Source organism: Erinaceus europaeus, chromosome 18, assembly GCF_950295315.1.
Source record: "Erinaceus europaeus chromosome 18, mEriEur2.1, whole genome shotgun sequence".
Lineage (NCBI taxonomy): Eukaryota > Metazoa > Chordata > Mammalia > Eulipotyphla > Erinaceidae > Erinaceus > Erinaceus europaeus.
Window position 1 is genome coordinate 22,011,915 of NC_080179.1, and position 60,948 is coordinate 22,072,862.

The 60,948-nt window shown below is 40.9% G+C and overlaps 2 protein-coding genes across 5 annotated transcripts in view; one reads left to right on the top strand and one right to left on the bottom strand.

Annotated features, from left to right (window-relative positions):
- The window catches only part of LRP2 (LDL receptor related protein 2), a 201,822-nt gene extending 188,173 nt beyond the window's left edge, over positions 1-13,649 (top strand). Inside the window, exons 71-79 of the mRNA XM_060177750.1 lie at positions 1,279-1,398; positions 3,656-3,746; positions 4,529-4,596; positions 4,801-4,918; positions 5,688-5,817; positions 7,740-7,841; positions 8,823-8,930; positions 11,778-11,849; positions 12,002-13,649. Coding sequence (XP_060033733.1) covers positions 1,279-1,398; positions 3,656-3,746; positions 4,529-4,596; positions 4,801-4,918; positions 5,688-5,817; positions 7,740-7,841; positions 8,823-8,930; positions 11,778-11,849; positions 12,002-12,163 — 971 coding nt within the window. The 3' untranslated portion in view covers positions 12,164-13,649. The remainder of the gene's footprint in view (positions 1-1,278; positions 1,399-3,655; positions 3,747-4,528; positions 4,597-4,800; positions 4,919-5,687; positions 5,818-7,739; positions 7,842-8,822; positions 8,931-11,777; positions 11,850-12,001) is intronic.
- Positions 13,650-32,692: 19,043 nt separating this feature from the next.
- Positions 32,693-59,466, bottom strand: DHRS9 (dehydrogenase/reductase 9). Of its 4 annotated transcripts, XM_060177757.1 has the most exons (7): positions 59,331-59,464; positions 56,516-56,585; positions 44,894-45,040; positions 44,670-44,795; positions 42,104-42,362; positions 38,961-39,124; positions 32,693-33,746 (listed from the first exon to the last, which is right to left on the bottom strand). In XM_060177757.1, the coding sequence occupies exons 4-7, from the start codon at positions 44,689-44,691 to the stop codon at positions 33,523-33,525; spliced, it is 669 nt and encodes a 222-aa protein (XP_060033740.1). In that variant the 5' UTR covers positions 44,692-44,795; positions 44,894-45,040; positions 56,516-56,585; positions 59,331-59,464; the 3' UTR covers positions 32,693-33,522. The 4 variants fall into 4 exon arrangements, with proteins under 4 accessions (XP_060033740.1, XP_060033738.1, XP_060033739.1 ...); XM_060177755.1 differs by having other exon boundaries at positions 44,670-45,040; positions 59,331-59,466; XM_060177756.1 differs by having other exon boundaries at positions 44,670-45,040; positions 56,516-56,580; positions 59,331-59,434.
- Positions 59,467-60,948: the final 1,482 nt, after the last annotated feature.

Consider the following 60,948-nt stretch of genomic DNA (forward strand, 5'->3'; position numbering starts at 1 on the left):
ATTAGGCCAAGGAGATTCTTCAGAAGGCCTGAAGAAACATCGTAACCAGGTGATGTGCTTGGGCTCAGTGGAAAAGATTGATTGTGATGTAGGCCAGCACCCAGTTCAGCTGTACCAGAGTAACATGTACTCTAGAGCAGGAATTCTCAGTTTTGCATGTACCAGAATCTTCTGGAAAACATGTTGAACAGTGTCTGGATCCCACCTGAAAGGCTGCAAATTCAGAATCCCTGAGGTCATCTAAATAATTTGTATTTCTAACAAATTTCCCTGCTTTCAGGGAACACATTTTGGGAGCCATTACTTCAGATTTTTGCTACATAAAATGTGGGACATTTTCTATATTGGTGTCATTTGGGAGGTGGCCAGACGTGCAGACTTTTACATCCCACCCCAGCCCTTTTGAGCAAGAACCTAAATGTAGTTTTATTGTATTCTCCAAATGATTTCTATCAGATACAAGTGGGAAATTTTCTACTCTAAAGAACTGTTTGCATGGTAATGAGACAGACTTTGAAGTTTTTGGCATTTGATAGCTAGCATTTGTCTCTGATTCCATTTTCAGTGGCGGAGAATCAGGATCACAGCGTGTTAGCTTGAGAATGAATTCCTAGCACATGCTAGGATTTCAGGAGGAACATTTAATGGTAATTCTTGGGCTCCATCCCAGGCCAATTTATATCTGAATTTCTAGAACTAGAATGAATATTTTAGAATAACTTCTAGCCAGTTCTGATAATCCTATCTCTAAAGTAAGGTTTTGTTTTGCTTTTTTTTTTTTTTTTTTTTTTGGTCAAACTTAAACCTGGCAGAAAGATCTCCTTGAAGAATAAATGTGCTTTTGACGGACCATACATTATGATTTATCCAAATATGAGGAATAACAAACCTTGATATCATAAAGGAACTTTATTGTTTCTTTTTGAATTAGCTTAACTGCTTAGATTAGATTTTGAAGTGCTACAGTGTACCAGGCAGATAGCTGCCTCTCCAACCTATTAGGGCAACAGAAGAGATAACTAGTGCCAATTGAAAAAATATGGGAGTGGTACAAAAATTGCATGGAAGCAACAGGGAGGGATTTTGTCACTCGGAGGGGGAAATGGTGCAGATAAATGAAGGTAAGTACATGTGGCCTGTGGTTTGAAGGTATTAGGGTGCTGCCTAGACCCTGCTGTCATCTGGCAAAGCCCCAACTCAGTTGATTGATGGGTGTGGCCTTGGCTGGAGTATTAGTTCCCTCCACAGAACCTAAACATTGTCATCATTGTTTTCTAGTGTCCAACCCCTGTAAAAATGTCTGCAGTCACCTCTGTCTTCTGAGACCTGGAGGGTATAGCTGTGCCTGTCCTCAAGGATCCACCTTTACAACAGGGAGTATCACTGAGTGTGATGCAGGTAGGGGCATCCTCTGGTCAGCATGGCGGCCTGGGAGAGTTCCTCTTCCTTCTTTACTAGCTTCCATACCAATGCCTTGCCTTCGTCAGGAACCTGAATAACCTGTGTGTGCTGGGTCTGTGACAGAATAGAGCAGGCCTGGCTATTAGAAAGGGTTCAGGATTTAGGGAATATAAACCCAGTGAAATGGGATTTGAGGGACCAATGATTCAGTGATTTCTAAAATTTTGTTGTTGTTAAGGTAGACTGAGACAGATCCAGTGCCTTCAAATCTACTCTGTGCTGTTTTGTAAAGATAGTTTGAGGAGCGAGTCTTCTTTAAGATCTCTTCCTCCTTTTCCCACACGACACGGGGCTTCTATTGCCCCTCAATCCATTCAGCCTTAACTGGAACCCCTCAAGGTGGGGAACCAGGTACTTGAGTTGGGGATGGGACTACCGAGTAAAGGGGGTAGTCCTGGAGGGAGCTCACTATTTTTTTCTCCAGATGCTCATTTCTAATTTTTGAAAACTGAAAAAAAAAAGGGGGGGTGGTCAGGGGATCTATTTTAACTGGTATCTAACATTGACTGGAAGTTAGACTAAGGAAGCAGAGATCTAATTCTCACCTTAAATGCTAAAACATGTCTAGAAAGTTGTCCTTCCAATTTTAACTGCTAACAAACAGAGGCTTAATCATCCTTTGCCACCAGGGGGAGTAAACAGTTAAACAAGGTTGCACTATCTTCCCAACCAAGCTGCAAAATTAGGGTATTAAAGAATTAATTTAAAAAGAAAAAAAATGCTTTCCTTCGCTTCTTTTTTCCTATTTCCCCATCACCCCAGTGCTACTGGAGAAACTTCAAGTTAGCCATATTTTGCACTGTTATTAACAAAATCATGTCAAGTGTTTGAAGTTTTTTATGCTGCAGATGGAATATTGTGATATATATACATACATATATATATTCTGCTATTGTAGGAGGGGTTTGTCTATCTCATCTATTACCTGCATCACTTACATTTTTCCATTTGAATGGTATTGAGAGCATCATTTAAAGGAACCTTACCCCAAACAAGCACATTATGGACAGTAGTCATTTCATAGGAAATCATAATTTGTTACATAAATACATAGCTTCATTTGATAAGTATTTATTGAGCACCAGCTATGTGTTAGACACTATTCTAAGTGATAGAGAAAACATGAGTGAACAAAAGACAATAATCTTTCTTATTGAATTTATTTTCTAATAGGGCAAGAAATAAAGATCCCATTAAGTATATACTATCAGTAAAAGTTAAGGGACGCCTAGGGCAGATTATTAAGGCTGAGGGTAAGGTGCCATTTTTAGAGACAGAATTTAGAGACGCCTTCACTGATACTGTAAACCTTGAAAAGGTTCAAATACATTATCTGAGCCAAGTGGGTAAACTCAAGTAAGCTCAAGTGATCACCTATCAGGCATCAGGTATAAGACATGAGAGCACTAATGATGATGACCTCTTAGGCACATTTAACAAGTAACTGGAGTCTGAGCTGGGCCAGAAGTCCAGGGCAAGGAGGCCAGGTGGTTAAGTGCTCACATTACAGTGTGTACAGACCTGGGCTCAGCCCCCTCGTCCCCACCTGCAGGGAGAAAGCTTCCTGAGTGGTGAAGCAGAGCTGCAGGTGTTTTTCTGACTCCCTCTTAATTTCTCTGTCTCTGTCCAATAATAAATAAATTAAATTAAAAATTAAAAAGAATGATAAAATAAAGAAGTCCAGTTTGGGAGGACGTTTGAAATGTGGTGCTCTCTAGCTAGTTGATTATTGAGCGTCACTGTATCTACGTCTGTTGATCTCTGACGCTTTGGAGCCTGTAGTTGAGGCTTCAAGGTATGATTTCAGTTGGTTTCTCTGAGGAGAATTCTGAAAATTTCAAATGAGAATGTGAGTGTCCCAAGAAGTTATTTTAGCACAGATTTCTTTTATTGATTAATATACATGCTACAGTGCATTTTTTCCACTGTTGGGAGGGGCGATGGGATAGATGCCCTAAGTTGTTCTATCCACTTGATGTTTGTTATTCTCCAATACCTTGTCACTGGTAAGGAAGCTCCATGATTTAAGAGGATAATAAGAGATTGATGGGGAGCCTACATGACACCCTTATCCCCACCCCTCCCATGTCACCCTTCCTCACTCCAGGCCTGAAGCTGGTTTGCATGGTTTTGGGTGCTTTGTGCTTTGCTGAGTATGGCTGACTAACACATGCATGGCTTTCCCTTTCTGCAGCCATCGAAAGTGCTATCAGCATGTCCCCCCCATGCAGGTGTATGCACGGAGGAAATTGCTATTTTGATGAGAATGATCTCCCCAAATGCAAGTAAGTCTGAATGTTGAGGTCTGAGCAGTAGGCCTTGTTTCCTTTGGGAGAATCTGAGACCTTACAGTAGCATGAAATTAAGCATAGGGACTTGGTTTGTTCACTAATTTTCACATCATCTTAACCTTTTGTTGTTGTTGGGGGTGGTGGTGTGGGTCCACAGAGAAGTAAGGCTGTGATTCTTAGACTAAGATGTGCGTAAGATCAAATGTCTACCTCACACTCACAGGGTTTCTGTATTTCTAGCAAACTTCCCAGAAATGCCACAGAATTGTGGGTCACACTTGAGGAACAGAGATAGAAAAATACCAGATTATATTTTACTAATGATGGTCAACTGTGGTTGTTTTGTTTGTTTTGTGGGAAGTGCTGTGAGGCCCTCATGGTAAACTGAGAGTCTGGGCAAAAGCTTGAGGAAGAAGATTACTAAGAATGGAGGTCTTTAAAAAAACACTATAAAAGCATATCAAAGGGGAAAAGACAGCCAGCCGTGGTGTGTTTTTTTTTTTCTCCCCCAGAAGAATTTTGCAGCTTAGAGGAAATACCAAATCAATTTATTTGAAAAGGCTGACTGTAGGTGCCTCAGTTACTCTGCTGAGACTGAATTTCCAAAGTCAGATGACTGTTCTTTCTCCTCATTATCTCCTGACAGAATAAACAAACAAAAAGCATGTTTGATAATATTATCTATCCACTATGTAAGTTCCTCAGTCAGACTTCTCCCTGAATATATATGTATATACAATTACAACGGCTTGTGAGTGATTCTCCTTCTCTTTCAGGTGTCCTATTGGCTACACAGGAGAGTATTGTGAAATAGGGCTTTCACAAGGCATTCCTCCAGGAACAAGTAAGCATAAAGATTAAAAATGACCTAGACATGCATCACTGTGGCCATATCACATTTCTAAGTTGCTCAAAGCCAGTCTTGGTTTTTGTCTCCAGCTTATGCTATCATTTCAGTTGGTTCTTTTCCTTCTTTGTGCATTGATATGTCTGTTTCTCCTTGTATTTGTTTATTTATTTATTCATTCATTTATTTATTTATTGACAGCTATGGCTGTGCTGTTGACACTCCTCCTGATCATCATTATTGTAGTCTTGGCAGCATTTGGATTTTTCCACTATAGAAAAACTGGGTCCCTTTTGCCTTCTCTGCCCAAACTGCCAAGGTCAGTTTCATATTGATTGAATATTGAATATTGATTATAGAACTCAGTGTGATGTGAGCATGTGAATAACTTACAATGTGAATAGGGATCACTTGGGGTGATTTTTATGCATATTGTAAGTTATTTTTAAAACATTAGATTATTTTTTTTTCAGAGCCAAGCAAACAGTTTATGCTTCAGAGACAAAAAGCAGTAAGGGGATTCAGCAGCTAGGGTCACTTGCAAGTGTAAAGACCCCAATTCAATCCCTAGTGCCATGTGTTAGCAAGTGATGCTCTGATTTTCCTCTATGATATGAAATAACTAAGTAGGTCTAAAAAATGCAAAATGTATTGAGGATTTAAGGAAGTTACATTAAACCCACTGTCTTTCATGTATGTCTGAATTCTGTGTGACAAACCATATTTTATATTCTAAGTAGTTGTGCTTACTTATGGGCATTCAGGTAAAATTAGAGTCTGCTTTGCACTGGTGTGTGTGTGTGTGTGTGTGTGTGTGTGTGTGTGTGTGTGTTCACTCTCTCGCTTGCTTTATTCTTTCTGGGGCCAAACTGACCCTCTCATATGTCCAGTGTTAAGGACTGTGCTTTAACCCTTCCAGGTGGCTGTGAGAACTTACCACCATATTTGCTTTGTAAATTTAGAGTGGGGATTGAGCGTTAGTAATATAAAATAGAATTGAAACTTAGTAATACTGACACAAGGGTACTATTAAAAATGTTTTTAAAAATCCAAAAAACCAAGATGACATTTTAATTATTTCCTTTCAGCTTAAGTAGTCTTACTAAATCCCCTGAAAATGGAAACGGGGTGACCTTCAGATCAGGGGATGATGTCAACATGGATATTGGAATTTCTGGCTTTGGGCCTGAATCAGTTATTGACACCTCCATTGTGTTGGTGAGTAAGGATGTCATTTTCATTGTTAGAATACTTTTTATTTATTTATTTGGAACTTCAGCTTACACTTTTATTCTCTTGTATGTAAACACAGAAACGTTCATTATTTTAGTTTTTGGAAGTTACCAACTATCATCACTTTGAAAATAAACATTCTCCTAAAAAGTTGAATATGGCAGTGAAAATAAAATTAAATGCTAGTCATAGATAAGGATATGCTGGTGCTAGCAAAATCCTGTTATTAAAAGACTCTCCACAGGACTAAGAGCTGGCGCACCCAGTTGCACACATATGTTACAATTCACAAGTACCTGGGTGTGAGCCCCCAGTCCGCACCTGAAGGAGGGAAAGCTTTGTGAGTGGTGAATCAAGGCTGCATGTGTCTCTCTGTCTCTTTCCTTTATTTAATTTATTGATATATTAATGATCAACCAGACCATAGGGTAAGAGAGGTACAATTCCACAAAATTCCCAATACTTTTTATTTTTCATTAAAAACATAACATAATTATCTCCAAGAAGAATGACATACCATATACTTCTCAAATAAAGTCTTCAATTTACAAAGTTAGGAAACATTGGGCCTGCTTCAGAAATGTGTCTAAAGGTCTTAGTAATAAAATTGAAATTTACCCCTGTTCTGAGTATCAGTATTCATTTGGAATTATATGTGGTCTTAAATTTAATTTAAAAAATTAAGTATTTGTTTGCTTCTTAGGAAAAGAGGTGGGGCAAAGAGCAGGATGTTATTATTATTTTTAAATTGTATTTATTATTTGATAAGACAGAGAAATTGAGATGGGGAAGGAGAAATAGGGAGAGAGAAAGGGAGGGTTCTGTAGCATTGTTTCACATCTAATGATGCTTCCTCCCTGCAGGTGGGAACTGAGGTTTGAACCAGGTCCTTTTACATGGTAACATGTGCACTCAGCAGATGTCCAACTGCCTGGACAAAGCAGGATATTATTTTATTATTTTTAAAGGTTTTATTTATTGATTAATGAGGACAGGAGAGAGAGGAAGAATCAAGACATCACTCTGGTACATGTGCTTCCAGGGATTGAACTTGGGACCTCATGCTTGGGAATCCAGTGCTTTATCCACTGTGCCACCTCCCAGACGACAGAAGAATATTATTTTTATTTGCTGACATTTTGTATGTGTAAAAGAGAGAATGGGAGAAATATATTTTTTTCCTAGGGTTTGGTTCAAACTGCAACTCTGCCTATTTAGAGTAATAGTCAGGTGGGTGGAGGAGAGAATAGACTCTCCAGCCTGAGACTCTGAGGTCCCAGGTTTAATCCCCTGCATGACCAGACCTGAGCAGTGCTCTGGTAAAATAAATAAATAAATAAATAAATAAATAAATAAATAAATAAATAAATGGCAGACGTTTGAACTTTCTGACCCCCTACTGTATCCACAGATAAGATGGGGTTTTTTTTTTTTACCCCCCTCTAAGGGCCAAATGGATACATTATGAGGGGTCTACTGTAATCCCTGCATCAGTATCACAGAATCATTTTTAGTATTCTCTCTCTCTGCCCCAAGTCTTCCCTTTTAGTCACTGCCTGTAAGGACAAGATAATGTTTTTTTCATGCTTTTTCACTACCGATAATGTTCTCTGTTGTGGAAACCCAGTCCTCAAGAGAGTCAGTCATCTGTATAGAAGTCAAAGAAGACACAGCTAGAGGAGGTGTATTTCTAGTCGAGCTGATGAAGCAGTGTATTTACCATAGTTGCTCTCCGTAGTGCTTATTATAATGGAGGTTTTATGCCTCTTTTGGATTTTATTCTATGTTTACTGGTTCTTTTTGGGTACATTTGGCATAACACCTAGCAGATCTCTGAGTGTGAGGAAGGTATCTTCCTCTGTGTGGGAACCAGGCGGGTATGATATGATCTTTTTTCCCCTCACCAGAGTGATCACTTTGCCATGGAAATGGGGAAGCAGCCTATAATATTTGAGAACCCAATGTATGCATCCAGGGATAGTACTGTCACGGTGACTCAGCCAACCCAGGTGAGAAAGCAGTCTTTTCTTTCAGCTGCTTCTCTTGAAGCCCTCCTAACCCTCCCTCTAAAAGGAAGGAAGTGTTGTGGCTAGTTCTCCAACTTTCCTGTCCACGGTGACAGGACTAACTTGAGGACATAAAATCTGAAAACAGTCGGAATCTTCTTTTTGCTGCATCGTTGTTGAAGTTTGGCAGCCGTGTTGGAGACCAAGAGCCTTTCATCCTGAGTGGTCAGAGGAAGAGATAAGATATGAGTCTATTGAGGCTCTGGAAATAGTGCCTGATATATATATATGAAATGAATGAATGACTATTAGGTCATTGTGTAGAGATTTGGGGGTCTTGGTATATTCTTTTTGCACTTGATAATCACAAGGGTGTGATTGAAAGTATGTTTGTTTTTTCTTATACTTTTCTGAAGAGTACAAAGATCTCCAAAGTTGACAGGCAGAGAGCTGAGTTTTCTTTGGTGCAATACCATATTACTCATTCATCTCTGAGAGGAGGGATATAGGAGTATGGATTAAGGAAGGGAAGAATGTTTCATTATGATTTCACTGCTCTAGGACACTTCCCCCATTCAGATAGATAGAGAAATAGAAAAGGTAGAGGGAGAGAGAAAGTGTCTTGAGTATAAATTCAACTGTAACTTATTTTTAAAAAAAATCTAGTTGTGTTGAATTCTCTGACTTTGCCACTGTCATTTTGATGATTCAAAGTAATTTTCTGTTTACCAATAAGTTTCAGAATAACTTATACTGATTTTTGAGGATTTGGTTGCCAATATACAGTCAGTGTATCTTTTATCCAAAAGGAGGTACAGTGAATACATTGCTCCTGTATTGCTCAGTGAGGAAAGTACTAGTGAAGTGCCTCGCAGGCTTAAGACATGAGAGATGGTACCAATGTGTTGATAAGAAACTCTACAGGAAATACATTTATTACCAAATTCATTTAAAATTGACTGGTTACTTTCAATATATTCAAAGATAACACCATCTGAGAATGTGGATAACAAGAACTATGGTATTCCCATAAACCCTTCTGAGTTGACTCCGGACGAAAAGCCAACTTCTCCAAGTGCAGATGAAACTCAGGTAACATAAAGCTGTCTACTAAAATGATCTGGGTTTGGAAAGAACTGTGAAACTACTGAGTTTATTAATCCTAGGAAAACTAGGTAGACCCTGGGAAGCACCCAGCCTAAAGGTTAGTGTAGGCCATTAATAAAGATCCTTTTTTTTAAAAAGGATTTTTCTTTTTTTTTAATATTTATTTCCTTTTGTTGCCCTTGTTGTTGTATTGTTGTAGTTATTATTGATGTCATCATTGTTGGATAGGACAGAGAGAAATGGAGAGGGCGGGGGGAAGACAGAGAGGAGAAGAGAAAGGTAGACACCTGCAGACCTGCTTCACCACCTGTGAAGCGACTCCCCTGCAGGTGGGGAGATGGGGGCTTGAACTGGGATCCTTACACCGGTCCTTGCGCTTCACGCCATGTGTGCTTGACCCGCTGCGCTACCGCCCGACTCCCAATAAAGATCCTTTTTAAAGACCATGAATTTGAGCTTGGTGATCGCTCGTATGTTAAACCCGAGGTTTCCAGTTTGATCCCTGATACCACAGAAAGCCAGAGATAGTCAGTGCTCTAGTTTGAAAGAAGACCATTAATTTATTTTTCACCAATTAAAGCTACATTCTAACACTGAGATAGGAATGGCATTCTTTGTGACATGATAAATTTCACTGTGGAAAAACTAAGAAGGGGGTCAACAGATTTCTTGACTCAACCTCTTCAAGCCTCTATCACCTCAAGGGAAAACTTCACTAGTGGTGAGGCCATGATGCAGATGTTTCTCTTCCCACCCCACCCCCCCATACTCCTCTTTCTTAATGATTTCTCTTTGTCTTGAGCCAATAAATAAGTAGAAACGCATATAAAATTCTTTCTTACGGTCTACATCTCCATTTCTGTTTCCAGTACTACTGCTCTTATCTATGTTGACCACTAGGTGCCACTAATTCATACCTTCCAACTGTCTGACCAACCATACTGCCAAGCATATAGTATTTTGATACTGAAAATTAAAAGGTTAAAAACAACAACAAAACACTACTGGTGGAACTTTAAATTTGGTATTAATGATTTAGTATTGATTTACAAAATTATAAAATAGCAGGGGGGAAAGTCCACACCTTTACTACTACCAGAGTTCTGTGTCCGCATTCCCTCCCCCTGGAGACTGTATTGCTTATTACTTCTTTAACTACCTATCTCTATCTGTATTTGCTTATTTTTTCTATAGACCTGTCTTCTCTTCTTTTCTAAGTCACACCTACTTCTTCTGAGTGTCTCCCCTTTACACACACACACACACACACACACACACACGGAGAGATGCATTGTCATAGAAAGGAACTTTCAACTCCATAGTTTTCAGAGAATTGCCTATTTTTCTTTAAATTATTAACAAGTGAATTTTGAAAACAAATTTTACACAGATACAAAATATGCTACATAATTTGCTCCCAAAGGCAATGCCAGTTTGATTTGATATTTTCTCAATGTTTTTCTTTTTCTTTTTTTTTAAATTTTTAGTCTTTATTTATTTATTGGATAGAGACAGTCAGAAATTGAGCAGAAGGGAGAGAAGAGAGGGAAAGAGACAGAAAGACACCTGCAGCCCTGCTTCACCACTCCCAAAACTTTCCCCCTGCAGGTGGGGACTGGGGGCTTGAAACTAGGTCCTTGAGCATTACAACCTGTGCACTCAACCAGGTGCGCCACCACCCGGTCCTAACATTGTTTTTCTTATTATCCCATTAAGTCTAGTGAGCTTGTGGGGGCTGATTCAACCTTTGACTTGAACAATAATCATCAAACCCCTCCAATTTTCACAGGACAAGAGATTCCCCCATAAGAACCTGGGCTGCCTTAACTCCCTGTCTGTTGCCTTTCTCCTGCCAGGCTTCCAGCCAGAGCTATAGTCAGCACACCATCACAGGCAACTTTTCAGGAAGACAGAGGTCAACCACCTACCACAGTCAAAGGCCATATTGGAGGCTCTGAGTCATATAGTCACTGCCTACACTTCTACCTCCAATTTATGATCTTGCTGTAACTCAGTTTCCTTCTCTGTAAAATAGTGAGAAGAGTACCTCCCTCATAGAGGTGTTGGAAAGATTAAATCAGAAGCTTACAAAACTCTTGGGATAGCGCCTGACTCATAATGAACACTCAGTGCTTATCTCTATTGTTATGGTGCTCCAGGAGGAAGGGAGAAAAGAGATGCTTGAGAAATAAGAGATACTTGAGAAATGAGAGTTACAGTTGGGTCTCTTCATCTAGGTCTTAGGCAACTCTCTTGAATGTTTCTGTCAAAGCTTTTAGACATGATGAGCACAGATTTTTGTAAACTACCCATTTCAAATCAAGGAAATGTTTAGAAAGTTTTGGGTGAACAGAGCTCAGAGTTGTGTTATTGTTCCATCTGAACAGTTTACCTCATATGCCAAGTCCTATGGTCTTAGGTCCCAAATTGCTTTTACCTTCAATGAGAATAAATCTCTCCTCTCCTCTCCTCTCCTCTCCTCTCCTCTCCTCTCCTCTCCTCTCCTCTCCTCTCCTCTCCTCTCCTCTCCTCTCCTCTCCTCTCCTCTCCTCTCCTTCTCTGTTCTCATAGTCATCTTCTCCTCCTCTTCCTTCATCATCATCATCATCATCACCACCACCACCACCACCACACCACCACCACCATAACTATTCAACTCTGATTTATGGTGGACTTGAACCTGGGCTTCAGAACCTCAGGCATGAAAGCCTTTTTGCATAACCATTGTGCTATTTCCCAGAGAAGAAATTTTCAGACTTGGACTGAGGGGGCAGGGGACCTACCAAAAAAAATTATTTACTGAAGGTTTTCTGTCTTGTTCATTTCGTGTAGGCCACAAAATGGAACATCTTCAAACGAAAACCAAAGCTAACCACCAATTTTGAAAATCCAACTTATGCAGAGGTAATTTTTAATACCTTTTCTTAGCACAAACCATTTTAGAAATAACTCATTTGACTAACTTGAATGAAAACTCAGATTATTTTGAGCAAACTGGTAAATGATCCATCTTCACATTGGAGGAGTAACTGATTTCTTTTTTGTTGTGACCTTAGATGGGAAATGACCCAAGGGACAGTGCTGCAGAAGGCCCACAATCACCTCTTCCTGATTCAGCTAAAATCTCTCCAAAAAGAGACCCAACCCCATCCTATTCTGCAACAGAAGACACTTTCAAAGACACAGCGAACCTTGTTAGGGAAGACTCTGATGTATAGCCACCCTCACTATTTAGGGACTAACTGAAAAAATCTACTTTTTGCACATATATTTTTTACAAACAGATGAAAGAAAGTTAACATTCATACATTATAAAAATATTTTCCCCAGTTTATTTGTGGTTGCAAATGTCTGTGGAAACTATGTCTTCATTTTTTCTTCTATTCTTTGTTTCTTATGCCGTCCCATATTTTTACAATATGTACTATATGTATATCTTTGCACTGGAGCTTTCTGAAGGCAGTGCTATCAATATCTTGTACATTTGTAAATTTTGGAACAATTATCACATCACTGAATTTGCTATGTAGCTGCTTGATGTGTTGGGCAATCATCACAGTGAAAGATCCAATTAAAGAGAGAAAGTGACTTGAGGCCTGAGGTCATATCTAAGCAAGAGGCACGACTCACATTCCTTGTGGAATTAATCAGGGGAGAAATTCAGCCCCATTCTAAGCCCATTTTCACATACCAACACTTACTTAAGGCTGAATTTCACATATAATTTAATGAGCAAGTGTATTGATAAAGGGCAATGTGTGTTATGTAGACATCTGGATTTAGCAGATGTCTCAGATAATGTAGAATGTAGAAGAGGAGGAGGGGGGAGGAGGAGGAAGAAGAAGAGGAAGAAGGAGGAGGAAGAGGAGGAGGAGAAGGAGACAAAAACAAGAACAAGAAGAAAGCAATTCCCACTCAGCCTTCTGCCTTTGCCTTGCCTTTTCCAACTGGAATGTTCTATTGCATAGTGTTATCTTACTAGTTGCCAAGCCAAACATACTTGCATGTAATGCTGTGAGAGTATTTTCAGAAAGTGCAAATCGTCTGTGGAAAGTTTGTGTCGACTTGAATGAACTCTTTTACCTGATGGGACATAAGACAATGTATGTCCTTCCTAGCGGGGCACCTCAGGCAGTCACCTGCCGCTAGGAACCGAAGCTCAGTAGCTGAATTCCTAGAGCCAAATCTGTGTTCTCATGAAGGTGCAAAACAAAAACTTTAAGCAAAGTTTCAACTGGGTTTTTTGTTTCTCTGTGTGAAAATACCATTGTAATGACTGTTTATCTCCTAAATTGAGCATTAATAGAAAGGGAAACCATTCTTATTGAGCCTTTTAATTTACTTTGACTAAATATATTTGTATCCGAATGTACTGTCAAGCCTATCTTTTCTCTTATATAGTTGATATAGTCTCCACAACTGGAACCATGGCAGGAATATACAACTTGATACTAAGTAGCATTCTTGACTGTGCAGTCATTGCACATTTTACAAACAATGAATGGATGGGTGGATGAGTGGATGGATGGAAGGATGGATGGATAGATGTATAATATACTACTGATTATTTTATTCCTGTTATCAAAAATATTTTTGTTTGTATTTTGAGGACTTATTTTAATTACTTTGAAATGTACTTTGATTAGAAAAACAAATTGAAATGATGCTGCTGAAAAATTTCTAATAAATGTGTATTTTATCAGACTTCTGTGCTTCTCAAAATTGTTGATCATGACTTACTTGTATTTTGCTGTGCTAAGTAAGAGCTTGGTACATTGAAAACTGAGTAACCTAGGAATGGGGGAGGAAGGGAGGAATTTACAAGGCATTCTGCAGGACAGGACTGACAACTTATCTCCCTAGACGTGTGGTTTTGTTGAGTCCCAACAGAATGCTGGGTGGCTCATGCCCTTAACTGCTTGCCCTTCCTTCCTTCCTTCCTTCCTTCCTTCCTTCCTTCCTTCCTTCCTTCCTTCCTTCCTTCCTTCCTTCCTTCTTCCTGCTGAGGATTGAGTCCAGGACCTTATACGTGAGAAGTATGCATAGTTGACCACTGAGTTACATTTGACCCTTAGTTATCATTACAAGACAATGTCAGCCTCTCTGTGTCTGCTATATTAACCCTCAGCATAGCACCAGTACCCCATTTTGGACCTGATTGTGTACTAGAGCTTAGATTAAGTACCTACACCTAAGTGATCATGGAGCTGTGGTACTGAGATAAAAAGCAAAAACACAAAAACCAGCAAGGATGGTCACAGATTGAGAGGGTTCTGTTCAGTATTGATATTCAGGTGCATTTGCTCTGGGGTAAAAATATGAAGACATTTTCCAAGGTAGCCTAAGAAAATCCCTGTGTGCATCTCTGGCTGTTGGCTTCGCCTTGACCTCTCCCTTCGCCCACTGCCTTCATCCGGGTCACAAGCTGCAAGTTATAAGAAGGATAGTGTGTGATTATGTATTTTTCAGAAAGCTCCTTTAAGAGCAGAGAGCATAAAGTTGTATGCTTCACATCTGCAGTTTGCTTCAAAGCAATCTAATGTGTGCACTCACACGTGTGTGTATGAGTGTGTGTGTGTGTTTTGTGGGATGGTAGGGGGATATGTTGGTAACTAGGAGGTTGTAGAAACAGAAAGAGTTGACCATGACCCAATCACAGTTTAATCAAGATGGAGCTTGGGTACAAGGCTGTGGAGGACTTAGGGTGCTCTGGGTGCATGAAGGGCCTTCACCAGAGACCGAGACTGGCTAGAGGGGTAGAACCTGGGTAGAGCCCATGGCATCCTGCTGACTTTCGATAAAATGTCAAGCTACCAACCAGTAACTGGATTAAAGAACAAATGAACTTTCTTCTTCTAGCGTTTGCCCTTCTTCCGTAGCCAGTCAATAGCGTCAGGTTGAGCCTGATGTCTGCTTGTTGCTGGCTTTGAAAGTGACTGGGATCCATGTGGATTCAGTCGGCTAGGAAGGATCGTCAGTTTCCCCAATAAATGGGTACTCACGAGATGTACCACGAGAAGGTCGATCCAATGCATCCCAAATGAACTGAAAGGCAATATTAAAAAATCATGATATGCCATCCTAATGAAACTTAATTCACTTTTTTTTGCAAACTACACATGTTAAAACATAAAACTTGAATTTTCTAGTCACTGTTCTGGTATCTGGAGCTTTTGCTTTTATTTGTCAATTAGATGGCTTCTTAGAAGCGTTTTGAGAGAGAATGAAATTTCAAATATATTGGTCAGAGTCTATGAACAGATGGCAGGAAACAATAAGCCTGGCCCCATCTGTCCAAATAAGCAGGAACTCCCCCCCCATAGGAGATACTTTTCAGCATGGGTCAAGGCTGTGGTCTGTGGAGTATAGACCTGCCAATGTTGAGATTTCAGCCAGTGACCATCAGGCCCTGGCTCAAGCTCTGCTAGCTTGCAAAGTGGTAGCTGGAATCACACCACTTTCCCTAAGCAACTAATCTACCTTGCACCAGACACTGAATTTCACTAAATAGTTTCTGGCAAAGAAAAAAAAAAGATAATAGACTCCATAGTGACAGTATTTATTCATTTACTCAACTAATATTGAGTGTGTATCTACTAGCTTTCCAGTGAATGTCAAATAGTTATGGTTAGCATTTGCTGAGCGTTTCATTTAAGTATCTCACTTAATTCTACTGGAAGCCTTATCCAGGAAGTGCTGGGTTTTTTTTTTTATTTTATTATTTCTTTGTTTTCCCATTTCACAGCTCAGATAACTGAAACTTCACATGGGAAGATGCTTTATAAATTACAAATCATAACACAAAGTACTTATAACCTATGGAAATCTTATCTTTGCTTCCTCTGTTTTAATTCTAGTAGGTTCTCAGTGACTTCTACTTGGTATCAACAACAACAATATTATGTGTTCATTTAATCTCAGGTGCCAAGACCCCTTCTCTGCACCTCCAAAATATTAACTAATATTATCTTCCCAACAACCATATAAAGCAGACTATTACTATACTTGATAAATGAGGAAACAGGTGCCTTGTGCAAAGTCTGAACAGATGGTAAGTGTTGATAACCGAGCTTTACTCTCTGTACCATAGGCCTCAGCAGGTTCTAACAAGGAACTTACCTCGCTTCACCCAGGTCCAACATCCTCTCCTCTATTCCATTCTTCCCTTACTGCCCAGTAGCTTCCTAGTCTTCAAACTTTTCCTAAATCCACTCAGAACTTTCTGTTCAGCCAGGGAGAAAACTCAGTAAAAGAACACAAGACTTGCAAGCCTGAGTCCTCAGTTCTACCCCCAGCACTGCATGTGACAGAGCTGAGCAGTGCTCTGTTCTTGATCACTCTCTTCCATCAAAAAACTTTTTTTCTCCCCCTCCAGGGTTATTACTGGGGCTATTTTTTCCCTTTTGTTGCCCTTGTTTATTTTGTTGTTATTATTGTTGTTGTTATAGCTGTCATTGTTGGATAGGACAGAAAGAAATAGAGAGAGGAGGGGGAGAGAAAGATAGACAACTGAAGACCTGCTTCACTGCCTGTGAAGCGAAGCCCCTGCAGGTGGGGATGCAGGGCTTGAACCAGGATCCTTGAGCTGGTCCTTGCGCTTTATGCCGTGTGCGCTTAACCCGCTCCTCTACCATCTGGCCCCCTCATCAAATAACTCTTAAAAACAAACCAAACAAAAGCACTCCCTACCCAAGGAAAGCCTTCAGTGACTTGTATTCTCTTGAGCGCAGAATAATCAATGCAGGTGCATTCACGTTTTTGTCTTGTAAATTATCAAACCCCTTGAGGAAATGAACCTCAGTCCTGGGAGAGAACCCTTTAGGCTTTTGAATCACTCCTTTCCCAATTGTGTATTGGCTTCTCCCTCCAAGAAGAACTGAGTGTTGGATTCTCCAAGAAGCAGCAAGTCAACTGACTAGCTGTGCCAACCAGCATTAACCATTTTTTCATGTAAACAATTAGCATTTAAATATAAAACAGACCCCCCCCCCGGCCTTGATTTATTCTGTTGTGAAATGAATTTGCCACGACAGGCTGAATATTAGTGGAGTGTGTCTCCCTATGTCTAATCACACAGAAAAGTCTCCTGGAGAACAAAGAAGCAGAGAAATGTGAACAGTGAAGCCAGTGACTTCAGGTTTTGCCTCAAAAGGTACGATAAAGGGAGTCTGGCGTAGCGCAGTGGGTTAAGCGCATGTAGCGCAAAGCACAAGGACCAGCGTAAGGATTCTGGTTACTGGCTCCCCACCTGCAGGGGGGTCGCTTCACAGGCGGTGAAGCAGGTCTGTAGGTGTCTACCTTTCTCTCTGTCCTGTCTAATGACGACAGCGATAACAACAACAATAACTACAACAATAATAAAAAACAAGGGCAACAAAATGAAATAAAGAAAGAAAGAAAATACAAAAGGTACGATAGAGTTGAATTTGCTACTGAGAAACTATTGACTACCCCAAAGAATAAAAATTGGGAACTTCCCCAGAATTAACTTTCTTACCAGGCATAACCTTTCTTTTTAAAAAAAATTGTATTCATTTAATTTGGATAGAGACAGAAGGTGAGAGGGAAGGAAAGAAAGACACACACACACACACACACACCTGCAATAATTTGGATAGAGATAGAAGTTGAGTGGGAAGTGGAGGGTGGGGTGGAAAGAGAGAGACACTTGCAACACTGTTTCACCACTATGAAGCTTCACCCCCCCCCCCCCCCCCCGCAGGAAGGGGACCAGGGATTTGAGCATGGGTCATTGTGTGTTGTGATTTATGCACTCAATCAGGTGAACAGCCATGTGGCCCCAGACTTAACCTTTCCTTTGGAGAACTTTGTTACAGTGCAGGGCAAACTCCTGAATCCAGAGCATCTGCACTTCATTCTGTGAGCCTGCTGTCCCCCCTCTCATTGAAGCCCCAGGCCTCCATCCTGTTCCTGAGCTTGAGACCCGCTTCTAATTTGCATCACTGGTTTTAAAATCTACATGTCTATATAGATTCCTTGTAGGTATGCAAGTAATATTGTATCGCTACTACTCTGTTTGATATTATAGTTTAATAATTTCACCAGCCTGAAAAGCCTGTAGGTGTCTGGGCTTAGTGAGATGACACGAATTTAGACATCACTGAGAGCCTGACATGGAGTCCAATTCCCATTACTGGACCAGCATACTCTTGAGTGTGTCATTTAAGCTCCAGGTCCTTGGTCTTTTTTAATTATTATTATTTTATTTTATTTTATTTTTTGCCTCCAGGGTTATCAATGGGGCTTGGTGCCTGCACTATGAATCCACTGCTCCTAGTGGCCATCTTTTTTCCGTGGTTGCTGTTATTGTTGTTGCTGCTGTTTTTGTTGGATAGGACAGAGAGAAATGGAGAGAGGAGGGGAAGACAGAGAGAGCGGGGGAGAGAAAGACAGACACCTGCAGACCTGCTTCACCGCTTGTGAAACACCCCCTGCATGTGGCAAGCTGGGGGCTCGAACCCAGATCCTTACAGTTTGCACTATGTGTGCTTAACCTGGTGTGCTACCACCTGCCCCCTGGTTTTTTCTTTGTTTGTTTGTTTTTTTATGAGCTCAAATGGGGCTATGACAGTATCAAGTTACTGTGTTATTATGAAAACTATCGATAATTGAGGTAAAGCATGAACATGTGAGCTCTGGGAACAAAACCCATGCTTACAACAGTGTTCTTGGACTGAAATACTGGCTGAATACACTAGACCATGGCCAGTGTTCACAGCAACACAGCAGAAATCATTCCGGCTCTTGGGAGGGAGACACTTCCCTACACCCTGCTTCTCACCCACCTGAACATTTTCCTGCTCCTGCAATATCCATGGGAGGGCCAGAGAAAGCACAGTCAACCTTCACATGTCATCATGATTTAATTCTAATGGTTTCTTTTTTGAAAATAATATTTTATTTATGCTTGAATGGATAAAAGGAGAAGGGGGTTGTGGGAAGTTGTGACCAATGCACTCCTTGGTTTTGGATTATGCTGGTGGCATGAATTGAATCTGGGGCCTCAGAGTCTCAGGCATGAAAGTTGTTATTGTTATTGTTCATTGTTATTGTTCACCTCTATCAGGAACAACACAATAGACCCCTCTGTGGGTCCCCATAGGACCTTACCCTTAACAAGGATCAACAACAGAAGACAATGTTCCATCCTCCGAAGGGAGGCTGAACAACATACTCTATGTTCCACCTGAGAAAGATGGGTCCTGAAATTGGGGCAGTTTAGAACTTTCCTACGCATGACCACAGAATGTGAGCTCAGATCTACAGGGATGCAGAGGTCACATAGGCTCCTAAGCTGAATATGGGCCCTAGATCAGATCAAATCAATGGGGTTTATAGTCAACAATATCTATACACCTTTCCCATATTTGGGAGCCACTGTCTTCCCTAATCCAGCTTTCTAGCTCTCTTTTTCTAGCCATGATAAAATCTCCCTAGACAATAACTTGGATCCACCTGCATATTAGATGTCAGGCTCAGAAAAAACAAAAACAAAACAAAAACCTAGTATAGATATGGGTCCTTTGGAATATAACTAAAATAGGCCTACTCTCTATAAAACAGAGCCCCCACCCAACTCTTCATCTGAACTATTCCAGTTTTAAGGTTCATGATTAGTCAACAACTTGTTTGGCATTATATGTTAACTCTCTTTTCAGCCAGCAGGTTCAAGATGCTAGCAGGATGCCAATCAGATTTCCCTGGGCAGATGACACCACAAATGTGTCCTGGAGCCCCTCTTCCCCTACTAGGGAAAGAGAGACAGGCTGGGAGTATGGATCAACCTGCCAACACCCGTGTTCAGTGGGGAAGCAATTACAGAAGCCAGACCTTCCAACTTCTGCACCCCATAATGATCCTGGGTCCATACTCCCAAAAGGATAAAGAATAGAAAAGCTATCAGGGGAGGGGATGGGATATGGAGTTCTGGTGGTGGGAATTGTGTGAAGTTGTACCCCTCTTATCCTGTGGTTTTTGTCAGTGTTTCCTTTCTATAAATAAAAATTAATTAAAAAAAAGTTGGGTCCATCTAGTGGTTTCCTTTTCTGACTGAGTAAGAAGATGGATCTAGGTAAAAAGACAGTCAAATTGGGGTAATAGGTCTAATGCTGGTGCCTAGAGTCAGATGAGGGGTGGGCTAGCCTGAGTAGGGTCCTAGCTAAAAGGCCCTGGAGCTCATGTCTTAGAAGGAAGCTTATTAAATGGGCAGAGAAAGCCAGAGAAAGATGTGCAAAACTAGGAGTTTCGAATAACCAGATGCCTGGGGTCTGGCAATGAAGCACACAGTTTACCATGAGAAAGGAGCTGGGTTCAAGACCCTGGCCCCCACCTGCAGTTTGCAGGTTCACGAATGGTGGAGCAGGGCTGCAGGTGTCTCTGTGTCTCTCTCCCTCCCCTCTCAATTTCTGTCTTTATTCAATAAATTAAAAACAAACAAACAAAACAGCCAGAGACCTTGAAAGCTTGTGGAGTGATCAGTGGGTACCTGGGAAAGGGCTCATGGGAGCTGATGCGATGCCAACACATGTGGTTTATTTTAGGAACTTTCCCAGGATGAATTCTACACCCAGAAAAGCAGGAAGATTTTGCTGTCTAGCTTCTGTAGTCTTTCCTCTTTCACGGCTGTGTGAATATTCCATTGCCAAACCAGAGCACTGAGCCTAGTGCAATTAGCTCGCAGATGAGCTACATTTGGGGTCCAGGGGGTCTTGCTAGTTGAAGGGGGACAGGAGCCACCAGCTGACACGTTGCTTCAACATGAATTTCATTGTCAAGTCCAAATGATTAATGGAGTGTGTCTCAGAATAAAAACCCTTCTGTGCTGGTCCTTTAAATTCATACAAAACATGATTTGTTTTGGTGAGGGGGAGGGGCACTGGGGAGTTCTGCTTGCATAATAATGAAGACTTGGTGTGAAAGCTTGCCCTCTGCCCCCAGAGAACAGGAAGATAGATTCTGGGGCTGACAATCTCAGTGCGAAAAGCTTGGAATAAATTGTAATGAGTGCAAACTGGAGACTAAAGATACTTCAGCTCCTTAACATTCTTGAAAAGTACCCTGGTAAGGGAGAAACTCAACCTGCAGAACGCAGGAGCACCCAGCTGGCTTGGTCTAGAAGCTGGCTGAGTTTCAGCAGCGAGGGACATCTTGAAGATGGTCGCCTGAGCATTCATATCCTCCCCCAGCCAGGCTCCTAAGGACACCTGGGATCCATGTCCTAGAAAGCAGCTTAGTCAAGGGGCAGAGAAAAGTAGGGAAAGAAGTGTAACACTAGGGACTAGAGAAACCAGAAATGGAAGTACTTCTTTAGGGATCCCATAAGAAACTGGTCAGGCTTGGGAAGAGGTCCCCTCATGTGGCAGAGTAGAGATTATGACCATATCAGGGTTGAGAAGGGGAGAGTGGGGAGTGGGATAGAGAGCTCACCCTTCAGCTATCAAAAACCTACTCTCTCTCTCTCTGAAGAGACTTTCGATGCTGAGAGAGGAGACAATGAGAAGGCAGTTTAGCAAAACAGTTGGTGCCCTGAGCTATAGCTGGCTGCCAGAGCTCATGCCTCACCCTACCCCCCACCCACACACACACCTGAATGCCACCTCTCTGGTTGGACTAGTATCACAACTGAAACTGAATTCTTCTTATACAGAGACTCTCTCTCTCAGATATCCCATCCAGTGACGGAGAGGGCAGGAATATGTGAGCCCTAGACCAGAAAGTGCAAATGTTAATGGACCAACCACATGTGGCAGAGTGATGCTCTGGTTCACCCTCTCTTTAATGGAAAAATAAATCTTTTTTTTTTTTTTAAGGACTGCCAAGGTAGTATTAATTATCCAAAAGAGGAGGAAAACCACAGCAGTGCACAGAAGAAGGCAATTTTCTCTCAGGCTGTAGAGGTGGGATGTGGGAAGTTTTCCACATTGCACTGTATTGGATAGCAAAGCCTTTCCCCCCCTTCTGTTTCTGCACTGGCAGATAAAATATAGCCTTTGCTTGACCTCTTGCTCTGCATCTCACTGAACTCTCTCTCCCTGCTGCAAAAGCTTGCATTCTGACAATAGCGATGTCCACTAACTCCAGTTCTTCTCAGAGGGACCCAGGTTTTGTTTTTTTTTTAACACACATGTAATTCATCTCCTAAAGACTAGTTTGTTTTTTCTTCCCTATTCAGATGTGTTTGTTAGAATTGGTTGGCAGTCAGTCCAGGCTTTACTTAAATGTGTCCTCCCCCCCCCACACACACACACACAGGAATGGTCTCCATCAGGCCCCTGCTGTGTGCTTGTCCCTGTATTTAAAGTCACAGAGGACAGGATGCCTTACCACTCACGTGTGTATCTTAGAAAAACAATGAATAAGGGAGTCGGCAGTAGCGCAGTAGGTTAAGCGCATATGGGGGCAAGTGCAAGGACCAGTGGAGTAAGGATCTTGGTTCGAGCCCCCGGCTCCCCACCAGCAGGGGAGTCGCTTCACAAGCGGTGAAGCAGGTCTCCAGGTGTCTATCTTTCTCTCCCCCTCTCTGTCTTCCCCTCCTCTATCCATTTCTCTCTGTCCTATGTCCTATTCAACAACAACAACATCAATAATAACTACAACAATAAAAAAAGAAAAACAATGAATAATGATGCAGAATTATTCTTTATAATTATGTTTAGTCCATGAACTTCCTAAAGTTGCTGTTACATCTTGCTGAAAAGACATGCCTGCGTCTGGGAACCACCCCCACCCCCAACCCCACCCCCACCCGTTAGGAGCAGGAACACAAAGAGAGAAGTATGGAAGCCAAAGTGATTATTGGGACCAGAGGGACAGGCTGTAAGGAAATGATATGGACAATTAGTGGCCTGGCAAGTTTACAGACATTACTCATTAAGCCTCCCCACGATTCCCCTGAATACACTCAGGGGGGCTTTGTGACAAACTTTAGCTTTTTATGAGTCTTAGTAGCAATGGAAATAAAGCGACTGAAGTTGATTGACAGAACCAAGTAGGACCTATTGATCCATTCCAAAGCTTTTGTCAGACAGGGGAGGTGGAGCACTTCATGGTCCCAGCTCCTCCTTGAGGCCTCAGCCATCTTTTTCTCAGGTCTGAAAAGTACTTTGGCTCCAACACAGGGAGGTCAGTGAGAGAAACCAAGTAAAGGTCAGACTACTTTTTCTTTTCCCTTTTTATTGTTAGTCATGGTTAGTGGCTGTTTTATTTTTTTTTTGTTTTTGTTTTTGTTTTAAGATCCAAAAGTGTGAAGTGGGAACTGGAGGATTCTTATTTGCATATGCATGTCAAACTTGTGCTGCCAGCACTCAATTCTTTCAAAAGCTGTTGCCAAGGGTCCAGCCTTGTAAGGCCTCAGTATGCAGAGGTCCCCTGGGGCGCGTGCATGGAGCTTCTCAAAGTGAGAACACCTGTGCTTCCCTTTTTCCTGCGGCTCTCTGGGCTCCTCTGGGTGCAAAGAAGGATAGCACCTCCCATTGGCCATCTCTGCCACCAGTGCTGCTGTCCCCACGGAGGTGTATACACACAAGTGAGCAGTTTGCACAGGACGTAGATTCTTTTATGCTTTGCCATATTAAAAAATATATATTTTATTTTATTTTTTGCTTCCAGGGTTATTGCTGGGGTTTAGTGCCTGCACTACGAATCCACCGCTTCCGGAGACCATTTCCCCCCCCCCCCCATTCTGTTGCCCTTGTTGTTATTCTATTGTTATTGTTGCCATTGATGTTATTGTTGGATAGGACAGAGAGAAATCGAGAGAGGAGGGGAAGACAGAAAGGAGAGAAAGACACCTGCAGACCTGCTTCACTGCTTGTGAAGCAAGTCCCCTGCAGGCGGGGAGCCGGGGGATCGAACCAGGATCCCTACTGCACCATGTGTGCTCAACCCACAGCACTACCGAGCGACTCCCTTTGCCATATTTTTTAATCATCGTTTTAAAAAAAGTTACATTGACTCTTTGCCTGCTGAGTTATTCTGGATTATCCTAGGGCCTAAAAGGGAATGTTCTCTAGTGAGAAAAGCTCTTAAACAAAGTCAGAAGTCTGGCTGAAAGCATGATGGAGTTCGATCCACTACAAGTGGTTCTCCTTCAGATACAAAGGCTCAAATAAGAGCTGCAGGGGTTTCCTAGGAAGCCCAGGGCTTTTGTGATCTTATAGGCATGAGGTGCCCTCTAGCGTCCTGTGGCAGCACTGGGTTTGCAGGATTTAATCTGGACACAAAAACAGGCTCCATAGGAGAGACTTTTTTTTTTTTTTGTGATCTCTGGAGGAGAGAGAGAGGGAGGGAGAGGGAGAGGGAGAAGGAGAGGGAGAGGGAGAGAGAGAGAGAGAGAGAGAGAGAGGGGAATAGATTTTCCTAGTTATCCACTCCAGTGTATCACCAAAAATTTTTTCCTAGTTAATCTTATTATTATTTTTGTCTTCTAAGTTTACCTTTGATTTCCTTGGGACAGCATTTGTAGTGAGCATTTCTAATTATGCTAATTTTTTAAGTTAAAAAGAAAAAGTGGAGGTGAAGTGGGAGGAGACATAGGTAGAGAGTTCTCCAATGACGAGATCCAAAGAGTCAACAGATACATGAGAAAATGCTCAGAGTCACTGATGATAGGGAAATACAAGCCAACACAACAATGAGATACCACTTTACACTGTGAGAATGCCACACAGTAGAAAAGACAGAAACACCAGCTGTTGGAGAGATTGTGAAGGGAAAGGAACTCTCCTGCATTGCTGGTAAATGTAAAGTGGCCAACCCCTGTGGAAAACAGTCTGGAGATTCATCACAAAAATTCATCACATTAAAAATGGACCTGCCAGGAAGGCAGGAAGGCAGGACTGCTCTTTTGTGAAACTAGGAAGAACAATAGAAACTCATCTGAAAGTTCAATAAAAGATAGTCAAGACTTTGTCAGAAACTCACTAAGCCACAGACACCAAGTTGCAGATGGGCTGAAAACTCACCAATGTGTCATGTCTCCAGAGCCCTACCCCACTATGGAAAGATAGAAACAGGCTGGGGGTATAGAATGACCTGCCAATGCCCAGGTCCAGCACAGAAACAATTACAGAAGCCTACCTTCTGCATCCCCAAAATAATTTTGGTCCATACTCCCAGAGGGGAAGAAATTTTTTAAAATTTATTTATTTATAAAATGGAAACACTGACAAGACCATAGGATAAGAGGGGCACAATTCCCACCACCAGAGAGCTCCGTATCCCAACCATTCTCCTGAGAGCTTTCCTATTCTTTAACCCCGTGGGAGTATGGGCCCAGGGTCATTATAGGATGCAGAAGGTGGAAGGTCTGGCTTCTGTAATTGCTTCCCCGATGAACATGGGCAATGACAGGTGATCCATACTCCTAGCCTGTCTCTCTCTTTCCCTAGTGGGGTAGGGCTCTGGGGAAGCGGAGCTCCAGTATACATTGGTGGGGTCATCTGTCCAGAGAAGTCAGGTTGGCATCATGCTAGCATCTGGAACCTGGTGGCGAACTTCCCAGTTTTGAAGTAGTCTCCTTGCATAACTCAGGCCATGTGTTGTCTCTGAGTCGCCATCTTGGCTTCACCCCCAGGGGAAGAAATTTTAAAGGAAAATGACTAGAGGGCCCTGAAGCCCAATTCCATTAGGACTCAGAGAGAAGAGGAAAAAAGGAAAGAAATTCTGAAGTAGTAATAGGTATAGCTGTGACTTAAAAATGGAAGTGAAGGAAGGACCATAGGAAAGAAAATGGACAAAAATATAGATAGATGATAGATAGCTATAGAAATAAAAGTTAAACGCAACGAGTGCCACCTCAACATGCTTCACCTCAGACTGTGTCCAGAGACTTCAGGTGTGGAATGACAACCCTTCAGCTTCATTACTTGGGTGAGATCTTTCCTTTCATAATATTCTCTAATTCCATTCCAGGTGGCTCACTTCCTAACAAAGTCCCAAAACCTAGATATAGACCAGGTTCTGTGAGATAGAGCCTATGTTCACATGTATCCATAAACTAGGGCAAAATATGTGCCTGAAAGCAGAAGTTTCTGCAGTGAGTACTCCCAACATTTCATCTGCACTATTCAAGTCTTTAGGTCCATGATTGGTCAACAATTTGTTTGGCTTTGTATGTTAACTCTCTTTTCAGCCACCTGGTTCCAGATGCCAGCATGATGCCGACCAGACTTCCCTGGACTGAAGACCCCACCAATGTGTCCTGGAGCTCCGCTTCCCCAGAGACTCACCCTACTAGGGAAAGAGAGAGGCAGGCTGGGAGTATGGATGGACCAGTCAATGCCCATGTTCATCGGGGAAGCAATTACAGAAGCCAGACCTTCCACCTTCTGCAACTCACAACGACCCTGGGTCCATGCTCCCAGAGGGATAGAGAATGGGAAAGCTATCAGGGGATGGGGGTGGGATATGGAGATGGGGTGGTGGGAATTGTGTGGAATTGTACCCCTCCTATCCTACGGTTTTGTCAATGTCTCCTTTCTTAAATAATAAAATAATAATAATAGTTAATCCGTATCTGTGACTTTGGGAGAATCATTGCAATTTCCAGTAGACTGAATGGGGGCACTGGTGGTGGGAACAGTATGGAATTGTACCCCTGTTACTTTGTAATTTTGTAAGCCTCTAATAATTTTTTTAATTGTAGCTACCTTATGGCTCAGTGGCCCCTTTCCTGGGAATATACCTAGGGAAAACAGATCTACCCAAACTGCACATCAATATTCATAGCAGCACAGTTTGTAGTAGTCCAAATTTGGAATAAACCCATGTATCCAATGGTAGATGAGTGGTTATGAAATTTGTATATACACAATGGAATAGTATGCATCCATTAAAAATAATAAGGAAATCTCCTTTGCAGTATCTTGATTAGAATTTGAAGGTATCTTGTTGAGTGAGATAAGCTAGAAAGAGAAGGACAAACACCAAATGATCTCACTCATAGGTGGAACGGTGAGGCAGTACATACGTTAAAACTTAGACTGGATGGAGTGTGTTGCACCAAAACAAAAGACTCTTGGGAAGGTGGGAAAGAGGTGGGATGAAGGGGCAGGGAGGTCCAGGTGAGTTATGGAGGAGGGGACCCTGGGTTGTGGGAGGGGATGTCTTCCAGACACCTGTCAAGGGGCAATGAAAGGTCGTGCCTAGGTGTGGAAGACTGTACTAGAAACGTCTTCAATATTGCTATTTGCATTACAATAAGGAGATACAAAGAAACTTCTGTGCCAAAGACAAAAACAAAAACAACTGCTTATAAAAGTAGTACCCCAGGGAGTGGGGCGGTGGCGCAGCGGGTTAAGCGCATGTGGCGCAAAGCATTAAGGACCGGCTTGAGGATCCTGGTTCGAGCCCCGGCTTCCCACCTGCAGGGGAGTCACTACACAGGCGGTGAAGCAGGTCTGCAGGTGTCTATCTTTCTCTCCCCCTATCTGTCTTCCCCTCCTCTCTCTATTTCTCTCTGTCCTATCCAACAACAACAACATCAATAATAACTACAACAATAAAACAACAAGGGCAACAAAAGGGAAAATAAATAAATATTGAAAAAAAAAAGTAGTACCCGGAGAGTCAGGAGGTAGTGCATGTGGCCCGAAGCGCAAGGACCAACATAAGGATCCCGGTTCTAGCCCCTGACTCCCTACCTGAAGGGAGTTGCTTCACAGTGAAGCAGGTCTCTCTTCCCCTCCTCTCTCCATTTTCCTCTGTCCTATCTAACAACAGGACATCAATAACAACAAAATAATAACTACAACAACAATAAAAAACAACAAGGGCAACATAAGGGGAAAAAAAAGTAGTACCCCCACCCTAAACCCTCAAAAAAAGTAGTCCCATTGATAGGCTTAGATTTCTGATATTGATTTCATATGTATATTAAATAAATCAATTTTGTGAAATCCTTGGTTTTTTAAAAATAAGATTTTTATTACTTTTTGAAAAATTTTACTTATTATTATTGTGTTTTAACCAGAGAACTACCTAGTTCTGGTTTATGATAGTACTGGGTTCAAACCTGGCACCCATAAGCTTTATGCATTCAGAATTTTAAATGATGTTATTTTCTCTCCATTACTTTTTAATCTTTTCTACATCTTTTTGCTTGTTTGTTTGTGTTACCTTTCTTTTTCTTTTTATATTGTATTTATTTATTTATTTATTTGTTTGTTCCCTTTTGTTGCCCTTGTTGTTTTATTGTTGTTGTAGTTATTATTGTTGTCATCGTTGTTGGATAGGACAGAGAGAAATGGAGAGAGGAGGGCATGACAGAGGGGGGAGAGAAAGACAGACACCTGCAGACCTGCTTCACCACTTGTGAAGCGACTCCCCTGCAGGTGGGGAGCCGGGGCTCGAACCAGGATCCTTATGCTGGTCCTTGCGCTTTGCGACATGTGCTTAACCCACTGCACCGCTGCCCGACTCACTGTATCTCCTTTCTTACCACATACGATAAATACCTTGAGGATCTTTAAGTTGATGTTTGCGTTAAAAGACTCTTGTTATGATTTATATATGTTTTCAAACGATTTGTATTTCTTTGGGGAGAAAAAAAACTATGGGGTGATTTCACTCATGCGTGAAATATAAAGAACTTGTTAAAAAAAAAAAAAGAGAGCAATTAGCTGTCACTGAGACTGTGAAAAACATGGTGGTTATCCTTGGCAGGGGTACCGAAATGTGGTGATGGGTGTGGTGGGGAACTATCTTCCTAAAATCTTATGATCTTGTAAACCTTGATTAAATAACTAGTAAAAATAAACTGAAAAATAAAGAAACAAAGTCTGTTGTAAAGCTGCTTTTCTAAGGCCCTGCTCTGGGGGTATTTGTTAAATTAGTTTTGGTTCCAATTTAATGCTACAATGCACTGTTTTTAAGAGGTTGACATACACATAAATAATATATACATTAAAAAAAAGAGTTGCTGGGGCTGGGTGGTAGCGTACCTGGTTGCACGCACATGTTACAATGCACAAGCCCCTGGCCCTCAACTGCAGGGGGAAAGCTTCACAAGTGGTGAGGCAGTGTTGCTGGCGTCTTTCTGTTTCTCTCCCTCTCTATTATCCCCTTCCCTTTCAATTTCTGGTTGTATCTGTCCAATAGATAAATAAAGATAAATAAAATTCTCATAATAGCACCAGAACTATGGCTGTTGAAAGGGTCACATCAGGTAATGAGTTGTGGAGCGCATTAACATTAAAAGTGTTTAAAGAACAGCATGTCTTTCTACTGTTCTTTATCCAAAAATGCAATGTTGAGCTATTCTGGGTTCATAATGTGTCTTTTGTAAGCTTCCTTGGCATTTACGGTAATGCTGGTGGTCTTACTTCACTTCCTGCTGAGATGAAAGAGTAGTTAATACTTTAATCATCTAGCGGTGAGATGAGAAGAGAGAACTAATGCAGTTTAGCTGGAGAACAATTATGCCAGCCTTTTCTTTTTTGCCCTCATGGTTATCGCTGGGACTCAGTACCTGCACTATGAATCCACTGATCCTGGAGGCTACTTTTTCCCTTTTGTTGCCTTTGTTTTTTTATCGTTGTTGTTGTTATTGCTGTTGTTTTTGGATAGGACAGAGAAATTGAGAGAGATGGGGAAGACAGAGAGAGGCAAAGAAATATACACACCTGCAGATCTGTTTCACCACTTGTAAAGCGACGCACCTGTAGGTGGGGACCCAGGGATTCAAACCTGGATCCTTAGGCCAGTCCTTGCACGTAGAGCCATGTGTGCTTAACACACTGTACCACCACCCAGCCCCCTCTGCCAGCCTCTATGTGGCTCTGAAAACTTGGAAAATGCTTGTCACCAAACTTAGGGCCAAACCCAGTGCTATCTACAGGGAAAGCCAGTCTGCAGTGTGCAGGACGCTCTCACCTGACCTTTTGACAGCACTTGGCTTCTCAGAGCTGAGAGATTTCTCAGGCGGAGTCCCCGGTTTCTTCTTCACTTTTAATTGGAGATGTTCATGAAAAAAGACTCAAAGCAGGTCCTTTAAATGATGTTTTGTTGTTGTTACCTCCAGACTGTTTTGCCACCTAAGGAAGGACCAGGACCTCCCAATATGTCAATTTTTTTTCTGTTCCTAATTAATTAATTAGTTAATTAATTAATTTATATTGGGGGATTAATGGTTTACAGTAAATACAGTGCACAATTTCTCAGTTTCCTGCAAAACACCCTCACTCCCAGCTTGGGTCCTCCTCAACCATCCTGCACCGGGACCTGAAAGCCTTCCCATACCCTCCACCCCCAAGTCCTTTACTTTGGTTCAATACACCAAACCCAGTCCAAAGTTTATATTGTGTTTCCCTTTTCTGTTCTTATTTCTCAGCTCCTGTCTGTGAGTGAGATCATTCCATATTCATCCTTCTCTTTCTGGCTGATCTCATTTAACATGATTCCTTCAAGCTCCATCCAAGCTGAAGTGAAGAAGGTAAATTCATTATTCTTAATAGCTGAGTAGTATTCCATTGTGTATATATACCATAACTTTCTTAGTCACTCATCTGTTGTTAGACACTTAGTTGTTTCTGGGTTTTGGCTACTACAAATTGTGCTGCTATGAACATAGGTATACACAGATCTTTTTGGATAACAAGTCACTTAAAAATTTTTTAAAATTAATTTTATTTATTTGTTTATTTATTTATTTTTAATTTAATTCATTTATTTTTTATGTAACTTTTATTTATAAAAAGGAAACACTGACAAAAACCATAGGATAAGAGGGGTACAACTCCACACAATTCCTACCACCAGAACTCTGTATCTCATCCCTCCCCTCACTTTTTAAAACATGTCACATTTCTCTCATCAGTGTTGAGGTTGAGCTCGATGGTTTAAGTTCAAAGCCAACCACAGTATTTCCTGTGGTTTCCACTGCATTTCATTACTCTCTGGTTGGAAGGTACAAGAGGAAATGCTGATGTCAGTGTAGGAGAAAAGCAATCCTTTAAGCACATTTATGGTAATGCAAACATAACCTGTATCAGACAGAACTTCACGAAAGATTTTGTATGAGAACATATTCTTACACCAATGCCTGTGGTGTTTATTCAACATTTTCATCATCTCTTTAGCAACATTTATTAATATTGGCTTACAAAATTATAAGATTTTTCAGGGTAGAGTTTCACAGCTATATTTATGTGTGTGTAACTCACTGCACTCCATTTTCAAAGAGCCAGTGAATCTACTTCACTGATAAAAGATACAACGACTCATTGGCAGTACTTGTGATACAAGCATAGAACAGCAGCAGCTTTGCTTTTAAGAGTCTGTGTAAAATGGAAGCTGGTGGTCTCAACTGCCCTTGTATTAGATCAGGGCGATGGGCTGAGCAGCCTAGTTGAGCTCAAGTCTCCACAAACAACTTTGCAAAGTTGTTGTGTGAGTAGCAAATAAATTAATCACGTACATGGTGAAACCGTTAATTTACAGTGCCACGCATGTAGCAGTTGCTTGATATTTGGCACGACCGGTGTCATTTCCTTATTTCTAAAACTCTTCCAGGATGCTGCTGCTGGGAGCCTTAGACTTCCACTGGGGCACTCCCTGGGGTTGCATTTCCTTCTGGACAACAGACTTCTCTTTCTCACAATAGATGAAGCCATTTCTTATTTGGGTCTTGCTCTGTTGTGAAAGTGACATAATCTTTTTTCTACCTTTCAGGTTCTCTGTTCCCTTTTCTTTGAAGTCTAGAGATGGTTAAGAGATTAGAAAAGTTTTGCAATTCTATTACTCTTGATTCTAACCCTTGTCTAAAAACAGACCACCTTGATTGCATCTGTGATTACTTGTGCTAATAAATGAAGAGAGGCAGAGAGGAGAGACAATGCCCCACTTTTCATGAAGTTTCCCCCTTCCTCTTGGGGACTAAGAGTTTGAACCCAGGTCCTTGAGCATGGTAACATGTGCACCTTACTGACTGAATCACCACCAGGCCCCAGTAAACTGTAATAAAACTGGGGTTTAATGAGTGGATATGTTGCTTTGTTTATGTCAGTTCCTTGGAGAAGATACTGTGCTCATAGATGTCTATGGAGCAGATTTGAAAAGGAAACAGCATTTTATAAAGAACTCACTACCCTTCTGTTCATTAAAATGTGCATATAACACAGAACAAAGCATGTAGAGAAAAACGTATAGAGACTACATATGATGCGTGTGACCCTTTCTGTCAAGTAGCGTGCAAGGAGAGTATCTGTACACATACATACATACATGAACTATAATATTTGTCTCTTCATGTCAGTGTTCACAAACCTGAGTACTACAATGGGAAGGGGCAGGGCATTCAGTTAAGAAACCATTCTTTGGTTGGGTTGTGGGCTGACACTTTACCCAATTTAGTATTTATGAGTGAGAAGCAGAACTGCCTTCACTGAGCCTATAGGTTATAGGAAGTCTTGCAATCTCTCTCTCTGGAACTGCAGAAGACACCATAAATTCAGGATTAAATTATTTCAAGCACAAATTGTATGAGACTGTCTGAGGCTGTTTACTTTTGTAATCGCCAAAATAAACAGATACCCTAGCTTTTTTCTCTTTCAGAAAGACTGAGCACTGAGTTGTTAACACAGACATTGATATGTGCTTTGATAGTTAACTGTGACCTTGGATAGACTGTTTATTCCTTACAAATATAGTTCCCTCTGGAATGGGCAGGGTAACTTGGAGTTTATTATTTATGCCTCTTTCTTTCTCTCTTTCTTTCTTTCTTCCCTTTCTTTCTTTCTTCTTTTTTAAAAAATATTTTTATTTATTTATTATTGGGTAGAGACAGGCAGAAATTGAGAGGGAAGGGAGGGGAAGGAAGATAGAGAGGGAGAGAGACTGAGAGACACCTGCAGCCCTGCTTTACCACTCGTGAAGCTTTCCTCCTACACGTGAGGACCAGAGGCTTGAACCCGTGTCCATGTGCAATGCACTCTGAGCGCTTAACGAGGTGCTCCACCGCCTGACCCCCTTTCTTTTCTTTCCCTCTCTTTCTTTCCCTCTTTTTCCATTCCCCTTACTCCTTTATTTTCCCTTGTCTCCCATTTGCAGCCCTACTTAACATTGGCTACAGCTCATAGTTTTCCCCAGACAGTGCTTCACTGCCTCTCCTCCTCCTGCTCCAGTCGAAATCTACAGACGTGAGCTCCAGCCCTGCAGTCTCATTCTCAGCTAGAAGCGAGAACTCATCTCATTCCCTTATGAAAGTAATCTGCAAATTTCTAATTGTTCTGATAAGGAAGGGGTAACTATTTTACATTCTAGAGCTACTCAAAGTGGTGAGGACAAGAGTGAGGGAAGCTGGAGATCACTTCAGATGGGACAGCCTTTCAGGTTCCCTCGCCTCACACCACGCAGACAAAGCCATGAATGTTGCTCTTCTTGAATGTGTGTCCTTGCCTTCCTTTGCGAAGGGGGCTCTGTGGTATCATCTGTGATGATGTGACACTTATCAAAAGAAGCATGAGTCCGGGTCAGATCAGATAGATGAGACTGAGAAGGAGCTGTATCTTTGTCATTGTCCAACTTTCGAGCCTGAGGCAGGTGTTTATGGGCAGCTGAGTCACACTGCTTTGGGATTAGCCAGCTCGACTTTCTGTTTCAACAATAAGAAGTCTTGCAAAACAGCTGGCATGTGAGACAGAGGAATCCAGAAAGTCTTGGCATCTTTTCCAGCCACGTAACGGGTCTTGGGAAAGAGACTGGTGAGAGCGTGATCCATGCACTCCACTACCAGGGAGAGGTCTGGGTTCACAAAAGACTTGGTGCATTTCAGCTTGCTGAGGCCTGGAATAGGAGACAGAAGCACTGTTTACTCTGGGAAAAGTGGGTACAGATTGTGTGAGGGTGGGATATGAGAGGGAAGAGGGATGGACGTGTGGGGTTCATTTAGAATCTGCTATTGGGAGTTGGGCGGTAGTGCAGCGTGTTAAGAGCATGTGGCTCAGAGTGCAAGGACAGGTGTAAGAATCCTGGTTTGAGTCCCCGGCTCCCCACCTGCAGGGGTGTCGCTTCACAGGTTGTGAAGCAGGTCTGCAGGTGTCTGTCTTCCTCTTCCCCTCTCTGTCTTCCCCTCCTCTCTCCATTTCTCTCTGTCCTATCCAACAACAACAATAAAACAATAAAGGCAACAAAAGGGAATAAATAAGTAAATATTTAAAAAAAGAACCTGCTATTAAAGCCAGAAAGTGAAGTGGGCCCTCAAATTTGCATTTATTTCAAGTTTTCAAATGCTGTTGCTGATTCTGGTCCAGAAGCCAAATTCTGGCAAACGATGCTCTCCAGCAGTGAGGAAAAAGGAAATTCATTCAATCGAGGAAATTCCTTAATCCAGAAAGTTATGAGTTTAACTGTGTGTGTGTCCTTGAGGTATTTGCTTTGCTTCTAGGGCTGTTTCTGGGCTCTGTGCCTACACAATTCTATTACTTTTTTTTTAAAAATTAGTTATTTATTATTGGATAAAGACAGAAATTGAGACAGAAGGGGGAGAGAGACAGAGAGACACCTGTAGGCCTGTATCACCACTTGCAAAGCTTACCCCCTTCAGGGGCAGTGGCTTGAACCTGGGTGCTTGTGCACTGTAATGTAAGCACTTAACCTAGTGCGCCACCGACCTGATCCCCTCACCATTCCATTGCTTTGAGTGGACTTCTCTTTTTCTTTAATTTAAAAACATTTTTCTTTATTTATTGGATAGAGACAATCAGAAATTGGGAAGGGAGGGGGAAATAGAGAGGGAGACACCTGCAGCATTATTTCACCAATCAAAAAAGCTTCCTCCTTGCAGGTGAGGATTGGAGGCTCAAACCCAGGTGCTCAACCAAGTGCACCAACACCCAGCCCCTCATTCTTCTTTTTCCTTCTTTCTTCCTTCCTTTCTTTTTCTTTTTTCCTTCCTTCCTTCCTTCCTTCCTTCCTTCCTTCCTTCCTTCCTTCCTTCTTTCCTTCCTTCCTTTCTTTCTTTTTTTTTAAGATACTGTGGTAGAGAGGGAGAAAGACAGCGAGAGACACAAAAATTCCAAAACATTGCTCCACTGCGAAGCTTCTTTGCACAGGTTTTCCCATGTGGTGACTGGGGGCTCAAACCTGAGTGCTGTGGGATCCACCAGCAGAGCTATCTCCCAGCCCCTTCCGATGTGTTTTAAAGAGCGCTGTGTTTACAGAGAACGTTCATATGCACTCATATCCCATGTGCTTTATAATTCAGTGAATAAAGAGAAAAATCGAACCGTAAGTGATGACTCAAGAAACTGAGCAACTTGGTTTTCTAGCAAATGAAATGTTTGCAATGAGCCAAGAAATTTTTAGAGGGCTAGCAAACTAGCTCACTTGGGTAGTGCACTTGCTTTAATGTGGACACGACCAGGTTCAGTCTCGTCCTCACCACACTGAAGTTTCAGCACTGTGGTGTCTTTCTCTCTGGTCTCTGTTTTTCTATCTGAAAGAGCCCTGGAATGATGAAGGCCAGTAACAACAGCCAAAACATATAAACAAACTATAACAAAAAGTCAAGTTGGAGTTACTGAAGAAGTCAGCTGTGCTGTCTATTTTCAGTTCCTGCTATTCCAGTCTGGCAAATGCAGAAGGGAGAGCTGGCATTTGTGGTTTTCTCTGGAGCTGTGTGTCATGCTGAGGTCCCAGGACAACCACGGAAAACTCTGATGAGAGCAACCAGTGCAAAACTGGACTCAATATCTTTTGGTACCTCAGAAATAAGACATCTAAATCAGGGTTCAAGAATTAAATAGATTTGAGTAGCCAGGGAGGTGGCCCAATGGGGTGAGTGCATATGTGAGGTCCAGAGTTTGATTCCCAATACTCTATGTGATGAAGCTGCAACAGTCTTGCTCTTTTATAAAAATAAACCAATAGGGGGCTGAGTGGTGGTGCACCCTTTACCATGTGCAAGGATCCAGGTTCAAGTCCTCAGTCCCCATGTTCAAGAAGCTTCAAGAGTTGTGAAACAGTGCTGCAGTCATCTATCTATCTATCTATCTATCTATCTATCTATCTATCTATCTCTATCTTCCCCATCTCTCTCAATTTCCTTCTGTCATTTTTTTAAAAAAGAAGAAAAAGAAGAAGAAAAGAAAAATGACTACTAGGAGTGGTGGACTAACTGTACAGGCACCAAGTCAAGTGATAATCCTGGCAGTAAAACAAAAACCGATAAAAGTATTTTTAAAATACAGGTCGATCTACTCAAGGGCATTTAAAAAGTATCAATGTAAAGGTCAGAGTAGACTTTTTTAGATGATGAGTTCTGTTTATTTTTTTTTTAAGATTTTATTTTATTAATGAGAAAGATAAAAGGTGAGAGAGAAAGAGCCAGACATCACTTTGGTACATGTGCTGCCAGGGATTGAACTCAGAACCTCATGCTTGAGAGTCTAGTTCCTTAACCACTGCACCACCTCCCGGACCACAGAGTTCTGTTTCTTAAGCTACTTTAAATATGAGCTGGTGGATGAGAAACAGTACATTTAATAGTAGGAGTTCTAAACCCTCAGTATCATGTCTGAAATCAAGCCTGGCTTTCTAGTTGATGGAGAGGATGTTTATCTCTGGGTATCTCTGTGGGCAGTGGGTTGAAGTGGGGGTGTCATCCATTTATAATGGAAATCTTCTCAGATGCATCTTACTTGGCTTTTGGTTCCATATTGAAAATTCCTAGTCTTAAACCTGCCATGGTAAATTGTCTTATCCTGCCATGGATAAAGAGGCATGTATTATAGGAGCGCTAGAGTGACACAGTTAGGTGGGACCCTCTTTGGCACAGAACAGATGTTGAGTTTTTTGTTTTGTTTTAAACCAGAGTGCTGCAAAGCCCTGTTTTATGATGGTGCTGGAGATTGAACCTGAGCCCTTATAGCCTCAACCATGAAAATTGCTTTTTTTTTTTTGCATAACCATGATGCTATCTCCCAGCTGGAGAATTCTCAAGTAGACTTTAACAGGCCTAGGAAGTTTGAGCTGGAGAGAAAACCTTTACACAGGTAGCTCAACCAGTTCTTTAATGCCTTGCAAGCATCATAGTCTGATATGCGAGAATAAAGAGCAACGTCAGACTGCCCGAGTTCAAATCTAGCTCTTCTATTTATCATCTGTGCAAAGTCAATTACTTCTCTGTACCATATTTCTCTAAAATTAAGATGATAGACACTTTGTGGACTTATTCAGACATTTTAAATAAAAGGGTCCATGTAAAGCACAAAGAATGATAGCTAATAGATATTGAATGTTCATTTTTTTTGTTTGTTTGCTTTTTTGTCTCTAGGGTTATCACTGGTGGCCAATTCTTCCATTTTTATTGGCTAGGACAGAGGGAAATTGAAAGGGAAGGCAAAGAAAGAAGGAGAGAGAAATAGAGACACCTGCAGACCTGCTTCACTGCTCATGAGGTGTCCCCCCTGAGGGTGGGGAGCCGGGGACTCAAACCCAGATCCTTGCTCAAGTCCTTGTGCTTAGTACTATGTGTGCTTAACTGGGTGCACCATAGTTTGTCCCCCCCCCCCGTTAGTCATTGTAATCTAATCTCTATCATTATTCCTGCATCCCTGACTCAATCTGACTGTGTTATATCTCTTTCTATCCCTTTCTCCAATGCATTTCTGCTCCAGGAAGCTTCTACCCAAATAATCTCTTTCTGACCTTCAGGGCTTATTCAAACCTCACCTGCCACAAAAAAGTTGAAGAAGTAAAGCATCAGTCCCCCCTTGCCCCCCCCCCCCCGCTATAGGGTCTTGTTATTTTAAAGTTGTGCTTGGTTACTTTCTTCTGTCAGCTAGCTGACAAAAAAGATCTTCACCAGCAGAATCATTTTCCTGGCCTAAATTTCTTGAGCAATTAGAGACCTATCAACTTGGTTGTTAGGTTTAGTTGAAGAAGTAAAGCATCAGTCCCGTCCCCCCGCCACTATAGGGTCTTGTTATTTTAGAGTTGTGCTAGAGTAAGGAACAAATGACATGCAATCCATATGAGTAAAGATATGACTGAGTTTCATACAACAGGTTTAGTGTAAATGATTGTAAGCATGCAGAAAAAAGGAATGGCACCAGAATTAATAGGAATTGCTGATCCTAGATATACTATCCTATTGATTTGTTACTGTTGGACCCTTGTTAGTTTTTTGTTGTTGTTGTTGTTGTTTTTATGATTTATATAGAGGAAGAGAAGCATTGGGAGATAGATATAGGTAGGTAGGTAGATATATATATAGATAGACAGATGATAGATAGATAATAGCATTGAAGCTCCCTTCAGTGTGGTAGGGGCTGGGCTAGAACCTGGGATGCACACATGGCAAAGCATCAAACTATCCAACAAAGATATTTCAATAGCTCAGACCCTTATTTTGAAATTTATGTTTGTTAGAAATGAAAGGACCTTATGGTCCAGCAAAACCACTCTGGGACATTTACCAAGCAGATACTCAAGCGCTAATTAGAAGGGACCTATGCATCCCTGTGTTCACAGCTGCATTATTCACAATAACCAAAGAGTGGAAGCAGCCTAGATGCCCATCAGCAGATGACTGAGTGAAGGAGTTATGGGATATATGCTCCATGGAATACTACTCTGCAATCAAAAAAGATGATATTGTGTCCTTTGGGACAAAATGGATGGACCTGGAGGTGATTATGCTTAGCAAAATAAGTAAAAAGAAAAAGATAACTACAAGATGGTTTCACTCACAAGTGAAATCTAGAGATCCATTTACATGAACTTGCCAAAAAGCAAAACAAAAAAACAAAAGACAAAAAACAGAAGCAAGCAAACTATAAGACTTAATAAGAACTATGGGGTTATTTTTGGGAGGTGGGAGGGTGCAGATACAGAACTTTGGTGGTGGGTGTGGTGTGGAGCTCTACACTGTAATCTTACAATCTTATAACAAACTATCAATAAAAAATAAAAAAGAAAAGAAAATCGTGCTTGCTTCTCCTTCATTTTTTCTAAGATAATGAATCCCAAATGACCCAGGCCCACCCCAAAACTTACTTCTTTCAAGATAAGCTTCTCCATATTGTTGTTTGATATCTGGAGACAGTTGCTTCCAAACGGCGAGTTTCTTTTCGGCGGTCTTTACCGGATCTGACATTGGTGTTTGGAACAATCCTGGTTCAATGCATGATACATGCACACCAAAAGCTTTCATGTCTAATCTGTGAAAAAAAGCCCATTGAAGATGATTAATTCTGGGTTGGCTGGATAATGTTTACTGTTTGGGTTTGTTTTCTTGTGGACATTTTCATGGAATTTTAGAATTAGCACTTTGGAAAAGAACATCTTATTTTCACCCTTTTGTTTTACAAAATAAGGCAAAGTGAAGTGAGGGCTGGTAGAACATCAAAGCAGGAAAGGGAGCTGAGCAGATCCACCCCAGGTTCAGTGTATTCCCTTCGATCATATTCTCTCACTGAACTGAGAAGCATTCTGGGTTAAGGACAAGTTTCTTCTTACTGCTCAAAGTTCCTTATGGTGAAATTAACTAATGACTGATCTGGGCGGACTAGTCTCTACATTCTAATTTGGAGATAGCCCCACAAATGAGGATCTATGAAAGGACACTGTGATTACTCCTGGCATAACAAACCTGCTTTTAGTGCTGCTCAGTAGGCTCCTTTATCATGTCACTGCATATACTCCAAAGTCTGCAGGGTAACCAAGTTTTAGGCAACTCTGCTGGCCCTTTGTTAAAGCAAACCACATATTTCAAACATCATACAACTAACAGTTTCCCAAATTTAGTTTATATTTCCATGAGGAGTATATAAGGAAACAATTATTCCTTTTATAGAAGTCCATAAGATTAAATCACTAATAATAATAAAAAAAGAAGTTGAAAAATAAGAAACCACAAAGCAGAACTTGAACTGGGTTTAGTGTACTGCACCAAAATAAAAGCCTTTGGGGTAGGGGATATTGTTCAGGTCTTGGAACATGGTGGCAGAGGAGGACCTACAGGGGGTTGAACTGCTGTGTACAAAACTGACGCATGTACAAACTACTATACTTTAGTGTTGACTGTAAAACATTAATTCCCTCAATAAAGAAAGAGACAGAGAAAGAGAGAGATAAAAAGAAGGACGAGGAGGAGGAGGAGAAGTTGAAGTTCATAAGAACTATTTTTAAATAACTGTTCATGGGTAAACTTAAAATGTAATATATCTTAGGTTCTGTTTTCTGTTGTTTAATTTGAATCACATTTTACTAAAATGCCAATTAGTTTAACATTAAAAGGTATGTTGCTTGCATTAGAACTTAAAGATGTTATTTTCCAAGTTAATTATATTTTATTCCACTGCTACCCTCTGTCCTCTGAATCTTGGAAAGTAGTAGATAGAGTCAGAGAGGTCTTTGGGAAGACATCTCCCTACCCATCATCAGTTTAACCTACAATAGAAGGTCAAATATTATTAAGTCATCAACCAAACTTGTCAGGTAAGTACAAGTATTAAACAATGTAGGGATTCATCTTAGTTGAACTGCTGCTCCTAGCTCCTTCCATCTCTAGAAATTCTGGAGCTACCTCTAGACTGTGACCTGTCTACACAATACTATTCCCCAAAGCAGCTCTAGTATTTAGAAATAAAACTCGTTGGGCCAGCAAGACATCTCACTTGGATGGCGTGTTGCTTTGTCAAGAACATGATCTTCATTTGAGCCTGGCCTCACTAAAGGAAACCCCAGTGTTGTGGTGTCTTTCTTTGTCTCTGTCTTCTATCTGAAAAAGTCAACCTGAAGCAGTGAAACCTCAGTGACAACAGAAAAAAATAAATTAATAAGATAAAATAAAAGAAAAACTTACAGGTTAGTTTCTGGAATGGCATCACTTCTTTATAAAGCCAGCAAACCATTTAGTTGTAACCTCCTTTTTAAAAATTGAGTACCTCTCTAAACTAACATTTTATTTTGATACTGTTAGTGAGAGAGTGAAACAAAGGACAACTAAGAAGAAAATGGAGAACCTCAAATACCAGCTCAGTCAGATGGAATCAGGATCTGCATTTTGTCAAGATCTTTGGGTGACTCAGATGCACACGAGTGTTGACGTATTATTTTGACAACATTGTGTTTATTCCCTGGGAGAATTAAGCCTGAGACTCCAATCATATGGCAAAATGCTGTAATTCTATCTTTTTTAGTGTTGGTGAAATAATCTAACTTTTCATTAAGAAGTCAAGCTTAGACCCCCCAGTATAGATCACAAACTCTAACATAGTCCTACAACAACAACAACAAAAATAATTGAATGACTAAAATTATGAATTTTTTAATTGCACCTATATAAAATTTTGTCTCCTTTCTTACTACAGTACCATTCTGCCAAGTACACTTTGTGTACCAAAATTTACACAATGTCCAGTCTCTTTTTTATCTGCTACTAAATTGTATCCTGGGAAACTGACCCAAATAAATGTAACAATAACTATTGATACATTTTTGACTTCTTTGGATATAGTCAATTGGAAGTACCAGTCAGAAGATCAAGGAAAAACACAATGGAGATATCTATATTGATTTAGCCTCTTGATAGGGTTCTCTTATCTATTTTCCAAGCTGATCAGTTGAATATAAATTTACCACCACTATCATGCAATAACAAATAAAGTGAAAAGACTTAGATTTAAGTTCAAATGTCACTTCTAATTTTTAATTTTTTTTATTTATTCCCTTTTGTTGTCCTTATTTTATTGTTGTAGTTGTTGTTGTTGTTGATGTCATTCTTGTTGGATAGGACAGAGAGAAATGGAGAGAAGAGGGGAAGACAGAGGGGGGGAGAACGATAGACACCTGCAGACCTGCTTCACTGCCTGTGAGTCGACTCCCCTGCATGTGGGGAGCCAGGGGGATCGAACTGGGATCCTTGTGCTGGTCCTTGCCCTTTGTGCCATGCGTGCTTAACCTGCTGCGCTACTGCCCGACTCCCCAAATGTCACTTCTGTCTCCTACCAACTGGGTATTCAGGACAAGATACTTAAATCTCTTTTGGTTTCAATGGTATTGCTGATAAACTGGGAGTAATTTAAAGCACTAACTAGAGTTGGTTCTTTTTATATAAATAAAGTTGGTTATATTTACATAAATAGTAAATAAACGTTAGCAACTATTATTTCCTGGTACATCAGTGTTTGCTTTACCTTAAGCTGTCATTGAAAGCCTCCACTGCATATTTGGATGTAGTGTAGCCACCTCCAAAGAATGCAAGCCGACCCCCAATGCTGGAGATGTTGATAATCCTCCCTTGAGCTTTTTTGACCAGGGGAAGCATGTTGAGTGTCACGTTGATGAGTCCAAACAGGTTCACTTCTATAGGTTCTCTGTAATCATCTACTGTCAGCCAGTCAGTTGGAGCTAGTACCCCAAGAACACCAGCATTGTTGATCAGACCCCAGAGACCTAGAACAGAGAGGAAGGGAAGGGTGAGATAAATGATGGCACTTATTGGGCATCCTTAATAGAAACGTAACATTTGGTGTAGAAAATGCTGCTAGGTCTTCCTTCTATTCTTATTCCTGTTTTGAGAACACTTTGAGGATTGATAGCACAAAGAGTAAGCAACTGAATAGCAAGAGTTGAAGCCAATAAAATATTTTCTTTATAATTTTTACTATCAGATACTGATACTATCAAACTGAGACTTTGGTTATTTATTTCCTTTTTGTTGCCCTTGTTTTTACTGTTGTTGTAGTTATTATTGCTGTTGATGTAGTCCTTGTTGGATAGGACAGAGAGAAATGGAGAAAGGAGGGGAAGATAGAGATGGGGAGCCAGGGGCTCGAACCGGGTTCCTCACGCCAGTCCTTGCGCTTTGCACCATGTGCGTTTAACCTACTGCGCTACTGCCCAACTCCCGAGACTTTGGTTTTTAATCTTGGATTGCTAGATGGCAAGACTATAAACTGTAAACTTTTCTACTTTATTTTATTCTTTATTGGATAGAGATAGGAATCAAGAGGGGAGGGTGAGATAGAGGGTGGAGAGGGAGAGATAGGAAAGAGAGAGACTGCTCACAGAAGGTAGGGACAGAGGGCTTGAACCTGGGTCCTTACACATGGTAACATGTGCATTCACCAGGTGCACCACCACTAGCGCCCCCTATAAACTTTTCTGCATGAAAAAAAGAGAAAAGCAACATCCATCTACATAAAATTTATTCTTGGTAAAAAAAAAAAATCCATCATAGTGATCTTATATGGGAAACATTTGATATCAGTACTTGTGTCTGAAACTCACACATTCAAAATTATCTGGAATTTGAGGAAACCATTTCTTTTTGAGGTTCAGAGTCACAATTATGTGATGAAGATGAGACAGAAAAACATCACATTTGTTATTTTCTTTATGAACTGATATATATATATATATATACACTTATCTTTGTTGTGATTATTATTGTTGTTATTGATGTTGTTGTTGTTGTTGGATAGGACAGAGAGAAATCGAGAGAGGAGGTGAAGACAGAGAGGGGGAGAGAAAGACAGACACCTGCAGACCTGCTTCACTGCTTCTGAAGCGATCCCCCTGCAGGTGGGGATCCAGGGGACTTGAACTGGGATCCTTACACTGGTCTTTGTGCTTTGTGCCACGTGAGCTTAACCCACTGTGCTACCGTCCGACCCCCTGAAATATATATTTTAAAAAATAATTTAATTGATTTTTAAATTTTATTTATTTGATAGAACAGACATGGCTTTAGAAAGATGAGCGAGACAAGGAGGGAAAGAAACACTTGCAGCCCCACTTCACTGTTTATGAAGCTCCCCTGCAAGTGGGACGCTTGAACCTAGGCCCTTGCGCACTGTAACGTGTACATTTAACCATGTGTGCCGCTACCTGCCCTCCTTGAGCTGAAATATTTTCATGCATGAAAATATTTATTTATGTATATACATGTATGTATATGTATATATTAAAAATCAAGCCAACAGAAATCCTTTAGGTCAGAAAGCAGTCATTTGAGCAAAGCCTAACACAGAATCAATGTCTGATGATGAACTACTCATCCATAACTATGTAAGATATCTACACTCTGCTTTTCTGGTCATTTTCTACACTTCTCACCGAAACAATGTATTATCTCTGTGACTATTTTATAGTGAGAAGTTGGTTGTAGGGGTCTATATAGCAAGGTTGGGACTGCTCTCATGTTTTCTTGCATATTTCAGTCCTCAATTTCCTTTCTTGTGTATTTGACTGGAGTAGCTCTTTATGGGAGTAGATTCCAAAACACTAAGACCTTCATCGCAGTTCTAATTTTTTTTTTAATTATCTTTATTTATGTATTGGGTAAAGACAGCCAGAAACTGAGAGGGAAGGAGGAGGTAGAAAAAGAAGAGAGACAGAGAGACACCTGCCGTACTGCTTCATCCCTCTCTAAGATTTCCTCTTGCAGGTGGGGACTGGGGGTTTGAACCCACGTTCTTGCACATTGCAACACGTGCACCCAACCAGGTGTGCCACCATCCAGCTCCACTGCATCACAATTCTAAATTCATCCCCTGTGATTCAACGGCTGGGACAATTTGGGCTGTTATCTCTCTTGCACAAAGAACTTGGAACTGCTCAGAAGCTTTTCTAAGATGCCTCCCATCATCTCTAGTGCACAGCTTTTATTCAATTGGCATTTTCCTAAAAGACCTTGCAAATCAGAAAGCATTCCATTTGCAACACTCACTTACTTCTTTCCACTTGCACGTCACTTACCATTTTCGCCAACGTGGCGCATTACCCACTGGGCAGTCCTTTTGACATTCTCTGGGTCAGTTACATCAAGAAGCACAGTGTGAAGCCTCTCTGAAGTTTCTGCTTTTAAAGCTGTTGATCCTGATTCTGTCAGACAGGCAGCAATTACACGAAATCCTTTTTTATCAAAAGTCCGGGCTGCCAAGTTTCCAAAACCCGTGTCACACCCAGTGATGAAAACATACTTATTAGTGATGTCTGCAATCTTCATTTGTCTTTTATAATTCCACAGAAACCCGCAGAGGACCAGCAGGGCTAGCAACCAAAGGAGCATTTTCTGGTTTTCTGTAGCAGGAACACTCCTTTCTCAGACAATAAAAGTCCACGGTGTCCTGAGTATTCAGAATTAGAAAGGAAATTCAGATTATAGCTGTCAACATTGTAATCTAGGATGATGAACTTCAGATATTTTAATGCATAGGAGTGGATTAATGAAAAAAAAAACAGTAACTTATATGGTTGGAAGACAGTAACTTAAGTGGTAAACAACTCCTTCAGAGTAATGCAAAAAAAAAAAAATAAACAATACAGCAGTCAGAGAAAATAAACAGGAGGGGGAAGCTGTGGCAAAGCTGACATGGTATAAACACTAGATTGACGGTGACATTAATCTCATGTGTGAGTCTACTGATCTGAATGATAGACGCCCATGGTAAAAATTATTCAATTTGAATTTTTCTTTCAGACTTCATTATTTCAAGACCATTGGAAATGAGAGTGTTTTGATGTTGCTCCTGTGGGCTAATGTCATCCTTCAATCCAACTCTGGGGTCATGACTCAGTGCAGAGGGTATTAAAGGTCGAAGCCACTAATGAGTTCACCAAGAGAGGGTGTAGAGAGGGGAGACATGATAGACAAAGGCACAGAAATCTCAAACCCAAGTTCTAAATCCTCACATTCTATCCTTTCAGGAATCTAGCTCCTTGTGAGAAAACAAAAAAATATATATGTATAGAGGACAAAATCAAGCAATGTCATACTTGTAAACTGTGAGGTTCTAAACACAAACAAATGTCATATGTCTTTGCTCATATGTGAAGACAAAGCAAATAATTCAACAAAGTAAGAAAAAAACTAACCAACCAACCAACCAACCAACCAACTAAACAGACCTCTAGACCCTAACAGCAGTATGGCAGTTACCAGAATGCAAGATGGTGAGGATGAGCGGGAGTAGGAGAAGTAGATGGAAGGAGTTGATTGGATGGTGTTGGAGGGAAAGTAGGCTTTAGCTGTGTGTGTAGTGTTGGCACACATACCTCTCGAGTGTAAAACTGTACTTCTGAAACTTCAGTAACATCAAAAAACAATGTCACTTATTTAAAAAACAAAAACCTGCTAATTAGATAAAGAGAAACCACACTATAGAGAAAACTGACAGATACTACCTTAGCTGAGTGATGCAAACTGTTATTACTTAGTTATGGGACACGCCAACATCACAGGCCTGCTGATAGGTTACACTGGGCAGAATATGACAACACTTTTGTTCACAAATGGAAACTAGTCGTGCATGAGAAGATAGCTCCCACTTCTACATGACATAAGGCCTGCACTCTTCAAAACATAGCAGTGATGAAGAAATAACTGAATACCACACCAAATGAATTGAGGCTAAAGAGAGGTGATAACCTGAATGTAGCATGTGGTCCTGCATCAGAAAAACTTTCTGGGGACTTGGAAGTGTCACAGTGTGCAAGGACCCAGGTTCAAGCCCTCCCACCCCCCACCTGCCAGAGGGAAAGCTTCATAAGTGGTGGAGCAGTGCTTCAGATATCTTTCTGTTTCTCTCCTACTTCCCTCTTGATTTCTATGTGATTGTCTATCTGTCAAATAAATAAAAGAAAAACTTTATTAAAATGTAGAAAATAACCTGCTTTTTTAGGCAATAAATATACACTGAAGTGTTTTTTTTTTTTTTTTTTCCTTTTCTACTAGGGTTGTCACTGGAGCTCCATGCCTGCATGGTCCCACCATTTCTGGTATTTCTCCATATCCTTCCCTTTTAGATACAAGGTGAGAAAAAGGTGAGTAGAAAGAGACACGGCAGCACTGCTTCATTGCTCTTGAAGTTTCCTCCACACACTGAGGTTCTAAAGATTAGGTAGCAGCATATCTTTGACTTACTATGATATAGTTCAGAAAATAGGATATGTATAAATAACTAAGTATATCAAAACACACATAGGTATATAAAGAGAATGACTGTGTAAATGTAGCAAAATGGTCTTATATTTGTCAAATCTGAACGTTCTATTCTTTGAACTTCTCCATAAACTTAAAATGATTTCAAAACAAAATGTTAACAGTTTGTTAAAAGAAAAAAATTTTAGATTATTTTTATTTATTTATTTATTTATTTATTTATTAATGAGAGGGATAGAAGGAGAAAGAAAAAGAACCAGACATCACTCTGGTACATGTGCTGGCAGGGATTGAACTCGGGACCTCATAGCTTGAGAGTCCAACATGTTATCCACTGTGCCACCTCCTGGACCACAAGAAAAAAAATTTTTAAAGAAAGGCTACATATAACTATCCTGGGTTTCATGAATAATGTAGATAAGCACCCTAGGACTTCATAACCTAGTGATCTGGGCCACCAAATTTTATGCCCTTTATTCTTTGCTAAGTTCACCTCCATAACCACTAAAGAAAAAGAAAAACTTCAACTAAAGCAGACACTACCCCCTCTCTCTTTATCCACTATATCTCTGCCTTAAGCTACTTCTCCCCTAGTTAAACCTACTCTCCCTTGATGACAAGCAAGAGGAAAATTTGAGTTATTAATTATGGACCTAGGTTAAAATGTCTTGTCCTAACTGAGATGAAGCTCATTTTAGAAGCTGGTGTCTTCATCTGCAGCCTGAATCCAAAGGACTTCTAGCTATCACATAGGATTTTGCAAATTCTGACCTTACTCCAAAGATTATTGCTAAATATATTGGTTCTCCATTAATTCTCCTCCTCCTCTTCTTCCTCTTCTTCCTTCTTTTTAAGTTTTCCCAGAGCATTGCTCAGCTCTGGTTAATGGTGATACCGGGGATTGAACCTGGGACCTTTGGTGCCTCATGCTTGGGAATCTATTTGTATAGCCATTATGCTATGTTCCCAGCACTTACCATGAATTCCTAAAGTCCACATTGTTGTGGTCATTGGAGCAAGTCAGTCATATACTTTGACCTCTAATAGTATTTTAGCCAGCATATCACCTGTGAGGAGTAGCCCTCAATCAGTTATTGGGAACATGACCTGTACACAGTAGCTGATTCATGATTGATTGGGTCATTGGTCACAAAGAAATAAATGAGTAACAGCAATGAATAGGATAACTCTAACTTCGTTCTGACCCTGCGGTTGATCCTACATGACACCCTGGTCCCAACCACCCAGAGACTGGGGGCACTGACCTCAGTTGATTAGGTTGTTTGCTTATCTGCTGTTTTCCAACTGCTTAGTTGGTTTAAGGCTAGAAGCAAGAAGCATTTTGATCTGTAACTGTCCTCTTAGTACCATGTGGTTAGGATTGAAGACCCCTGCCCCTGCAGCCCCCACTGGATAAGGAATGAGGTCAGTTATCACTGCAGATTCTCTGATTTGGTCATCAAGATTTTGTTTTAATTAAACCTAAAAACAAACACTAGCCATTTTGCTGCTGAAACTCTGGCAAGCAAAACTAAGGTGCCACATGTATACACACACACACACACACACACACACACATATGAATCAGGAGCCCAGATTTCAGAAATAGGCAGGTTCAGAGATTTGGGCTAAGCTCCTCTACTATTAAAAACCTCTTGGGCACATTCCTTATATTTTCATAGCCTCTATTTTCTTATTTGAAGAGACAATAACATCTTCCTTGGGAAGTGTCCTGTGAAATCAATGACACGCTTGCTTCCAAGGAGGTTATGGCAGAATTGACCACTTATAATTTATGAACAGTGCGCATGGCTAATTATTCATATTTAGGTGTGGTGCTCTCAACCTGACTGATCTGGAGTCTGTTCTGTGCATTGCAGGATATTTAGTGACACCCTGGTCTTTACTTTCTAGATGTCAGCAATACTAGCCTCCTTTAGTTATGACTGCACAATTATCTCCAGATGTTGCCAAATGTCCCTTTAGAACCAACTCACCACAGTTGAAGAACACTGAGGGGCTGGGCGTACACACTGGGTTAAGCACACATAGTGAGAAGTGCAAGGACCCACCAAGGATCCCAGTTCTAGCCCCTGCTCACCATCTGCAAGGGGGATGCTTCACAAGTGGTGAAGCAGGTTTGCAGGTGTCTATTGCTCTCCCTCTCTATCTTGCCTTCCTCTCTCAATTTCTCTCTGACCTGTCCAATAAAATGGAAAAAATAGCTTTTAGGAGCAGTGCTGGCACCAGCACCGAGCCCCCAGCGATAATCCTGGAGGCAAACAAACAAACAAAAAGCCAGTGATATCACTTCACTCCTATGAGAATGTCATACCTCAGAAAAGGTAGCAGCCACAAATGCTGGAGAGGTTGTGGGGACAAAGGAACCCTCCTGCACTGCTGCTGGGAATGGAAATTGGTCCTGTGGAGAGCAATCTGGAGAACTCTTAAAAGGCTAGAAGTGGATCAACCCTATGACCCTGCAATTTCTCTCTTGGGGATATCTCTTAAGGAACCAAACATACCCATCCAAAAAGATTTGTGTATACCTATGTTCAGAGCAGCATAATTTGTAATAGCCAAAACCTGGAAGCAACCCAGGTATCCAACAACAGAGGAATGGCTGAGCAAGTTGTGATATATATATTACTCAGCTATTAAAAATGGTGAATTCATCTCCTTCACCCTATCCTGGATGGAGCTTGAAGAAATCATGTTAAGTGAAATAAGTCAGAAACAAAAGAATGAATATGGAATGATCTCACCCATAGACAGAAGTTGTAAAACAATATCAGAAGGGAAAACACTAAGCAGAATTTGAACTGGAGTTGGTGTATTTCACCAGAGTAAAAGACCCTGGGGTTGGGGGGAGGGTTCAGGTCCTGGATCATGGTGGGAGAGGAGGACCTAGTGGGGGTTGAATTGTTATGTGGAAAACTGGGAAATGTTATGCATGTACAAACTACTGTATTTTACTGTCAGCTGTAAACCATTAATCCCCCAATAAAGAGATTAAAAAGCCAAACAAACAAAAACTCACTACTCTGGAGTTTCCTTGTCTTGGGGGTCCAGAACTCCATAAAACCAAGAACTAGTACTTTTCTGGAAACCCAGTTATTGGCACCTTGACAGAACAAAGAGATGGCTGCTTATGTTGCTTTGGGTTACTAGGGGCTTCTTGGGGAGCTCCTCTTTGGTGGGTGGCCAACTAACTTGGTAGAATTCTGAATATGTATCTAGAAAATTCATGGTCTTTGGGATGCCTAGGTAACTAAGTCAGGTAGGAATGCTAGTAACTGCTACGGTTAACTGAGTGCTTACCATGTTTAGAATTCTCTGCTAGGGTGTATAAATGTCTCCCTTAAACCTTCTTTAAAAAAAAATTTTATTTATTTATTCCCTTTCATTGCCCTTGTTTTGTTGTAGTTATTGTTGTTGTTATTGATGTCATTGTTGGATAGGCCTGAGAGAAATGGAGAGAGGAGGGGAACACAGAGAGGGGGAGAGAAAAATAGACACCTGCAGACCTGCTTCACCGCTTGTGAAGCAACTCCCCTGTAGCTGGGGAGCCAGGGGCTCGAACCAGGATCCTTATGCCAGCCCGTGTGCTTTGTGCCACCTGCACTTAACCCACTGCACCACTGCCCTACTCCCTCCCTTAAATCTTCTAATTAGGGAGTCCTGCGGTAGTGCAGTGGATTAAGATTCAAAGGAGGTCTCGAAACTACATCAGGCTCTACCTGACGCTGTTGACTGGCTACGGAAGAAGGGCAAACGCTAGAAGAAGAAGCGCACATGGCTCGAAGCGCAGCAAGGACCGGTGTAAGCACGGGAGCCCCAGGGTCCCCACCTGCGGGGGAGTTGCTTCACAGACGGTGAAGCAGGTCTGCAGGTGTGTATCTTTCTCTCCCCTGTCTGTCTTCCCCTCCTCTCTCCATTTCTCTCTGTCCTATCCAACAGCAATAATAACTACAACAATAATAAAAAACAAGGGCAACAAAAGGGGGGAATAAACCCTTCTAATTAAACTCTCTCCATTTTCCAGATGAGATGAAATAATTCAGAACACTTGTGGACTGCCCTAAGACACAAACGAAGGGCTATTTTGGGGATGGGTAACAGCGAGACTGTCATATCCCAGCACCCACGCTTTTAGTCTTCTCTTCCACTGCCACTTGGATTCCACTCAACTCTGGGAGTCTGGACCATGTTATATATCCCTTTACCAGAGGTGTCTGGTTTCATCTTTGATGGAAAGACAAAAGAGAGAAAGAAAAGGAAAATAAATAAATAAATAAATAAAAGAAGTATCCATTCTAACTGCAGGATTGTGGTGATAACAGAATTAGATTTGAGGCCCTCTGAAATATTCAGGCAAAAGTATAATAATTATGATGATGATAATTATAACAGCCATGCTACCAATTAACTTGTCAGTTTTCAAGTAATCTTTAAAGATTAAAATATTTCTGTGACTAAACTAAGTAGGATAGTTGGCATAATCTAAAAGGTCATTTCATTTCACAAGTGTGTAGCACTAAAATGCTTTATCTCTGAAGGCCTACCTGTGTATAAAATGACAAGGAGAAACTACAAAGAGATTGATATATTCCAGGCAATGGGAGAAATCGTTCATCAAAATTCTCTCTACTGGGTCATGAAGATTCAAAAGGAACTAAGAAAGGAGAACTACTTTTCTCTTTCACTTGCTGTGCAAAACACTTGATAGTAATCTCCTGTTGGCTGCTACGGGGAAATATTGCAACCTCACTGCTGTTCTTGCTCACTTCTGCTTCTCTTAACTATTTTTTTTCCTAGCTTACTTTTGTTAGTAAGAAATCTAAAATAAGATCCTTTAATTTTATTTCTCTTATTCATCTCCATCTGCCCTTAAAACAAACAGTTGAAAGAAAAAATGGAAAAGTATGTTTTTCCCCCCAGGACACTGCTCAGCTCTGGCTTATGGTAGTGCTAGGGATGGAACCTGTGACATCAGAGCCTCAGGCATGAAATTCTTGTAAAAACATTTTGCTATCTCTCTCAACTAAACTGAAGTATGGTTTTTTAAAAGAAATGTTCTTTCGGGCAGGGGAGATAGCATAACAGTTATGCAAACAGATTTCATGCCTGAGGCTCCAAGGTCACAGGTTCAAACATCCCTCCCCCCTCGCCGCCCCCCCCCCCCCACTACCATAAGCCAGAGCTGAGCAGTGGTCTGGTAAAAAATAATAAAAAGAAATAAAAAGAAATGTTCTTTCTAGATACTCTAATTCTATACCACTTGATTTAATTTACACACAGCTCTATGAAGGACTTTGTTTTATAAAGTAATAGAAAGCTCAGTGTATCACAATAATAGATACTTGTAAGATCACTTTTTATTGATTCCATGCATGGTCTAAGTTAAATCAACAAAGAAGCTGAGATGAATGCCTCAAATAGAAATATATCCTGTGTATTTCTATAAGATTCTCATTTCAGGTATATTGTACAAATTTTCTTAATACTTGTAGAGAATGTATACTTCTTTTATATTTAATTATTGCAAACCTGATTAATTTTCATTGAGCCCCTTCCTTCCTTCCTTCTCTCTTTCTTGGTGGGTGGAGGAAGAGACAGTGAAAGAAAGAGGGGGGGAGAGAGAGAGAGAAAGAGAGAGGGAGAGACCACAGCAACAAAGCTTCCTTCATTGTGGATCCAAACCTGGATCATATGCAGGGTAAAAGAGCACATTATCCAAGTGAGCCAGCCCTGAACTGAATGAATTCTTTTTTATCTTTAACTTTTCCATAAAGAAAGAAAATCTCTTTCATTTTAACTCAACTGGTCTTTCAGAGATTTCTGCTGTACTTTTTTTTTTTTTGTATTTTATTTCACATGGAAAATCAGTCAGATTTGCTTCAGCTGCAAAGAGCATGTTTATGCAAAATTAAATAAGCACTAGCAGTGCATTGCTCTAAACAGGAAATGGGTTTAGGGGTGACTTATGGATACCCACATCCCCCTCCCCCCATCAGGACTTTGGCACTCATGCTTCATATATATATATATATTTGCCCATAAACCAGCTATGTTTCTGGCTGGTTATTCCTTTTCTTAAATTTTAATTTATTAATAAAAAGGAAACTGACAAGACCATAGGATAAGAGGGGTACAACTCCACACAATTCCCACCACCAGAACTCCATATCCCATCCTCTCCCCTGATAGCTTTCCTATTCTTTTAAGAAAAAGAAACACTTGAGCTTAATAACACAAATACATTCATGTGATTAATGAACTATGATTTTGAAGAAGAAATGAATCAAGTTGGGGACCCAAAACCCTAAAATTTTAATGCATGACCCTCCATATGTGTTTCATGGCTTTGGATATATATATATATATATATACCTTTTTTCTTTCCCCCACCAGAACACTGCTCAGCTCTGGTAAATCTCTTGCCCCAGGGCCACTTTTGTAGAGACAGAGAGAGGGAAAGACATAGAATGGGAGAGAGACCACAACACTCGTTTCCTCTCTTGCCACAGTACTTCCCAAGAGGTGTCTGGACTCAAGCTTGGCACTGCACTTAAACATGATAATGCAAGCACTCTACCAGGTGAGCTATCTCTCTGGATCCCCCCAAAAAATACATTTAAATGGAGCCAAGAGTACCAACATCAATTATGCTTACATTAAAGCAACAAATATTCCATTGGAGATCTGAGTTAAAGGTCCTGTGTTGTAGGGGTCATGAGATGATACTCATTGTCATGGGAGCTTCCGATTCCTCACTCAACAGAATGGAGAAGCTACTTACAGCAACCTGACCCTTGAATCTTGCCTCCAGCAGGAGGGCAATGGCAGCAGAATGTGCCCGGGGTAGTGAAGGCTGGGGAACTGAGAGCTTCCCTGTGGACTCCTGTACACGCTGTCTGAAGCAGAGGCATGATAGCTCACTCTGAGTGGAGGGAAATGTTGGTGGATGTACGTTTTGCATTATTAGGTTTTTTTTGTTGTTGTTGCCTCCAGGGTTATTGCTGGGGCTTGGTGCCTGCACTACGAATCCAGTGCTCCTGCAGGCTATTTTTTCCCTTTTGGTCACCCTCTTCTTGTTTATCATTGTTATTATTATTGTTGTTATTGGTGTCGTCGTTGTTGGGTAGGACAGAGAGAAATCGAGAGAGGATGGGGAGACAGAGAAGGGAGAGAAAGATACCTACAGACTTGCTTCACAGCACTCACCCCACCTCCCCTGCAGGTGGGTAGCTGGTGGCTCAGACCCGGATCTTTATTCTGGTCGGTGCACTTTGCCCTACATACGCTTAACCTGTTGTGCTACCACCCAGCTGCCCTACATTCTTAGTTCTAAGGCTAAAAGTAACTCAGGTTTTCTTTTGCCTTCTTTCCAATTAATTTTTATTTAAATTTTTTTTTTTTTTACCTCCAGGGTTATTGCTGGGGCTCGGTGCCTGCTCTATGAATCCATTGCTCCTGGAGGCCATTTTTTTCCTTTTGTTGCCCTAGTTGTTTATCATTGTTGTTGTTATTGTTGTTGCTGTTCTTATTGCTGTCATTGTTGTTGAATAGGACAGAGAGAAATGGAGGGAGGAGGGGAAGACAGAGAGGAGGAGAGAAAGATAGACACCTGCAGACCTGCTTCACCGCTTGTGAGGCGACCCCCCTCCCTGCAGATGGGGAGCTGGGGGCTCGAACCCAGGTCCTTACACTAGTCTGTGAGCTTTGCTGGCATGTGCACTTAACCTGCTGTGCTACCGCCCGGCCCCCTCTTCAAACATTTGAAATACAATGTGTCATAATGCCCATTATTATTCATTAATTATTCTTGAAAATATTGGAAGGTTAATAATAACTACAAAGTCATGGTTCCTCTGTTTATGGTTACTGAATAAAAATCACTAACTGGAGGAGACTGTATATAATTATGGGTTGTAGCTATAGAGTTTCATAGAAAGCTTAGCCTATGAATAGAATGCATGTCTGGAGGCAGAAGGTGTGCTCAAACCTTTAAGGATGTTTTCCTTTTGCCACTAGGGTTATCTTTGGGACCCTGCCTGCACTACTCCATCATTCCTGTTGGCAATCAATGTGGTCCAGGAGGTGGCTAAGTGGATAAAGCATCGGACTCTCAAGCATGAGGTCCTGAGTTCAATCCCCCGCAGCACATGTACTAGAGTGATGTCTGGTTCTTTCTCTCTGTCCTCCTATCTTTCTCATAAATAAATAAATAAATAAATTCTTAAAAAAAGAATTAAATATATATAATAAGATATGATACCCAAATCTTAAAATAAAGACAATACAAAGATAATAACCTTTGAATTTCACTTTATGTACCACCAAGAGACTCTGAGCGTCTAGTGTATGTCAAAGGACACTAAGATAAGTGAAACACAATACAAAGATAATAACCTTTGAATTTCACTTTATGTACCACCAAGAGACTCTGAGCGTCTAGTGTATGTCAAAGGACACTAAGATAAGTGAAACACAGTTCTTACCCTTGAGGAAATAGAACAGTGGGATATTTCAGTTATCTATATAATCCTAAAATAACTTTTAACTTAAAATGGTACTTTATTTACACCTTTTTCTACAGTTGCTAAAAATTGAGATATTGAAAGAGACAGACTGAGCCTTTAAATAAGAGTCGTTAGAATTAAGTAGCAAGAAAACTACAAAATGGAATTTCACCTTTCTTAATTTTTGGCAATGAAAAGTGAAAACATATGTTGGGTCTGAGATTCACTGCAAAGCACTGGATCATAAAATGGAGAGTATATGTATGAAGCAGGTTTATTGCAATTATCTCAGTATTTTGGAATTAAATGTGCACTGTGAATAATTTCCTTACAAATTCTAAGACATTTTCTTTTATTTTAACTTCTATTTTTTATTAGTGACTATATTGATTATATTGAGCCATAAAATTACAAGATAATAGGGGTACAACTCCACACCATTCCCACCACCAGAATTCGGAATCCTCAATCCTTCCATGGTAAGCTACAAAAACATCTCTTCAAGATATTTTTTAGTTCTGTGTGCCTTCCCCTAAAGTGACACCTGAAATATTAATAACTATAGATGAACAGATCAGACTTGCCATTAGCAACAGATCTGTTAGACCAGTAAGAAACAGAGAGTTAAAGCAGGAGAGGTGGCATAAATGGCTATACAAAAGACTCTTATGCACCACCATAAGCCAGAATTGAGCAGTGGTCTGTTAAAAAAGAAAGAAGGGGGAAAAGAAAGAAAGAAGAAAGTAATTGAGCTAAGAGTCCTGCCCTTTGTGGGATCCCTCCTTCCTCCAGTTTCCAGTTAACTTGTAAGATTATGAGATAGTATTAAAGAGGTTCAGAGAGAATAACAATTAGATGTAAATGTAATTTTTGCTCCACAGTACTATAGTGCGTAAGAGAGAAGGAGGAGTTCAAGGCAAGGCCTGGGGAAAACACCAAGATGGTGAGATAGATTCAGTGCTCATCACTGATTTCTAATACATTACTTTTACATATAAATAGCAACAGTTGGCCATAACTTAAAAGACAACATGATGAATCTTGCAAGCATGAGAAAAATCAAAGACAGTATGAGACGGTATGAAAACCAGCCCAAGAAATGAAGGAGTAAACAAAAAACCCAGTTGGTTGATTACCTTAGTGGAGATGGATTGGGATGCAGATGCTGTGGTAGGCTTGCTGGGTTGATGTGGTCTGCCTGCTGTGCTGAGAAAGGAAGAATTGTGTCACTCTGACCACACTGGTCCTTTTGAGGTGGAGATGCCTGCCTTCTGTCAAGCTGAGCGCCAACATGTGTGAGGACTAATTCTGTGAGTCATCCTTGTTGTGACACTGCATGGTGACTAAATCTCTCTTCAATGGATGGAGTTAGGTAGGGGTCATGTGTTTGCAAAGGGGCAGGCAGTATCTTTAGTAAATTAAGTGTAGTAACTTTCAGCAGGGATGTAGAAGCTACTAAAAACATTCCTTATACTATGACTGGGATCTCTGGACCAAATTCAACAGCTGAAAGTTGTAACATGGAAGCATTTTGTAACTTTCTAAAATTTAACTTTGAAGTCTGTTTATTGCTCACTATCTCTGCTCTCCCCCCCACCCCCGCCCCATCCCCCAATTAACATGTCTTTGTTTATTTGGTATGCTTTCCTTCCTTAGAGAGCGGGTAGTGAAACAATCTTTTTTTTAAACACTGGTGAGTGAGGTGATTAAAATAATTTAATGAAATGAGGGCTTGGATTTATTTATGAGTATTCATTTATTTATGCCAGAGCACTGCTGAGCTATGGTTTATAGTGATGCTTGGGATTGAACCTAAGAGTTCAGAGTCTCAGGCATGAAAGTTGTTCTGTATAACCATTATGCTATCTCTCCACCCTTCAACTGTGGTTAAAATATAATGATCTTGAGAGTTTACTGAAATGGTCTCTGGAACTCAAAACCACTTGAACAATGATGGATGTACCTCCTTTGCCAGCATTGGCAATGGAAAGTATTGGAGCCTCAAATGACGAGGCGTCAGCGATGGTACTAATACACTCTCTTCCTCTCCAGTGGTCTCTGCCCCTGTAGGCACACAGGAAGATATAAACTCCACTGACAGTGTAGTGTCTGTGTCACTCTGCACTAGTGTCTTGTTCTATGTCTCAGATTATCTAAGTTTCTATCGTTCTTCTTTGAGAAAAAAAAATTATTAACATGTAGCTGAGTTAAGCTGGAAGAACAAACATGCCTGTGTAAGTAGAGTCTAGACATTGGCCTCGCTCATTAAATTAAGTGGGGATCCCTTTCCTTCAAAAGGAAGGAGAAAAAATGAGGATAGAAACATTCTCTGGTAAAAATCTGGTGTTAGGGGCTGGATGGTGGTACACTTGGTGAAGTGCACAAATTACTATGCACAAGTGCACAAGGACCTGAGGACAGTTCACAAGTAGTGAAGCAGGTTTCTGCAGGTAGCTCTCTTCTCTCTCCTTCCCTTCTCAGTTCCTATCTGTTCTATCTAATAAACAAGCAAAAAACAAAACAAACAAACAAAAAAAAAGGAAAAAATGGCCAATATGGAACCGTTCCTGTGTTCCTTACGCTGATCCTTCTGCGTTCCTATGAGTGAAATACTGACACCACCTCTCCAGATTCAAAGGAGGTCTCGAAACTTTACATCAGGCTCAACCTGACGCTGTTGACTGGCTACGGAAGAAGGGCAAACGCTAGAAGAAGAACTGAGGTCCAGAGTGGAAAGGAAAAGGGGAGGTGGGGAGGGAAGGGGGGGGCTGATAGCATAATTGTTATGCAAAAAGACTCTCATGCCTGAGGCTTCAAAGTACCAAATTCAATCGCCAGCACTATCATAAACCAGAGTTGAACAGTTCACTGGTTAAAAACAAAGGAAAAAAAGAAAAGGTAATTAACAATAGTCAGTTTTGTTGACTAAGTAATTTTATTTAGTGCAGACTTGTTTAAAAAACTTCCTAAGTAGATTAAAAAAAAATTGATCATATGTGTGGCCCCATCTGAGCATTGATAATCAGAGTTCTTGTCATCTATCTGGATCCCTCAATCCCAGTGGACCCAATTTAGATCAATTATGGTAGCCTGGCACCAAGATTGTAACATCTGCCCCTTTGTTAAATGGTCTCTGTTAGGTGTTCGGCTAATTACTGCATTTGTTAACAGCACCTTGCCCAGATTGTAATCATACCTGCATTCAAATTTACGTCTTAAGTGCTAAATTCTCCAGCAGTCAGGCACATCTTAAGTGCTAAATACTCAAGCTGTCAGGTGGTGGTGCACCTTTACATTACAGTGTGCAAGGACCCAGGTTCAAGTCCTTGCTCCCCACCTGCAGGGAAAAGCTTCACAAGTGGTGAAGCAGGGCTGTGGATGTCTGTCTCATTCCCTATCTCCCTTTCTTCTCTCAATTTCTCTCTGTAGCTATCTAATAACTAAATAAAAATATAATTTAAAAAGTGCTAAATTCTCTTTCATCCCACTCCTTAAGAGCACATGCTATGAAAGTGCAACTTTGTTCAGTGCTCTCTGTGGATTAGATTGTGGGTCATCAAAGGTGATTAAAGACAAACAAAGAAACAAACAAAAAAACCCGGAAACATCCATTCCATTTTCCCACTAGTTCTTTTTTCAAACAGCTAAAAATGACTGTCCTAGCTAATGCAAATTTAAATGGAAATTTCAATGTTGATAAGAATATAGCTATGTAGAGATACGGTTAGATACTCCTATGCCAAAACACTATGCATACAGTTATTTTTTTTCTAAACCTATATATACTTAATAATTTCCTCTAATTGCCTTCTCCAGTTTTTTCTAGACTACTAAATGCAGGGAGAATATACAGGCCATAGGTAGTTTCAGGAGACCCATCAAACTTATGCTGAGCGTAGCCCAAACCTCAGATAATCCTGAAATGGAAGTTGAACAGAGAAAAGCACTTACCCCAGTACTGCAGTGTGTGGTGGATCCAATGCTTCTATGGTTCTAAGGGGACCAGTGGAAAGTGAGGCCGTTTGTTGAATATGCATATTGCCTCTTCCTTCCTGGTATAATATAAACCTCCCTCCAAGGTCAACCTCAGTGGAATGTTTTTCTGAATAACCAAATGGCATTATGACTTCATATTTTAATAGTGTACTTCATGATTTCACCTCCTCCCTATGTCAATAGACAACTTTCATACAGTCCCTATAAAAAGCCCCTTTACAACATCAACAATGCTTTGTGACAAGGTGAGCGCCTTGACTGTAAATGCTTCCCATAGATGTGTAGATAGGCTTAGTCAAAACTAGGAGCTTTGTTACTTGACCTTTCATGACTGTCAGATGAAGCTGAGCTAATCTTTTGTTTTTCTGCATTGTGAGATACTTAGCTATACTGCCAGGGACTGAGTCATGGGTCTCAGAGAGTCTTTGAAGAAAAGCCTATATATAATATATATTCAAAACAGACATCTGATGAAGAGTATTTTTCTCAAAAGTGAAAAGAGCAAGAGAGATGTGTGAGAATGAAGCTGAAGGACCATAAACACTAGGGTTCCTGGCAACAGAGAGATCTGAGAGACATAAAGTGGAGGCTTAGTAAGAAAAAACAAACTTTCTTAAAACAAAGGAGGTGGGTATTTCCAGTGTAAATTCATTAAAAACAAGTTCCTCCTTGGGCTAATGAAAGTCCTTCTTGTTTATTTTATTTTATTTATTTATAAGAAGGAAACATTGACAAAACCATAAGATAAGAGGGATACAACTCCACACAATTCCCACCACCAGAACTCCATATCCCCTCTCCTCCCCTGATAGCTTTCCTATTCTTTATCCCTCTGGGAGTATGGACCCAAGGTCATTGTGGGATGCAGAAGGTGGAAGGTCTGGCTTCTGTAATTGCTTCCCCTCTGAACATGAGCTTTGACAGGTTAATCCATACTCTCAGCATGTCTCTCTCTTTCCCTAGTAGGGTGGGACTCTGGGGAAGTGGAGCTCCAGGACATATTGGTGGGGTCTGTCCAGGGAAGTCTGGTCAGCATCCTGCTAGCATCTGGAACCTGGTGGCTGAAAAAAGAGTTAACATATAAGGCTAAACAAACTGTTGATCAATCATGAACTTAAAGGCTGGAATAGTGCAGATGAAGAGTTATTTTATAAATAGCTAGTAGGCATATTTTAGTTATATTCCAAAGTGTCTGTGGCTATACTAGTTTTTTTTTTTTTTTTTTTTTTCCCCTGAGCCTGAAATCTGGTATACAGGTGGATCCAAGTTATTGTCTGGGGAGATGATGTCATGGCTGGAAAAGGAACAGAAAGCTAGATCAGGGAAGAGAGTAGCTCTCTAATATGGGAAAGGGGTATAAATATTGTTGACTGTAAACCCCATCTATTTGATTTGGTCTGGGGCCCATATTCAGCTTAGGAGCCTATGTGACCTCTGCATCCCTGTAGATCTGAGCTCACATTCTGTGGTCATGAGTTGGAAGTCCCTCTTGTTAAATGTCCTGGCTTCTTCCAAGCAATGCCATCCTCCCAAAATCTTAACTGATGAATTAAGAGCTAGTTGAAATTAAGTG

Excerpts from the sequence above, each read along its gene's own strand:
- DHRS9 (XM_060177755.1), bottom strand. The coding sequence starts at position 44,982 with ATGCTCCTTTGGTTGCTAGCCCTGCTGGTCCTCTGCGGGTTTCTGTGG. Across the intron at positions 42,363-44,669 it reads GCGCCACGTTGGCGAAAATG|GTCTCTGGGGTCTGATCAAC; the intron begins GTAAGTGACGTG and ends TCTCTGTTCTAG. Across the intron at positions 33,747-38,960 it reads AGAAGCTTATCTTGAAAGAA|GCCTCAGCAAGCTGAAATGC; the intron begins GTAAGTTTTGGG and ends CTCCTATTCCAG.